The sequence below is a fragment of the Castor canadensis genome, chromosome 3 (genome assembly GCF_047511655.1).
Source record: "Castor canadensis chromosome 3, mCasCan1.hap1v2, whole genome shotgun sequence".
Classification (NCBI taxonomy): Eukaryota; Metazoa; Chordata; class Mammalia; order Rodentia; family Castoridae; genus Castor; species Castor canadensis.
In genome coordinates, this window is record NC_133388.1 from 136,447,202 (window position 1) to 136,516,497 (window position 69,296).

The window sequence follows — 69,296 nt, forward strand, 5'->3', positions numbered from 1 at the left end:
CACTCCATTGCTCAGGAGCCATCCTCGATTTCAGCCTGTCCCTCGTTCCCCTCCTTCAGCCCATCAGCAAGCCCTCCTAGTTTACTTCTAAATGATGTCCCCTCTGGCACCATTCACATCCAGATTGCTATGCTGTCATGTCTAACCTTGTCAGTGGTCTCCCTACTCCACTCTTGTCCCGCTAAAATGCATTCTCCACAAAGCAGCCAGAGGAGCTTTTGAGCATGTGAATGAGATCATATCACTCTGCCATCTAAGCCCTTTGGGAGCTTCTGCTTCCACTTAGGTTGTAGAAAACCAGATGAGAACAGAGTGTTGGAACACTGAGAAGGAGCACAAATCATGACTTTCCCTTGGACTCACTAATCACAAGCAGAGAAGTAAGCTGAGTGGCAAGCCTTGAGAGGAGCAACAGGACGTGGATATTTCTTCATCTTTGGTAGCAAAAGGAATGAGGAGGTGACTGCCATGCGAGTGGGAAAAAGAAATTATGGAAAACTTTAACATATTCCTAAACACCAATGTGACCTGGCATGTCAGTTGGGAGTAATTGCAAGCTCTTTCCCCCTGGCTTCCCCCAACTGCGCAGGGGAAAGATTTGGGAAGGACAGATGGCACAGACGTAGCTGGAGCCCAACTGAAAAGCCAGGGTTGTCAGGTCAGATTTAAAAAATGAGATCCAAATATATACTACTTATAAAAACTCACTTTAATAATGGAAGTACAAACCGTTCAACAATGTAAGGATGGAAAATATTCACCACGAAAGTATTAATAAAAATAATGCTGAAATGGTTACATCAATGTCTAAGTAGGCTTGTTTTATGACCCACAATAGGTGTATCTTGGTGAGTGTTTCATGAGCATGTTGGGTGAAGTGTAGTGAGCTGTTGTGTGTATTGGCTAGAGTGCTCTGTAACGTCTATTCAGTGGTATTGCTCACTGGAGGCCCACTGACTTTCTGGTTGCTTTTTCTATCAGTTGTTGAGAGGCCAGTAAGTATATGAAACTAGTCCTCAGTATCACTAGTAATCAGGAAATCAAAATCACAATAACGTGTAACCTCACAGTTGTTAGGATAGCTATTACTGAGGGAGAGAGAGAGAGAGAACACAAGAGTTGGCAACGGTGTGGAGAAAAGGGAACTCTTGTACACTGTTGGTGAGGATGTAAGTTGGCACAGCCATTATGGAAAACAGTATGTATTTTCCTCAAAATATTAAAAATTATCATATGAGCTGGCAACCACTCTCCCTGGTATATGCCAAAGGAAATGAAAGCAGCACCTTCTAAAGATATACATGGACTACAGTGATCATTGCAGCACTGTCACAATAGTGAAGATGGGGAGCAACTTGTGCCCATTGATGGATAAATGGATAAAAAATTGTCACACACATATTTTACACACAAAAAATATTATTCAGCCTTAAAAAAGAAGATCCTGGATGAATATGACTGAAGTACATTATATATGTATTATATAATGTATGTATATATGTAGATATACACATATATATTATATTATATGTTATGTCTATGTATGAAAATAGCATAATTATATCTATGTATGAAAATAGTGTAAGGAAACCTAGTAAAATCTTTTAAAAAGGAGGGAGAGGAGAGAAGGAGTAATATAAGTAGGATGAAGTTGATCAAAGTACATTATACTCATCTATGTAAATAGCAATGAAACCCTTCTGTACAATTAATTTATGCTAATAAACTTTTTTTTTTTGGTAAAACTGGTGTTTGAACTTAGGACCTCATTTTTGCTAGGCAGGCGCTCTACCACTTGAGCCAATCCGCCAGACCTTTTTAGTATATTTTTGAACTATTTGCCCAGACTGGCTTGGAATTGTGACTATCGTGATCTCTGCTTCCTGAGTAGCTGGGATTACATGGGTCCCATGGGTGCCCAGCTAATAAACATTTAAAAGGAGATCCTGTCTATTGGGACAACATGGATGAGTCTGGAGGACGTTATGTGAAGTGAAACAGACACAGAAAGAAAACTACTGCATGGTCTTTCTTACACATGGAATATGGAATCTTATAAAAAGGTTCGACATCGTAACAGAGAGTAGATGGATGGTTACCAGGATGAGGGTGGTGGGAATGAAAGGAAATGTGTCAAGGCATACAGAGTAATAGAAAATGAATAAATTTAAAAATAGAACACATGGTATGAGTACTGTGGTTGATAATGCTGGGCTGCATGCTGTGCATTTGCTAAGACAGAAGACTTTAGGTGCTTGTACCATACACACAAAAGGGAGGTTAACATGTGAGGTAATATGAGGATCTGCTTGACTGGAGTAACCATTTCATTGTTACATCAAATGTGCTCTCTCGTATGCAGAGTATAGACCTAAAAAAAAAAAAGAATGAGCGACAAGAGTGCAAAACAGAGGAACTGCAGAGAGGAGAGAGTGAAGGAGAGGGTGAATGGGGATGAATGCTATGGAAGTACTTTATACACATGTATAAAAATAAAATGATGAAACCCATTAAAATTGTTTTTAAAAGGGACATGAAAGAGTAATAGAGGAGGTGAATTTTATCAAAATGCATTATATGCGTTATGAAAATACCAAAATTATACAATTAATGTACACTAAAAATACCATGTTAAATATATATAATGAAAACAAAAAATTGCTAACAGGCATGTCAAGATCTCCAGTTATAATTGTCAGTTTCTTGTTCAATCAGTTTATGCTTCATATATCTTGAAACTCTGGTGTGGGCATGCATGTGTACAATTATTATGGCTTTCTGATTAATTAACCCCATTGTCATTATTTATCTCTCTTTATTCCAGGTAGTATTAATTCTTTTCTCCAAAATCTACTTTGTAATAAAAATCTATGACTATCTCAATCTATTTTTTTCTTTTGATGAGACTGAATTTGAACTCAGGGCTTCAGCACTTGCAAAGCAGGTATTCTACTGCTTGTTCTATGCCTGCAGTCCAAATCTTTCAACAAATATTCCTGAACAACGAGAGATTCATATTTTTTTTTTTTGCAGTCTGGGGTTTGAACTCAGGGCTTTGCACTTGCTAAAGAGGCACTGTACCACTTGAGCCTCACCTCCAGCCCCTCAATAGATTTTTAAAAAGCAATTGACAAAATCCTCTTTAAAATTCTCAAAAATCCAGGCATAGAAGTACAGGCACTTCCTCAACATGATAAAGGTCGTCACTGGCAAACCTACAGTTACCATGGAAATTAATAATGGAAATCTGGACACTTTCTCTCTAAACTCAGGAACCAGTTAGGAATGTCCTCTCTGGCCATTATTCGCCCTGTTGCACGGCAGTCAATGAAATAGGACAATAAAAGATATAAAGATCGAAAGGAATACGTAAGACTCTTTTCATTTGCAAACAACATAAATTTTACAAAAAAGCTATTAGAATGAATAAGTGAATTTAGCAATGTTATAGATGCCAGACCAATATGCAAAAATCTATTGTATTTCTATATCCTAGCAATGAAGAAGCAGAAATTTGAATTATAGAAACAAAACTATTTAAAATAGCTTCTCAAAATGAAATATTTAGGGATAAACATGACTAAATGTGAGATTTGTAATCTGGAAACTCCTTTAGTATCCCAGAAGGAAATTAAAGAAGATAAAAACAAATGAAGGGAATTGTCATGGTACAGATTAGAAAACTCGATATGAATGTCAGTCCCCCTCTAATTTTCCTATAGTCGGGGCAATCCCTTTAAAACCCAAAGAAATTGACAAGGTGGCTCTAAAACTCATACAGAAATTCAAAGAATTTAGAATAAACAAAACAACTTTGAAAAACAGAAAATACTACCTGACCTCAGGACTTCCTGTAATCAAGACTGTGGTGTGGGGAGGGGACTATGGTCAAAGCTTGTTATATGCAGGTATGAAGAAGCATAATGAAACCCACTAAAGACTTTTTAAAAGGGGGGGGAGGAGAGATAAGGAAGCAATAGAAGAAGGAGAGGTAAGAAAGAATAATGGAAGGGGTGAATCAGATGAAAGCATATGATATGCGTGTATGTATCACAGTAAAACCCCTTTGTATAATTAATGCACACTAATAAAAAAGACCATAGTATCAATGTCAACACAGACAAATTGGTCCACGAAACTGAGTTAAAGGTCCAATGACATCCCATAGGTATGTGCTCAACTGATTTGTTTTGTTTTTGGTGGTACTAGACTTTGAACTCAGGGCCTCATGTTTGCTAGGCAAGAGCTCTTACATCTTGAACCAATCCGCCAGTCCTGTTTTGTCTTGTTTGGTAGATACTAGGGTCAACTGACTTTTGACAAAGTTACAAAAGCAATTCAAGGAAGAAAAGATAATCTTTTCAACAAATAATGCTACAATGATTAGATAGCCATATACAAAAAATAAACTTAGATGCATACCTCACACCATCTGTAAAAATTAATTCAAGGCCAGGCGTGGTGGTGAGACTCTTTCCAAAAAATTACTAAGACAATAAAAGGGCTGGGGCATAGCTCAAGTGGTAGGGCTCCTGGCCATCAAATACAAGGACCTGAGTTCAAACCCCAGTACTGCCAAAATAAGTAAATAGATAAAAATAAAAATTAATTCAAAATGAGTCATAAATTAAAATATAAAACTTCTAGAAGAAAACATAGATCTTCGTAACCTTGGACTAGGCAGATTTCTTAGGTACATCAAAAAGCTCAATCCATAAAAGGAAAATATCTTCAAAAGACACTGATAACAAAATTAAAAGAATCCACAGATTGGGAAAAATACACACCTTATGAAGGAATTGCATGGAGAATATGTAAAGAGTTCTCAGACCTCAACGGCAAGAAAACAAAACTCAAAAGACAACAGAAGCAGTGAGACTGAGAACATGCTACTTCCTCTTTGGTCTTTGAGTCAGCACAGTTAAATTTAATCCTAATGTCCAATTGTACTGGTTACCAGTGTCCCCTGCCCTGTTATAAATACGCATGTGACTCACCTAAACTTTGGTTACACACGTTGGATGTACGTACTGATCAGGACCGTGGGGCAAAGTGAGTCCATTTTGTTTCTCTTAATTATTAAGAGTGTGTGAGCTCTTAATTATTATATAGGATGAGATTGTCTAAAAAAGGAAGATGTCATCATATCTAAAGAAGTTATTCATATCTACAAGACCATTAAAATATTTGGGGGCAGGGGATATGGCCCTGGGGTTTGAATTCAGGGCCTTGTGGTTGAGTGCTCTGTCACTTGAGTCACGGCCCCCTGCCCTTTTTGCTTCAGGAATTTTTTAGATAGGGTCTCACATTATTGCCTGGGCCAGCCAAAGACCATGATCCTCCTACCTATACCTTCCTCACAGCTGGTATTATAGTTATGAACCACGGCACCCAGCTTATTGATTGGGGTGGGGTCTCACTAACTTTTTGCCCAGGCTGGCCTTGAATCTCAGTTCTCCTAATCCCCACCTCCTGAGTTTCTGAGATCACAGGTATGGAACCACTATATGACTGTCCTATTTTTTTTTAATTAACAACAATTGAGAGTGCAGTAAAAAAGAAAATATCCTTAGGAATCAGATAAATTGAATTTTAGATTCAGCTACATAAGTAATAGATTGCCAGACCTTGAGAAGTCGCTCACTGACCCGTTTCCCAATACAAAACAGAAGGATCGGGCAAGATGCTGGTTAAAATTCCCTCCAGTTCGACAGATTGATATATTTGAAAGATGTCTATCAAATTGTGCTCCCACCTCAGTCCCTGACTTAGGACGGGCACTTTGTACAGCCTCTGCAGTGATCCTGTTTCCAGTAAGGTCACATTCTAAGAGCTGGGGTAGGACCACAACATGTGACTTTGAAGGGTACAATTGACCCATAACATGTAGCCCCCAAGTGGCAACATCAAGAACCAACCCACGTCCATGTGACCCTGGAGCTGGGGGGCATCATGGATTTTTGAGTGAGAACTCAGGACGATGGGGCTGTGTGTGCCTACCAGGCAGCCTTGCAAACAGCAACCTCTCTAATTCCCTAACTGCTGTCACTTGCTCTATTCACACCAGGCTGAAAGACCTGTGACAATTTTCACTTGTTCTCTGATTTGAAAAGTTTCCAACATCTTTACATACAGGCTAAACCTAAAGACTCGATGACAGACAAATTGATTAAAATCCAGTTATTAAGATCTGTCATCTGAAACCTTTTTTGAAAGAACCAAAGTGTATGTTTTTTTTAAAAACACTGTTATTTGTACTTCCATCATCATTTTAATTAAAGTCTTCTGCATTCTCCAAAAGTATGAAAAACAGCTGCTGAGTCTTTCAGTCAGTATTTCACACCCCAGGAAAAGCAAATGGGAGCTTGACTTCTGTCTCTCACAGGGTCACCCTTCAGCTACATTGACTCTGATTCATGGACTTGCTAGCGAGTTTTTCCTGGTGTGGACCATGCTTTTGGCTTGGTCTTTAGCCACAACTCTTCACTTACTCAGAAGAGCCCACTGAGGCAGGACAGCATTTGCTGAATGACTGTGTGGTGACCAGGTACTATAGAACATGGAAGTGCACCGTAAGAATTCCACCCGTTCAGACACCTGGGAGACCAGTTTGCATACCATGAATGAAACACATGGTAGCAATTCAGAGCCCTAGTTTTGGAACCCAGGGGATTGGAGTTTGAATCCCAGCTCTGCCACTCACCTACTGTGTGAACTGAAGCATGTTACCTAACCTCTCTGATTCTCAACCTCTGCAATATCATGTTTATACTTACCTCATTGGCCTCATGAAAATTTATACAAGTTGATGATACAAATCATGAAACTCCCACATAACATAAGGGTTTAGTAAAAGATAACTAGTATTAAATGCTTCACGGAGGGGAAAGTCTGAATGGCAGACTTTTTCTTCAACATGCACTTAATCACTAAAGTACACATAATGACTAATTGTCATAATTTTCAACAGGACTATCAACAGGTGTTTCTGCAAACCTATTTTGTTTAGGGTACTCAGTGCTATTGGCTGGAGAAAGGGAGAAGTAAATAATTGTTTTGCTGAAGAAACAGGTGTTAAGATAGCCTAGTAAAGGACCTGGAAAGATCTGAAATGATTAGACAAAACGACTTGAATTAAAAACACTTACCAGTTGTTTCTATCTCAGCTAGAGTTTATAAATACTTGACAAAAACATTCTCCTGACTTATTTTATTGACAATCTCCTTTACATTATCAAAGGTCTATGAAGCCTCATTTTATTACATATAGTACAAAGTTAAATTTTAATGGTACTAGAGATTCAAAATGGCACTAAATTGTACCAAACTCAGAGCTAGCAGAATGTGAATCAATGTGGTTTTTCTCTTACGTGCTTTTGTAGGTGCACAGCTTGACATTTATATAGAGCACACACAGACACAGAAACAGTACCAAGGAGATCCGAGCACACTGCGCTCAGTCTGTTGTGTTTCATCAAATTCATGCAAACTTAGTGCTACAAAACCCCCTCCGCCGTGTACAGCCACATGGAAAGACTGGTGGGCCTGCCCGCTTCTTGGGTTAGAGACATTCTTCATTCATGTTACAATCAGCAATTTCTAACTTCTCTGTTACTTTGTGTTTTAGAAGTATAGAACTATGTTTTTGTTCCCTTCTAGCAATTCTGGACAAATCTTTGGCTAAGTGGCTTTTCTCACACAGTAGCACCCTGAAGAAAATGTCTCTTATTTAAGGCTCAAGCAATTTTCAGAATTCTGGGTTGTCATTGACAAAGGAGGGACCAGCTGTGGCTCTCTTTTGGATGGAGTCAGGCGTCAGGAACCCCAGGCAATGGCACAATTCAGCATCCATGACCGAGCAGGCAGCAGTACAGAAGGCCAGGGATTCCAGCATGTTCTCATGACTCAGACACTTTGAGGGAGACTGGCTGATTAATAGAGAACAGCCCTGACCTTTGAACCTGACAAACTCAAATGTGATTCGTCATCCAAAGTCAAGTGAATTTGGCCATGTGTAATCCTGCAGGATGGAGAGGCCTTGTCCCAGGAAACTCAAGAACATGAAAGAGGGGCACTGAAACATAAGACTCGCAAAGTGGCTGAGGACACATCCAGTGCTAAGAACAGATTCCTTTTCCCAAATAATGAGCAGCCCTGTGGTTTCTTGGGCTGCACAGATTCATGAACACACACAGGGGTCAGAGTGGGGAGTTGCTGCTCATTTTTTTTCTCTCCTTGGAATTTGAAATGTGTTTTTATATTTGTCTTTCATTAGCTCCTTTTATCATTTGCAATTAAACCCACCCATTATAGTCATTGTGCTCCGCTTCTCTTGATGACTACAGGAGAAAGTTTGAATGATAAGAGTCTCTCTCTAGTATCTGAAAAACTTCTTTCTCTGGGGACCCTTTTGTGTAGATCAGGAAGCCAGGGCTGGACAGAAGGCACCTCTGGAAGAGGCTCAGAAAAGCAAACCTCAGGTGAAGGCACCTAATCCTCTGGAACTGTCTGAGGAGACACCTGGAGGACACAGAGCTGCTCTCTTTGCAATCAGACAGTTGTTGAGTGCCCAAGTGTCATTTCCAAGAGCATCCACAATGTAAATCTCTCTCCCACTAGTGTTTCTAAGTGTCACCACTAGTGTTGCTTAAGCGTCACCATTAGTTGGGTAGCAGATATAAAGACTGGAATGGCCTGGAAGCCTATGAATTATTACATATATTGTTCTTTTATTTGACATTTGAAGATTTTATTAGTGTGTCCATTTGAAAATTTACAACTATGAGAAGGAGAATGCTTGCAAATTTCTACAAATAATCCACCAGGAGATTCTTTTATACACACACACACACACTCACAGAAGCCACCTAGATGACAAAAGTAAAGAAACAGAGGTTTCTAAGGATTTACCCTCTTTCCTTTCTATTTTGTTCTGATGTGGTTTTTAATTTCTTCCCTTGCAAAATCAGGAAAATAGTCAAAGTTCTTCCCCAATTGCCAGAGACACTTCTGAAACCACAGGAAGTTATCGTTAGTCTTGTTCTTTGCCATTGTGAAAGAAGTCTCTTTACTTTGTAAAGTTCTACTCTAATGGGGAACTCGGTGGCCAAAAGTTGGCCATGACTCAAAGGACTTATTAGATTCTTGAATATTTGGAAACATGGAGCTTTTTGTAAAAGGAGTATTCATGGAAAGCCACTGCAGAAGTATCTTCTCTACTTTTATTGCTATGAAACTGGGTTGAAAACAGAGATTGGCTGTGAATCTGTCAAAAATCATATTTGCCATTCCTTCTATCTTCCCCAGACCCCAGTCACAAATTTCCCACTATTGTGGTTTGTTGTATAACTCAGTAAAGGGCATTGGCCTGGCATGCTTGACACCCTGGGTTTGATCCCTAGCATTGCCAAAAAAAATGAAATAACAACATACACATTCACACCTCTAAGCCAACCAACACACTGTCCTTCACTTGAAATGATTCTTCTCACTCCTTTCTATTTAGCAAAGTCTCCCCTTCCTCCAGGTTCAGCCCCCATGACTTCTGGGCTCACACAGAACCACATATACCCTTCCACTTCTACACATGGCCTCAGTATTAGAACCAGTCGCTTCTGTGTGTGTCCTCCCTACAGTGAAGGGCCAAAGGGACACCTGATCTCTGTGTTTCTAACTCCTATCACAGCACCAATCCCTGTTACTTCTGGAACACAGCTAGTGGTAAATCATGCTGGCAGGGGGGCAGGGCTGGTAAATCACTAGTAACTAAGGAAACCTGTCCTGTCACATTATGGGGTCCACAGCTCTGCTACTCCAGGAAGAAACTGCACCCTTTGCTCATTAAAAAGTAATGGGACTTATCTGCAATGTCACACAAGCTCAGCTCCCCACCCATCCACCCACCCACCTACAGGAACTATACTTGATGTGTCATTTGTGTTTTCAGAGTAGACATTTAAGTCTCCAGACTATGGCCTTTGGGGAAAAAGATATAAACTGCACCTTGGTATGAAATTTTACCCATATGAGTCTTCCAGAATCAGACTCTGCATATATTCTCTTTTGTAAACAACTAGCAAAGATAATTTAAGGTAGTATCACACACATCAGTTCATTCTAACCTGTTAGCTGCTGGAGAAAAAAGCCCATCTTTTCTATAATCCCCCAGAGGGTCCAATGTCCTCAGGACTGCAGGATGCTAAAGAACACAGGCTTCATCATAAGACAGACCATCAATCTCAGTTCTGCCTTTACTTGCTCTGAGACCCCAGGAAAGTCACTCAGCTGCTGTGAACCTTGTCAGAAAATGAAGTTCGTGGTGATATCAATAATACCTGCGTCTTTGGGCTCATCATGAAGAATAAATGAAAATATCTGGTAATACAGTAGCTGACATAGATTGGCAAGTGACAACAGTAGTGACAAAGCTGTGCATCCTCTAAATAGGACCTGCTGTGGATCTATGTTCACTTCACAGGTCTCTTTGGAGATGTCACAGTCCCTCTTAGCAATCTAACAACTCTGGGTTTACCGGTCTCAGATTTCTGAACACCTTGGGGGTAAGGGAAGAGTCAGTGAAAGTTGCTTTTCTCAAGATGGAGACAAAATGTGGTAAGCCACTCACTGATTGATGACTCAAGTCAATGATACTCTGTGTGACGTCCTGCGTCAGTGTTCTCCACTGGGCATAGGGCTGTGAATGGAAAGAGAAACCACTGGAAGGGAGGAGACTGCCATTATGGGACTGGCAGCCGATGGGCATAGCATAGGAGAGGGAGGCCTAGATTCTATGCCGTGTTCTTAAATCAAAATAATACATGTAAGAGTTAGCTATTGGAGCTGGGCATGGTGCTACATGTCTGCAGTCCTGGCACTCTGTTGGCCAACAGAAAGATCTCAAGTTCAAGACTGGCCTGGGCTAAACATATTGAAACCCTGTCTCAAAAAAAAAAAAAAAAAAAAAAGAAAGTTAGATATTGGTGTTCTCTACTTGGAAAGTAAAGTGGAAGGCAAGGGGCCAGTGTAAAAATTTATTTTTATTTATTTATTTAATTAAACTCCAATGTAAGCATTTTCTTATTCTCTTTCAAAAACAGAGCTAGAGATGCACCCATTTATTCCTTGATTTCAAACTATTAACTACCTATTGATTTAATAAATCAGAGCTTGCACCCTAGGGGAAGAGAGCTCAGGAACGCTCAGAAAAATCTTCCTAAAACACTGCTACATCGTGACCTGGCTCCAACAGCTGATGAGGAGGGAAGGTGTCACTGGTATGCCCCAGGGTCGCCTCTTCACTGCACATTCCTTAACTTGGATTCCTTAGGATGCTCAGAGAAGCTGCAGATGCCAAGGTGGCCTGTGATGTTCTTTGTTATCAGGAGCCTGCAAGGCCTCCTTTCATCTTATTAAAATTATACCCTTTCTGCTAAGACTGAAAAGAAAACCAAGCCTGGGGGTAATTGTATGGAACGGAGGGAAAGTGGCCCATTGGCTCTTCTCCAGTTACAGTGCTATTCAAGTGGCTTTTCTGTGTCCCACCCCGCCCCACACTCCAAGGGATTTGTTCAACTCCTAAGAGGTGGGATGGGAACCATCCTGAAGGGTTATGATAACATAATTAAACACCATGTGGCAGACACTGTGTGAAGAGCTTTAATACATTATCCAACAGAAGTCACCCAACACACCTGAGAAGTTGGCATTATTTTATTTATTTTATTTTTATTATTATTTTTTTACATCTCCACATTCCAGATGACCACAGTGAAATGGTTAACAACTTTCCAAGTGGGGATTTGACTCCAGGCAGCCTGGCATCAGACACATGGTTAACTTGTATTCTAGAATGAATTTCAAACCTCCATCCTGCTGTGCCATGGATCCAATGTTCACGAATTCCCAGAGCTCATGTGTTGAAGCTTTCTGTCTTAGTCCACTGTCTGTTGTTAAAATACCTGAGACCAGGTAATGTATAGGGAATAGAAGTCTATCTGGGGTCAGGTGCTGGTGGCTCACGCCTGTAATCCTACCTATTCAGGAGGCAGAGATCAGGAGGATTGTGGTTTGAAGCCGGCCCAAGCAAATAGTTCATGAGACCCTATCTAGAAAAAACAGAATGACTCAAGTGGTAAGAGTACCTGTCCACTCTTACCTACTCAGCATGAGGCCCTGAGTTCAAACCCCAGGACCATCCACCCACCCCCCCCACACACACACACAAAAACAGAAATTTATTTGGCTCAGCCTCCACAGGATTGAGGAAAACCTGACTTCAGAGACAAAAAAAAACCTCCCGTGTCTTTTCTAAGAGGTTAACACCTTCCATCCTCTCCCTAGCCCTCTTCTTCCAACCCTCCAGCCCAGTTCAGCCCAGATGGGTTGCCCTTTTGCTATAGCAGCAGCAAAGAAAGCCGAAGGCCTCTCCACTCATGGTTTTCAATGAGATATTCTGCCATGAAGGCTAAGTGGATCCTCTTTTTTCCCCCTTCATTACAAAGCTTCAGAATTTTTTGCCTATTTTGTTGAAATTGCAGTAGTGAAGTCAGGAAGAAAAAAGTAAAGCAAGAAGACAAGAAAGGAGGTCAATCCTAAACAAAATGCCAAGAGAACTTAAAACTGTAGCTGTGGACTTAGTTATTGCCACTGAATTGTGCACTTAAAAATGGTTATGGGCTGAGGTGTGTAGCTCAGTGGTTAGAGCACTCACTTAGCATTTGTGAGGTCCTGAGTTCAATTCTCAACACTGCAAAACAAGATAGTGGATTTTATGTTTTGTGTACTTCATCAGAATAATTTTTGAAAATTGCAAAAACACTATCTGGAGGTGGAGGAGGACAGTTTGTCAGAAATTGTTCCAAGTGTATTGCCAAATCTAATTGTGAATCAATTTGTGATATATTCAATCTGCTAAAATATATTTATATTAAGTGAAATTAGCTTGGTATGAACCAAAGAGGTCTTCTGTTCTTTCTTTTTTGTTGTCATCAAAACAATGTTACAAACCTAGACTTTAAGTCTGTTTGCTACAGCAGAAACAATCCGTTTCAGGCTAATGTCTCTGACCAGATCCTCTTGCCGGATGACAGTCTCGGTCTTTTTAGGCACACATTATCTCAGATTGTACTCAGGTTTGTAGAGCTGCAGAAAAATTATAGCCTGATGTCTCCTTAGTTTCAGATAAAAACATGGCACAAGCAAAACACTCTCAATGAATCAAAAAGCATTCCTCTCCTCATATAAGCTTGATGTAGACGTCAACTTGTGTTCCAAGAACTGTAAATTGTGCCTGTGACTGTGAACACATTCATTTTCTGTGTTTAGCTTAATACTAGGGTGGGATCAACAGGTACTGATGGCAATTTCTATACTTCTTTAAACAGAAGCATCAATCAGGGTACAGACTGTAAGCATTTTGAAAACGCCATACATTACGAGGCAAGAACTGCTGGAGAAATCGCAAATATTTATTCTAAAGCAAGTCTTAGCTTGGCTTTCTTCTGCCTGGGGGCTGTCTGCTGACATCAGTCATTTATTCAACACCCCGAGCCCATTCAAACAGGAGCCAGCTCCTTGTACTTCTGGGGGAGCAATCCCCCTTATTTTCAAAAAAATAAAAATCCAGATTAAAAAACCAAAAGAACAATAAGCACTTGAAATTATATGGCTGATGATGAGTCTATGAAGGAACCCAATGGTGGGTCCTGTGGCGCTTAGAAAATGTGACACCAAGGGAGCCCTTGGAACAGTTGTCCTCATCCACAGAACCACCCATTTACATCCAACCCAACTTCCTCATTCAAACCTCAAATGAAGGCACTTCAGAGCTGCAGTTTGAAGGTGTCCTCTCCAAAATTCAGGAATGGCCAATGTGATAGTATTAGGAGGTAGGCCTTTAAGAGGTGGCAAAGGAATTAGGTGTCCTTATAAAAGGGACTGACATCGGAGTTGGTCCCTTTTGCCCTTCCACCTTTCTCCACATGAGAATGCAGCCACCCTCCTTTGGTAGTGTCTTCGATGCGGAGATCAGGCCCTCAGCAGATGCCAAACCTGCTAGCCCTTTGACCTTGGCCTCCCCAACCTCCAGAACTCTGAGAAGTATATTTCTACTATTTATAAGTTAACCAGTGTCAGGCACGAAAAAGAGTAGGATAGTGAGTGAAAGAATTTTTTTAATCCACAAACCACTGAACAGCTAGATGACAGTTATTATTAAAATTTTAAATTATTACTTAGGGTTCCACAATATTTCTACATATTTTCCAAGGTGAGGAAGTTAGACTTTCCCTCGCATGACGTTTGAGGTCCTCAACTGGGTTCAGAAGGAAGAATTAGTGAAAATCAATTAAGTGTTGCTGAAGGAGTGAATTTGAGTGAGACAAGCAAGGACCTGCCCGTGAGCCAGGAATGCTGAAGATCAGCTTTGGAACAAGAGGGATATTAAAACTGATATACCCAAAGAGGACTGCATCCTAATGGGGACATTTGAACTTGGGATTCAGGAAAGTTCAACTTTTTTTTTTTTTTGTCAATACTGGAGTTTGAACTCAGGGCCTTGTCCTTGCTAGGCAGGCACTCTACCACTTAAGCCATGCCTCAACTCTTTTTGGCTTTAGTTATTTTTCAGATAGGGTCTTGAGTTTTTGCCTGGCGCTGGCCTCAGATCTCAATCGTCCTATCTAAGCCTCCTGAGTATCTGGGATCACAGGCATATACCACCACACCTGATTTATTGAGATGAAGTCTCACCAACTTTTGTTGGGGCTGGCCTGAACCTCAATCCTCCAGCTCTTTACTTCCTGAGTAGCTGAAATTACAACTGTGAGCCAAGGGAATACAACTTTAAATCCTGGCTCTGTGACTTACCAGCCCTGGGAACTTAGGTAAGTTTCTAAAATGCAAGGTCTTTGTCTTTAAAATGGGAAGATACACCTCTGCTTTACCAGTTGTAGTGAGGATTAGACATAATGCATGTAGGGCATTCATTTTCAATTCCTAGAGCTGCCAGAGCAAATAGACACAAGTTAGGTGGCTTCCAACAATGGGAATTTGTTCTCTCAGAGGTACAGAAGCTAGCAGTCTGAAATCAAAAGGTCTAGGCCAATGAGGGGAGTTACTCCTTGCCTCTTCCGGAGTTCCAGGTGAGTCTTAGCTTTGTCACTGCATCTCCAATCTCTGCTCCTGTCCTCACATGGCCTATTCCCCTGTGTCCCTTTATCTATCTTTTATAAATATCTGTCACTGGATTTGGGGCCCATCTGGATAATCCAGGATGATCTCATCTCAAGGTCCTTAGCTTAGTGACGTCTGCCAACACCCTTTTCCCATGTTAAGTCACATGCACAGACTCTAGAGTTAGGACACAGACACATCTTTTGGGAGGGCCACCATTCATCCTATTACAGTATCTAACATGTACCTGGCACAGAGCAGGCACTCAACAGATGAGCCACTGATTAATAATTTGCCAGTGGAATAATGATTATCACCATTTTTAGCAAGGAAGGATGAGAACTTTCATTTATTTACCCCCTTCTTTCCTTCCTGGTGGAAAGGGAACTTCACTTGAATAACACACCAAAGCAGTGCCATGGGAGTGACCACATTTACCAAGCACAAGTGTGTTTGTTTTTCAGGTGCTTTGCTGTGACAAAGCCAAAAGACCAAGCCTACCCCTAAGAGGACTCTTGGCAAACTGCCACCTTTCCATCTTCTCAGGAAAAATATTCTCCAGAACTTTAACATCCTACAACCAAGAAGGATCCAAGACAGATTGAGGAAGAGGGAAGTAGAGCACTTGACTAGCATCTTTGAGGTCCTGGATTTCAACCCCCATACCACAGAAAAACAAAACAAAAAGCAAAGGGAAGAAACCAAGAAGACAGCATTTCCTGGATGGCCAATGGAGTTGAGTACATGGGAAAGGAAACAAATGTCTCCCAGCATGGTTGGGACTCCCTCTGCTCATGAGCAGATGCTGCCATGATTGTGTCCATGGTAACAGACCAAGAGGGCATGACCTTCCGTGCAGAGGTTGCTCCCCATCCACTCCAGCAACCTCATGTTAAAGGCCTCCTGCTCTCCCTTCCCCTATTCCTCTCACAGGCGGTTTAGACTATAGAGCATACTCTGGTTCACTTGTTCAGGCTGCCAGGAAGACCTAGTCCTCTATCTGATCTCTGTCAGCTGAAAGAAAACAAAAGCAGTGGACCTGGTAGATATGGAGGCTAGGTCAAATGGCCTCTGAATTCTCTGGGGGCGGGTGGGGGGAACGATTTCTTGTTTGTTGGGCTTTCTATCTTCCCCAACAAATCCTCCTCATGCAGCCTCTCTAGTCCTTTCACCCAGACTGTTTGAACCCCAAGCTTTGTGTTCAATCCTCACATCAGGAACCTATCCCAAACTCAGTCCTTGCTGACTCTAGGTCAACTTCAGAATCAGTCATTAGAAAAGTCTGGAAGTTTAGCACAGAAAAGCATTTCATCCACACCCCTGATCCTACTCACCTGCAGCCCCTGGTTCTAACCCTTGGGCTCTTTAACTTGTGATCTTTGCTGGTTATTCTCTAACTGCTTGCCCCAGAGACATCCTTTATAGACAAAGTTTCAACTAGGGTTAGCTGTTGGGAGACACTGGCAGCAAAGTGAGGGTAGAAAGAGTTAAGGATTTCTGTTCCCCACAGTGCACCACCTCTAGCATCCCTGATAGTCAAGTCCTTTGCCTAGTTGTTCTGTCTCTTCCTTCTCAGTGCAGCTACTGACAGCATTCCCAGTAAACTTCCTGTACACTCGTCTCCAACTTGGAGTCTGGCTCTCAGGGAATCTCTCCTTAGACAATGGGTTTCTGATTAAAGACCAGGAAATTATCTCTCTCACGTACATGCAGCAAGCATCTCAAGATAGTGCTACCAGACAAGACTCAACTTCCTTCTTCTGTCAGGTACTAACCAAAGTTTGCCACTTAATCTTCCTCCTACCTGTTGCCCACTCCTCAGCAATTCCACTAGATGGTCTTGTCTCATGTTACCTAGAGATTACAGTGCCTCTGGTCTGAGCTATCTCATTACCAACTGACCTCTAGTTCTAACCTTCTCCTTGCAAAATAATAAAAACATTTCTCAGCTTACAGTATGTGCTGAACACAGTGGTAAATATTCAGAATATAGAAAATGAGAATTAGTCTCTGCCTTTGAAAAGTTCAAACCCCAGACATGCCACTCAACTAGCTATGGACCTTGTAAAGGAAACTGACAAGTGACCCGAAAGGTAACAGAATGATTGAAACAGAATAATGCCTGAAAGCCTCTTCAACTAGGGGACTTCAACTATGTCAAATGCCACTCGATAAGTCAAATAAGATAAGGATGAGGACTGCCATTAGCTTTGGCTACATATAGGTTATCAGAAACAGTGATGAGGTCTGTGTTTAATGGACTAGTGGTACCAACAGGCCATTTGGAGCAAACTGAGAGAGAAAGGGGATTGAGGAAGAAGAGCCTGTGTACAGACCACACTGTAAGGGTATTGTAAGTAGAGTAGCAGATCAAGGCTATAGATTTGGTTAAGACAGGAAATTTTCCAATGGGACTGCATCAAATTTAAAAGCTTCTGCACAACAAAAGAAATGGTCTCTAAATTGAAGAGACCACCCACAAAGTGGGAGAAAATATTTGCCAGCTATACATCAAAGGACTGATAACCAGAATATACAGGAAGCTCAAAAAACTGAACTCCCCAAAAATTAATGAACCAATAAAGAAGTGGGCAACTGAACTAAACAGAACTTTTTAAAAGGAAGAAATCCAAATGGCCAAAAACACACATGAAAAATGCTCACCATCCCTGGCCATACAGGAAATACAAATCAAAACCAAACTAAGATTCCACCTCACTCCTGTTAGAATAGCTATCATCAAAAACACCACCAACAACAAATGTTGGTGAGGATGAGGGGAAAAAGGAATGCTCATACACTGCTGGTGGGAATGTAAGCTAGTAAAACCACTTCAGAAAACAATATGGAGGTTTCTTAAAAAACTAAACATAGATCTGCCATATGATCCAGCAATAGCACTCCTAGACATATACCCAAAGGTATGTGACTCAAGTTACTCCAGAGGCACCTGCACACCCATGTTTATTGCAGCACTATTCACAATAGTCAAGTAATGGAAACAGCCAAGATGCCCACTACTGATGAATGGATTAAGAAAATGTGGTATTCATATATAATGGAATTTTACTCAGCCACAAAGAAGAATGAAACTTTGTCATTCACAAGTAAATGGATGGAACTGGAGAACATCATCTTAAGCGAAGTTAGCCAGGCTCAGAAAACAAAAAATTGCATATTCTCCCTCATATGTGGATTATAGACCCAAAACAAATGCAGTAATATTATAGGACATGGGTCACACACTAAGGGGGGAAATGTGCACAGGAGGAATAAGGAAAGGGAGGGAAACCTAAAACTTGAGTGTGGTTGATGTGCTCACTGCAAGGGAGCAAATACAGTAATCTTAAACTGACAGAGGACACTATGGGAAGGGGAGTAGGATGCAGTGAAGAGGTCTGGTACAGAGGAACCAATGTGGGTTGTGATACACATGCGCATGGAAGCAATGCTAGGAATCTCTCTGTATAGCTATCTTTCTCTCAAACTAGCAAAAACGCTATGTCTTTCTTATTATCTCTTATGGTTTTTTTTTTCTTTTATTATTCATATGTGCATACAAGGCTTGGTTCATTTCTTCCCCCTGCCCCCATCCCCTCCCTTACCACCCACTCCACCCCTTCCATCTCCCCCCACCTCAATACCCAGCAGAAACTATTTTGCCCTTATTTCTAATTTTGTTGTAGAGAGAGTATAAGCAATAACAGGAAGGGACAATGGTTTTTGCTGGTTGAGATAAGGATAGCTATACAGGGCATTGACTCACATTGATTTCCTGTGCGTGGGTGTTACCTTCTAGGTTAATTCTTTTTGATCTACCCTTTTCTCTAGTACCTGTTCCCCTTTTCCTATTGGCCTCAGTTGCTTTAAGGTATCTGCTTTAGTTTCTCTGCGTTAAGGGCAACAAATGCTAGCTAGTTTTTTAGGTGTCTTACCTATCCTCACCCCTTCCTTGTGTGCTTTGCTTTTATCATGTGCTCATAGTCCAATCCCCTTGTTGTGTTTGCCCTTGATCTAATGTCCACATATGAGGGAGAACATGTGATTTTTGGTCTTTTGTGCCAGGCTAACTTCACTCAGAATGATGTTCTCCAATTCCATCCATTTACCAGCGAATGATAACATTTCGTTCTTCTTCATGGCTGCATAAAATTCCATTGTGTATAGATACCACATTTTCTTAATCCATTCGTCAGTAGTGGGGCATCTTGGCTGTTACCATAACTTGGCTATTGTGAATAGTGCCGCAATAAACATGGGTGTGCAGGTGCCTCTGGAGTAACCTGTGGCACAGTCTTTTGGGTATATCCCCAAGAGTGGTATTGCTGGATCAAATGGTAGATCGATGTCTAGCTTTTTAAGTAGCCTCCAAATTTTCTTCCAGAGTGCTTGTACTAGTCTACATTCCCACCAACAGTGTAAGAGGGTTCCTTTTTCCCCGCATCCTCGCCAACACCTGTTGGTGGTGGTGTTGCTGATGATGGCTATTCTAACAGGGGTGAGGTGGAATCTTAGTGTGGTTTTAATTTGCATTTCCTTTATTGCTAGAGATGGTGAGCATTTTTTCATGTGTTTTTTGGCCATTTGAATTTCTTCTTTTGAGAAAGTTCTGTTTAGTTCACATGCCCATTTCTTTATTGGTTCATTAGTTTTGGGAGAATTTAGTTTTTTAAGTTCCCTATATATTCTGGTTATCAGTCCTTTGTCTGATGTATAGTTGGCAAATATTTTCTCCCATTATTATGTCTTATGTTTTCTCTTCAACAAAATCAGAGAACAAGAGGGGGGAACAAGTGCTACCCGGAAGCAGGGGGCAGGGGCAAGGTGGCCCAAACAATGTACAGACATGTGAGTAAATGTAAAATTATAAATATATATGTGTGTGTGTGTGTGTGTGTGTGTATACACAAGAATTTTTTAAAAGACAGATTTTGTAGCTGGTTTTTACACTGGTGGGAATGATCTAATGAAGAGAGAAAATTGTGAGGATTTGGGGATGCAATTGCTGAAGTGAGAGGAAATAGATAATGTATCTGTGTACAAGTAAAGGGCTCTCTTAGGAACATAGACAGTACCGAGGCAGGTGGCCCACAGATTGGTGTTTGGAGTAAATATAGGTTCTATTATTATTCCTTCTTTTTTTTTTTTTTTTGGCAGTACTGGGGTTTGAATTTAGGGCCTCACACTTGCTAGGCACGTGCTCTACCACTTGAGCCACTCCACCAGTTCTTTTTTTTTTGCATTGGGCATTTTCAAGATAGAGTCTCTTGAGCTACTTGGCTGGGGTGGCCTCAAACTGCAATTCTCCTGATCTCTGCCTTCCAAATAGCTAGGATTACAGGTGTGAGCCACCAGTGTCCAGTTATTTCTACTATTTTTGAAATGAATTAAGAAGGATCTATATTCAGAGTGAGAGGTTAAGAAAGGCACTGCTGATTTACAGAGAAAAGTGAAGGTATATAATAGTCACCTAGGCTTTCTGCAGAGTTGGCTTGGTGGTAAAACACTTGCCTAGTATGCACCAGGCCCTGAGTTCAATCCCAAGCACCACAAGAAAAAAAAATCATCAAGGGGAATGGAGTGAGAATGAGCTGGTTTGGGATTGTTGTGTTGCTGAGAAGGTTTGATAAAGTAGTAGATGAAAGCATTTTACGCAATGTCCTATACATAATGAGCATGCAAAAAACATTCGTTATCATTAGTGAGTGTGGCAATAATCAAGGTGCCTCTGAACACCCCCCACCCAGGAAAACGTTAACAAACACAAGAGGCAGCAAATGAAGAGCTGATCTTAGGGGGAGGAGGAACATTCTAACCATTACCTAAAAACAGTATCTGCTGAACAGCACTGCTATTAGGAATGAACTAGCCAGTGGTTTGCTTTGCAAATCAAATTTTATTGGAACAGAGTAACACCCATTAATTAATTCACAGATTGTCTATAACTGTGTTCACACCTCAATGTCAGAGTAGAGTACTTACAAAAGAGACCATGGCCTGTAAAGCCTGTGATATTACTATCTAGTCTTTTACAAAAATATTTGCCAATCCATGCATACACAACTAGTTAGATTGATCATAAACCAAGGAAAACAAGTTAGAGACACAAATAATATAATTACAGAATTAAAATTAGAAACAGCAAGGAAGAAAAGAGACAGAGTTGGAGCCTGAATTGTTGACCTAGAAGAAATGCTAAAATAGTCAACAGTGAATGAATCAAGGGGAGAAAAAAAAAAAACCACACAGATTAAAGCAATCAGAAAGAAAGTAGAAAATATTCACAAATATCCAACCATCCAAATATTTAGAATAGATTTAGATGATCCCAAATAAGAACATTTTATGTCCTAAAGTAAAGAACTCAAAACTACAGAACAGAAAGAGTTGCTTTCAAAGATATATTGTTTTCAAAGATCTCCCCAAAATTCTGAAAGAACTGAACCTGCAGCCTTGAAAGAATCCATGATGTTCCAGGAAATTTTGATCTAAGACAAACCATATTCTTATTTGGTTTCAAGAATCATGAAGGCTGGTGGAGTGGCTCAAGTAGTAAGACCGCCTGCCTTATAAGCATGAGGTCCTGAGTTCAAACCCCTAGTGCTGGCAAAAATAAAACAAACAAAAGAATCATGAAAATCTTCAGAGCTGAGCATGGTGGTATACATGTCTGAAATCCCAGCTACTGGGGAGGAGGAGGTAGGAGGATTGAGGTCTGAGGCCAGCCCAGGTAAAAAGTACAAGATCCTATCTGAAAAACTAAAATCAAAAAGAACTGGGGGCATGGCCAGTGGTAGGACACTTGTGTAGCAAGCTCAAGGTCCTGAGTTCAATCACCAGTTTCACAAAAAAGAAAGAAAGGATGGAGGAAAGGAAGGAAGGAAGGAAACAAGAAAAGAAAGGAGGAAAGGTATAGTAGTACACACTTGTAATCCTAGGGAGGCTGAGGCAGGAGGATCACAAATTCAAGGCCAACTTGGGCTACATCACAAAACATACATTCCTCTGTGAGTACAAAGCAAGCACAAGCAGGAGGAAAAAGAGTGAAGTAGGCTTATTACTTGAAGGAAGTAAGAACACTGAGGATTCCTCCCAAAGCAGTGTCTCTGGAGAAAGGAGGCAAAAGGATTTTGTTGGGGAAATTTATACCTGTTCATACTGGAAAGACCTGCCATCATGTGTAGGGGGAGCACATTCCTGAGCATGTCTAGCTGGTGATCATGCCTCTTCACACATGGCATGTCCACAACATGGCAGATGGGCATGCCTCCCAGGCAGAGATTATAATGAGCAAAATTCCAGGTGACCTAGAAGGATGAGTCAGAGTGGCTTATTGATTTTGGCTGGCTCCTTGGGGTTTTCTCTGGAGGGCCTTATCTGAAACAAAAAGACAACTTCAAGGGATGTCAACAGTCATTTAATGAGTCAGCAGCATCTCCCCACCCCAGTGCAGGCACTTTTCCCTGAAAGATCCTGTCTGGCAGATAACAACACCAGGAGACAATGGGATAACATTCATAGAGTTCTGGAGGGAAGAAAAATAGTTATTTCAATCTCTGAATATTTTTCATAATTGCTCAATCTTGAAACAGTAGTCTCAGACCTAGCTGCACATTAGGATTCCTGGGAAGCTTTTAAAAATCACCCATGTTCAAGGAGCCACCCCAAACTGAATCTGTGTGGGTAGTGCCTGAACAACGGTAGTTCTAAAAGTTCAGCAGGTGACTCTGAGTGCAGATGGTGCTGAAGCAGAGCTACTGAAAGTGTGGTCCATGGAGGAGCTTACTAGAAATGCAAATCCTCAAATCCCATCCAGACCCTCAGGAATCTGGATTGATGCCAGCTCTGCAGGAGATCTGGATGTAAGCCTTGCAGGAGAGTCTTTTAGGAAAGAATATCTAGGACTAGATTAAGAGATGAGTCTAAAGATGGATCCAGATACAGATTTATAATACATAATTTAAAACTAGTATTTAAATTTAAGCAAAGTCATCAGTTTCACTCATTACTTCATATATGGTATGCATAGAATCATCCCCCTTCAGTAAAGTTTTTGTCTGTCTACACAGATGCAGAGAAAGATGTGTTCACCTGATATTATTTATGAGTAGTGGGATTTGAGGTGCTTCTTAGATCTTCTTGTGCTTTTACTACATTTATGCAATTCCTGAAAAAGCATATTATTTTTCCAAAAATACTAGTGATTTTTCTAATTGAAAAAAAAAATCCTGGGATTGGTGTAACTCAATGGTAGAGCACTTGTCTAGCATGTTGGAGATTGGATTCAATCTGCAACACCACATACACACACAACACAGATCTTCAATTCATTCATTTGACCAGGGCTGTCGGTATCTGTGTATCAGTTCACACCAACCAAATTCAGAGACTGTGAATCAAAAGAGATTCATTAATTAACATCCTTACTTCAGAGCCAGAACACATCATCCAGAGAAGGCACTGCTTTTTACTTGATATATTTATTCTGGAATCTAAAGTACATATTAGGAGGCTGCTTGGTGAGGAAAGAGTTAGAGAAAAGGGAACGAGTCTTCTCAGGAAATTTCTTTGGAACTATTATTGACTAAGACTTTGTCCATCATTGATGTAATTATTCTTTGTAAAGAACTGTTTTCTCAATATTGAAAGAACTCATCTATATATGAATCTAACATAACACAACGCACCATAAGCTGTTGGATATTAGGGGAGCACGTGATAGACAAAGAGTGAGTAATAGGGGGGCTAATCTGATTAAAGTACAATATATATATGCCCAAATTGCCAAGCAAAAGGCCCTTGGACTATCAATATACACTCAAAAGAAAATGAAGGACAGGAGGGAAAAACAGGACTTTTCCTGGGATGGGTGCCAGGGGAAGGGAGATGTGTATGAGGAAAGGGGGAAGGAGGGTGAATATGGGGGATGTATTTTGGATTCATATCCGAAAATAGAAGAATGAAACCTGTTGTTCTAAGGAGGAGGAGGAGGGAGAATGATGGAGGGCGAGGAGGGAGAATGATGGAGAAGGAGGAGGGAGAACAATGGAGGAGGTAAATATAACTAAGATATATTGCAACACATATGTAAATATCACACTGTGTCCCCTGTACAACTATTATGTACTAATTAAGGAACTGTTTTCTCAGCCTAAATTCAGACTCCATCTTACCATGCTAAATATTTATCATCAGGTACACTTTCCCAAGTTATGGTGGATATTTCTTACAATAGAGTCAATTTCCAAATCGCAAATGCAAAATGCAAAATCATTTCTGGCTCATTGTCTTCGATTTTGAACATAATTTTTTTGCCATTATGTACCAAGGATCTTTATTCTCTTTCTGAAATAGTCTGTGTCTGCACATACTATGTCACTATTTGAAAATAAGAGGTCTCACCAGCTCCATTCAAGTCTTTGGTCACAAAATTACACCTGTCGTTGTACTAGATAAACTAGTCAAGCTCAAGCAAAGTTAAGGAGGCACACTGAAGATAAAAGCAAAAAGGAAACAAATGTTTTTACAAGCAGGTCATCCCAGTTACCTTAAAAGTTAAGTTCCTGATTTAGAGAATAGTGACACTATTTTAGTGAAAATCAATCATTGAAAATTGAAAAAAAATCAATTTGGAAATACTAAGTCAGGCAAGCATGTAAAATTCAGGACATTAAAAGAATGCAAGGCCTGGTTGCTCCAATACATTCCTCAAGGTGCTGAGGCAACCAAATGAATTAGAAGCTGAAAGGAATGCTCCAGAGATTAGCAGATCGACTGCCTCATCACACACAAATTTAATATGCAGGGTGGCTGCAATATCAGAAGTTGACCTCTCATCCTTATCTCAAAATCTTTAATTTGTCTTACTTGGAGGTGATTTGTGCCTTTTGTGTGCTATATACATACTGTTTTTTCTAACATCTTCTTGAGAACAAAAGGAGGAAATGTATAAGGAAGTAGAGACTATGTTGGTTTTTTTTTTTTTAAGATTTAATGAAGCAATAAGTTAAATTCAAACCCAAGGTGATCAGTTATGTCAGTACATCTCATTTATTTAAAAAAAAAAAAAAAAAAAGCAACATTCCATCAGCATTCCACCCTTTCCTGAATTGGCTGGGTTGAGCTCTCATGGGGAGATCGGGTTGGGGCAGACATCCATGTGCACAACCCCAGCTTTCCATTCTATTGGTATAAGTGCTCCAAGATGTGTTCATGTCATAACTCAGAAACACAACTCAATATTAAAAGACATTTTTTGTCTGTGGAAGTACTCTCTTGCCCTAAATTTTAAGTAATTAAACCATGATTATATTTAGCAACTAAATTTAAGGTTTTAAAAATTACTATCCCATTGAGTTTATGTATATGAGCTTTGGATCTAGAAGGCTAGAATCCTAGTTCTCCCACTTTCTAGCTGGAATTCTAGTGCAGAACAATGACCCTCAACTTACTTAGTCAGTAAAATAAGAAAACTACCACCTACTTAATTTTAGGGTTTTTATAAGGTCAACAGATGATATCAAATGTCAATAAATGAAATTCAATAAATGAAATCCACCTGAACATCAAAGGTGTTAAGAGGTGTTCAATCTAAAGAGTTCACCAGGGGGATTCCAAGATGGCAGCTAAGGAAGGAAGCAGAAAGCGAGCCTCCTATAGTGAAATCTTGGAGAGACGCCGGAGACACACTTTGCAGGCATAATCACTGAGAAAAGCATAACTTTGACCCCTCCCAACCCAGCCAGTGCAGAGAATCTCCACTTCACGTTAGACAGAGAAACAAGGAGGACCCCCGGGCCGCCAGTTACTGGAGCCCAGACAGCTTGGGAAGACGCGGACCAGATGAGCTTTGCAATACTGCAGTACTCCCACAGACAAGCCTGGGCCAGAGCAGCATAGCTCCCAGGACAGACTGACCTCCACCCGGGGAGAAAAGAGAAACTGAGTAATAAGCAATAAGAGCAATAAAGACATGCTGGAAAGAGGGTGGGGCACACTGAGCGCTGAAGATTGGGGGAAAGGAACCCTTCCCGGGACTGTAAATAAACAAGCCAGGCAGGCCGGAGACGCACTGACAGGAGCGGGGGCGCACACCCAGCAACCAGGAGCAGGGAAGCTTGTGAGAGTGGCTGAGGGAGGAAAACTCCACAGGAGAGGAGGGAAGACCCACTTCCCACGTGAACTGTAAACAGACATGGCAGTTGGCAGGAGCAGCAGCACCGCCCAGTAATCAGGAGCAGGAAAGCTTGTGAAAATGTCAGTGGGAGGAAAACTTCAGAGGAGAGGGGGGATGACCCACCTCCCACATGAACTGTAAATAAACACGCAGGCCTGACAACACGGGTGCAGTGTCACCTTTCCCAGTGCTTGGAAAGGGGAAAGTGTAGCAGAGGCTCCCACACAGGAGAAATCTGAGCAAACAAAGCCTGTGGGACCAGGTGAGTGCTAAGCTCACCCCAGAGATATGCATAAAAAACGCCTCCAGCAACAGCAGGCTGACAGCAGCGGGCAGGCAAGACACAGCTGCAGATAACTATTCTCAGAACTGTCTCCAGACTCTCTTTTTTCTTTTTCTCCCTACCTTTGATGAGAGAACAACTGAAATACACCTGCAAGCAGAAAAACTTACTGAAACTGTATTGCATTTGAACTTGGGACACTAGGTGGGTTTTGTGTGTGTGTGTGTGTGTGTGTAGTTTTGTTCTACATTATGCGTCGCCTTTGATGAGACAACTACAGAACAACATCTGAGGCACCATCTCCAGGATTGGAACTGAGACGGACACCCAAATTATTAAGACGGAAACTTCATTGCATTTGAACTTGGAGGGTTTTTTGGTTTGTTTTTTTTTAATTTTCTATTTTCCATTTTATTTTAATTCATTTTTAATATATAGATATTTCTTCATTTACTTATTTTTTATTTTTATTCCTATCTTAATTTTTTTTATTTTTGATTTTCAATCCTATCTCTGTCCCTCTAATGTCTGTTCAGCTTACTGTCAATTAATACACTAACACTCCCTGTTTATACCTTTGAAACTTTCTTGTCTGAAACCTTGTTCTGCTTTCTCCCTCTTGTCTGTGTATTTGTTTTCCCCTTTTCTTTAACTTCTTGCTTTCCATCTCAGCTCACCCTTTCATTCTAAATATTACCATTGTTATTATTACAAGCTAGAAAATACTTAATTGCACACAGTACAGGGACAGTAACAACACCAAAGTCAATGACGGGAAGACAGAAAAAACAGGGAAACCAGTTTCCCCACAGCAAAAAATTAGTACAGGAACCAGAGGGGAATGAAGAAAACAGAAACTCAGATCCAGACTCCAACAAAATGAAGATAAACTATGCCAGAGGACCCAATGAAGCCCACAAGAATAATTTAAAAGAAGACATACTACAAGTACTCAATGAGAATTTTATAGAGATGATACTGGATAGGGTCAACCAAAATGTACAGGAGACACTCAAGAAATTCCAAGACAACAAAAATAGAGAATTTGAAAAAGCAAAAGAAGAAATAAAGGAAACCATAGAAGCACTGTATAAACACCAAAGTGAAAGAGAGAACATGATGAATAAATGGAAAAATGAACTCAGGACAAAAATAGACAACATTAAAGAGGAAAACAGCCAGGATATGGAAAACCTCAGAAAAAAGAATGAAACAGAACTGCAAAACAAAATGGAAGGCCAATCCAGCAGAATAGAACAAACAGAAGACAGAATCTCAGAACTTGAAAATGAAATGGTAATTAAAGGAAAAACCGAAGAACTGTTAATTAAACAACTCAAGACCTGTGAAAAGAAATTGCAAGAACTCACTGATTCCATCAAAAGACCAAACTTGAGAATCATGGGCATTGAAGAAGGAGAAGAGGTGCAAGCAAAGGGAATGAATAATCTATTCAACAAAATAATAATGGAAAATTTACCAAATCTAGACAAAGATATTCCCATACAGATGCAAGAGGCCTCCAGGACACCAAACAGACCAGATCAAAATAGAACTACCCCATGACATATCATCATTAAAACAACAAGTTCAGAAACTAAGGAAAGAATATTGAAAGCTGTAAGAGAGAAAAAACAAGTAACATACAAAGGTAAACCCATCAAAATCACAGCAGACTTCTCAACAGAAACATTAAAAGCAAGAAGAGCGTGGGGTGAGATCTTCCGGGCACTGAATGAAAATAACTTCAAGCCCAGGATACTCTACCCAGCAAAGCTATCATTAAAAATAGATGGAGCAATAAAAGTCTTCCATGATAAGCAGAAACTAAAACAATATGTGACCACAAAGCCACAAAAGAGTCTGCAAGGGATTCTGCACACAGAAAGTGAAACCCAACTTAACCATGAAAAGGCAGGCAGCACCAAACCACAGGAAAAGAAAAAGCAAGACAGTAGAGAGTAACCTCAACTTAGGTACACACAATCAAACCTTCAAACAACTAAGACAACTAAATGACAGGAATCACCACATACCTATCAGTACTAATGCTTAATGTTAATGGACTTAATTCACACATCAAAAGGCACTGCTTGATGAAACGGATTAAAAAGGAAGATCCAACAATTTGTTGCTTACAGGAGACCCATCTCACCGACAGAGATAAGCATAGGCTTAAGATGAAAGGCTGGAAGAAGATTTACCAAGCCAATGGCCCCCAAAAACAGGCAGGAGTAGCAATATTTATCTCTGACAAAGTAGACTTCAAACCTACATTGATCAAACGAGATAAAGAAGGACATTCCATACTAATAAAAGGGGAAATAGACCAAAAGGAAATAATAATCATCAATCTGTATGCACCCAATGTCAACACACCCAATTTCATCAAACATACCCTGAAAGACCTAAAAGCATATATAAACACCAACACAGTGGTTGTGGGAGACTTTGACACCTCATTATCATCAATAGATAGGTCATCCAAACAAAAACTCAATAAAGAAATCCAAGATCTAAAATATGCAATAGATCAAATGGACCTAGTAGATGTCTACAGAACATTTCATCCAACCTCTACACAATATACATTCTTCTCAGCAGCCCATGGACCCTTCTCCAAAATAGATCATATCCTAGGGCACAAAGCAAGCTTCAGCAAATATAAGAAAATAGAAATTATACCGTGCATACTATCTGATCACAATGCAGTAAAAGTAGAACTCAACAACAAAAGTAAAGACAAAAAAATATGCAAACAGCTGGAAACTAAATAACTCATTACTTAATGAAGAATGGATCATCGATGAAATAAAAGAGGAAATTAAAAAGTTCCTGGAAGTCAATGAAAATGAAAACGCAACCTACCGGAACCTATGGGACACAGCTAAGGCAGTCCTGAGAGGAAAGTTTATAGCCATAAGTGCATATATTAAAAAGACTGAAAGATCCCAAATCAATGACCTAATGAAACATCTCAAACTCCTAGAAAAACAAGAACAAGCAAATCCCAAAACAAATAGAAGGAGAGAAATAATAAAAATAAGAGCTGAAATCAACAAAATAGAAACCAAGAAAACCATACAAAGAATTAATGAAACAAAAAGTTGGTTCTTTGAAAAAATAAACAAGATCGATAGACCCCTGGCAAACCTGACTAAAATGAGGAGAGAAAAAACCCAAATTAGTAGAATCAGGAATGCAAAAGGGGAGATAACAATAAACACCATGGAAGTCCAGGAAATCATCAGAGACTACTTTGAGAACCTATATTCAAATAAGTTTGAAAATTTTAAAGAAATGGACAGATTTCTAAATACATATGATCATCCAAAACTGAACCAAGAGGAAATTAATCACCTGAATAGACCTATAACACAAAATGAAATTGAAGCAGCAATCAAGAGTCTCCCCAAAAAGAAAAGTCCAGGACCTGATGGATTCTCTGCTGAATTCTATCAGACCTTTAAAGAAGAACTGATACCAACCCTCCTTAAACTGTTCCATGAAATACAAAGGGAAAGAAAACTGCCAAACACATTTTATGAAGCCAGTATTACACTTATCCCAAAACCAGGCAAAGACACCTCCAAAAACGAGAACTATAGGCCAATCTCCTTAATGAACACTGACGCAAATATCCTCAACAAAATAATGGCAAACTGAATTCAACAACACATCAAAAAGATTATTCACCATGACCAAGTAGGCTTCATCCCAGGGATGCAGGGGTGGTTCAACATACAAAAATCAATAAATGTAATAAACCACATTAACAGAAGCAAAGACAAAAACCACTTGATCATCTCAACAGATGCAGAAAAAGCCTTTGGTAAGATCCAACACCATTTCATGATAAAAGCTCTAAGAAAACTAGAAATAGAAGGAAAGTACCTCAACATTATAAAAGCTATATATGACAAACCTACAGCCAGCATTATACTTAACGGAGAAAAACTGAAACCGTTCCCTCTAAAATCAGGAACCAGACAAGGATGCCCACTATCTCCACTCCTATTCAACATAGTACTGGAATTCCTAGCCAGAGCAATTAGGCAAGAAGAAGGAATAAAAGGAATACAAATAGGTAAAGAAACTGTCAAAATATCCCTATTTGCAGACAACATGATCCTATACCTTAAAGACCCAAAAAACTCTACTCAGAAGCTTCTAGACATCATCAATAGCTACAGCAAGGTAGCAGGATATAAAATCAACATAGAAAAATCATTAGCATTTCTATACACTAACAATGAGCAAACAGAAAAAGAATGTATGAAAACAATTGCATTTACAATAGCCTCAAAAAAAATCAAATACCTAGGTGTAAACCTAACAAAAGATGTGAAAGACCTCTACAAGGAAAACTATACACTTCTGAAGAAAGAGATTGAGGAAGACTATAGAAAGTGGAGAGATCTCCCATGCTCATGGATTGGTAGAATCAACATAGTAAAAATGTCCATATTCCCAAAAGTAATCTACATGTTTAATGCAATTCCCATCAAAATTCCAATGACATTCATTAAAGAGATTGAAAAATCTACTGTTAAATTTATATGGAAACACAAGAGGCCACGAATAGCCAAGGCAATACTCAGTCAAAAGAACAATGCTGGAGGTATCACAATACCTGACTTCAAACTATATTGCAAAGCAGTAACAATAAAAACAGCATGGTACTGGCACAAAAACAGACATGAAGACCAGTGGAACAGAATAGAGGATCCAGATATGAAGCCACACAACTATAAGCAACTTATCTTTGACATAGGTGCTAAAAATATACGATGGAGAAATAGCAGCCTCTTCAACAAAAACTGCTGGGAAAACTGGTTAGCAGTCTGCAAAAAACTGAAACTAGATCCATGTATCTCACCCTATACCAAGATTAACTCAAAATGGATCAAGGATCTTAATATCAGACCCCAAACTCTTAAGTTGATACAGGAAAGAGTAGGAAATACTCTGGAGTTAGTAGGTATAGGTAAGAACTTTCTCAATGAAACCCCAACAGCACAGCAACTAAGAGATAGCATAGATAAATGGGACCTCATAAAACTAAAAAGCTTCTGTTCATCAAAAGAAATGGTCTCTAAGCTGAAGCGAACACCCACAGAGTGGGAGAAAATATTTGCCAACTATACATCAGACAAAGGACTGATAACCAGAATATACAGGGAACTTAAAAAACTAAATTCTCCCAAAACTAATGAACCAATAAAGAAATGGACACGTGAACTAAACAGAACTTTCTCAAAAGAAGAAATTCAAATGGCCAGAAAACACATGAAAAAATGCTCACCATCTCTAGCAATAAAGGAAATGCAAATTAAAACCACACTAAGATTCTACCTCACCCCTGTTAGAATAGCCATCATCAGCAACACCACCAACAACAGGTGTTGGCAAGGATGCGGGGAAAAAGGAACTCTCTTAAACTGTTGGTGGGAATGTAGACTAGTACAACCACTCTGGAAAAAAATTTGGAGGCTACTTAAAAAGCTGGACATCGATCTACCATTTGATCCAGCAATACCACTCTTGGGGATATACCCAAAAGACTGTGCCACAGGTTACTCCAGAGGCACCTGCACACCCATGTTTATTGCGGCACTATTCACAATAGCCAAGTTATGGTAACAGCCAAGATGCCCCACTACTGACGAATGGATTAAGAAAATGTGGTATCTATACACAATGGAATTTTATGCAGCCATGAAGAAGAACGAAATGTTATCATTCGCTGGTAAATGGATGGAATTGGAGAACATCATTCTGAGTGAAGTTAGCCTGGCACAAAAGACCAAAAATCACATGTTCTCCCTCATATGTGGACATTAGATCAAGGGCAAACACAACAATGGGATTGGACTTTGAGCACATGATAAAAGCGAGAGCACACAAGGGAGGGGTGAGGATAGGTGAGACACCTAAAAAATTAGCTAGCATTTGTTGCCCTTAACGCAGAGAAACTAAAGCAGCTACCTTAAAAGCAACTGAGGCCAATAGGAAAAGGGGACCAGGAACTAGAGAAAAGGTTAGATCAAAAAGAATTAACCTAGAAGGTAACACCCACGCACAGGAAATTAATGTGAGTCAACTCCATGTATAGCTACCCTTATCTCAACCAGCAAAAACCCTTGTCCCTTCCTGTTATTGCTTATACTCTCTCTACAACAAAATTAGAAATAAGGGCAAAATAGTTTCTGCTGGGTATTGAGGGAGTTGGGGGGAGAGGGAGGGGGTGGAGTAGGTGGTAAGGGAGGGAGTGGGGGCAGGGGGGAGAAATGACCCAAGCATTGTATGCACATATGAATAATAAAACAATAAAAAAAAAGAGTTCAGCAAAATTTTGTTTGAGAGTAGCTTTTCTCCTGCTTCACATTTCTGAAATCATGGAATATGCTTGGAGAAGATGATTGTCCAAGGTACTAGTAATAAGTAGCTAAATCATTCTCAATCAAAATTCATATGTAAGCATAAACATATCCATTTAAATTTGGTTATCACCCTAGGAACGAATGCATGATGACAATGCACAAAAGGAACACATACAAATGGTACACTTGAGTAATTGAATACACAGAATGCACTGGCTTAGAACTTTCATCTCCTTTATCTGTGATAGTTTCTTTTTCATCTTCTATTTCTGTCTTCCTCCTATTTCCTCCCACCCCTTACAAATTTGGGCTCACTTCTCTCTTTACTAGCTCTAGATATGTTTGTTTGTTTGTTTGTTTTTTCAGGACTAAAGACCTACTTTTTAAATACCTGTTTAGCATCAGGACACGATGTCCTCATTGCACCTTGAGCCGAATACACCCAAAGTTGCATTCACCTTGTTATTCCACCCAAACAAGCATCTCTTCCTGAGATTCTTTTTTCCAAGATTAGAAATCTCAGCTGGTTTCGATGCCTCTTTCCTAATAGCCTATATTTAGATAGTTCATAGTCTTTGAATCCTAATCATCTTGTTCTCCTTCCCATGCCTGCTTCTATCCTCCATTGACAAGATTCTTGCCCTGATTCTACCATGACTTCCCAGCTGGCTTCCTAACGGCCTTCCAGCCCCCAGTCTCCTCCCATTACAATATAGCCTGCACATTGTACTTGGATGACTCTTGCTAAATCACAGAAGCAATCACTTGCTTTCATTCTCAAAAATCTCCCACTGAGATTTCAACAGATTGAATAGAAACTCATGCTTGGTGTCTGAGGCTCTCTACTATATAGCATCAAATTATCTGTTTTGTTTTGTTTTTTATCTCTATTCCTTTGCTCCTGAAATTGTAAATGAGTGCCCCACAAAGCTAGATCTAGCAGGCACACGTCATTTTCTTTGACCCACACAGCAGCTTTCATGTTTTGCAGTAGTTGCTTACTTCAAATGCAACATTTACATATCAGAAGACTTCATATATAAATTCTGATTCTCACTTCTCATGAATACTGGAGTTATCTGAGAACTTTAGACTGTGTGGCATAAATTGCTAGGCAGCCTTTTAAATAGGGTAATGCCCCAGTTTACCAAGACCTTTGCCTGATCGGAGTCACACAGTCTGGGGCTGGTTGGGAGCTGGAGGTCTGTGAGTTCGTGATGCTGTTCCATACCAGCTAGCACTCCAGCCAAGGGCATCTAGAGTGCCTTTGCTTATCTTCTCTCATCTTTCTAGGAATGCCCTCTCCTTCCATCTTCCTGTCTTTGAGGCCCATTTCTAGCACCCCATCTTCCATAAAGCCTTTTCCTCCTGCCCCTCTGGGTGTCACTACCCTGTTTCTGAACCTCTCTGACACTCCATAGAATCAGTCACTGGGTATTCCCGGTTGCTCAGGGAGGTGGAGAGATGCACACTTCTTCCTGCTCCTCCAGTTTTCTTGACCTAGACCTTTCTCTTCCTTGCCATGAAGATGGAGCAAGTTTTCCCTGCCCTACTTTTTCCTCGGGGATCTGCCTGTCTATACAATAGAAGGTCCTGTTCTGCCCTGATGTGGCAGAAGAGCCTGAAGTGGTCAGCACTATCTGTGTGTGTGCACTTTCCCCTTGCTGAGGTACAAAATTGAGAGACCCACTGTTGTCACACATCCAAGGCAGAATTTTTCATTCAGGTTTTATCAACAAACGAAGCCAATATTTTCATCTTCAACTGTTTCCAAACCCAAGCTGGGAAAAGAGGGTTTTTAATTGATCCCTTTCTAAGCCTAACAATACTTACTCTTCCTCGAAACTTCGGTGGGTGTGGGTGTGGTGTGGTGTTGCATTGTTTTGTTTTGTTTTGAGACAGGGCCTTGCTATATAGTCCAGGCTGGCCCAGAACTCTTGATTCTCTACCTCAAGTGCTAGGATTACAGGCATGACCCACAAACCTGGTTTTCTCTTGAACTTTTTGCAGTAACTAGCAAAGTTCATTTCACAGGCAGGCATTCAAAATTATTTATCAAATTAAATCAAAAGATATAATCACTGTGCATAAAACTTATGCAATATAATTTCTCTTAGTCCCATAATTTAAATGTCTCTTTGTAAAGTTAAAAAAAATACAAATTACTCCATATATAGCATAAATATTTATTTCCTATTTACATTTCCATTCTTATGTAAATTATTATGCATCACATCATACACCAAAGAAAAAGGAAAAAGCAAATGTAAACCTTAAAAACCAGGAAGAAAGCATCACACCGTGGTATTCCTTAGCAGTCTCGCAGGTCTCGCTTCTTGCTTTTCTTTGATTTTTTGCTTGTTTCCTGACGAATGGTATCATACTCCAAAATAGCCATTCTGGAGAGTCTCTGTAAGTACTGAGATGATGCTCCAGTGAGAGGGTCGCTGAAGCCAGAACCTGTGAAGGAGAAAATCAGCTATCAGAACCAGTGTAGGCATGCATGGATAGTATTCTACAAAATATGATGAGTGAAATATTTGTTCCATAAATGCTTATAAAAACAACACGAGATCTTTATATAATACAGGCTTTGAATTAGAAATACCCAATGCCAGTGGAGTGGCTCAAGTGGTAGAACACCTACCTAGCAAGTGTGAGGCCTCAAGTTCAAACCCCAGCACTGCCAAAAAAGGAATGTCAATGCCAGCTCTCTAAAATGACTGACTGTGATGGCAAGTCACCTAAAAATCCTAATTAAAAATCAGTACTTTTGTTTAATTATATAAACTTAACTCTGAGTCTGTGTTGTGCTTTTAAAAACATAGGATAGCTGCACAACCTATTCTAAGGCAAAAGGCACACTCTCCATAAGTAATCAACCTTACACACCCATCAAAGTATCTTCTCCAATAACATAGTTTCTTACAAACGATAGCTGAAGTAAAGCAGTAAGATCATAAAGTTAAGTAGATCACTTGCAGTGGCCAAGCTCCTACAACAGTGGAGTGGTAATTAGAATAATAACGGATTGCATTCATCGAAGAGTCTCTTCACTTTTTTGAATTCTCATTGTAGAGTATGGCACATATACCCCGTCCACACAACAGCACCATGAAGTAGTAACTAGCGTTATTCCAGATTATAGACTTTGAAAAGGTGCTGAGGGTGGTGGGCATGGTGGTGCATACCGTAATAGCAGCATTTGGGAGACTGAGACTGAGCAGCATTTGGGATTGCAAGTTTGTGGCCAGCTTTGGCTATAGAGTAAGATACTGTCAAAAGAAAGAGGGAAGGAAGGAAGAAAAGAGAAACAGAGAAAGGAAAAAGGTGGTTTAGGGAGGCTAAGTGACTTGCCCAAGGGCACATACCTAATAGTTATCATTGGCAGGATTTGAATCCAGAACCACCAAACTCAAAGTGCCTATGGAATCACTACATATTGCCCTAAATATGTAAATATGTACAAGTACTTCTATTTAGAAACACACCAGAGTTTGAAAATAATATGCTGACCCATATTGCTTTAAAAGTCATTATTCAACTTTAAATAATTTCAACTGTCAAAAGAAAACTGTTTCAATTCTCCAATGCAGTTATTATTTCTGTTTGGTTTTTATTTCCTTTGCAGGTATGATATGATATGAAGAAGTTCAGAAAGATGGGGAAAGTCAAATAGTTGAAACTTAAGAATATGATCAAGCCATATACTAATAAAAATGGTGTTTTAAATAAAATTATTATCAGGGACTGGAGGTGTGGCTCAAGTGGTAGAGTGCCTGCTTTGCAAAGTGAAGCCTGAGTTCAACCTCAGACCCACGAAACAAAAAGAATAGGATCAGAGCTCCTTAGCAGCAAACTGGACCTGACACTTAGAAAGACGCTCTGGCAACAACAAGAGTAACTAGATTCCAGGTGTTAAGCAAACATTAAAAAACCTCAAGGAGTTATTATTATCTTGTAGTCAAACAAAATTAAAGTAGAAGTTGTTAATAATAAAATAAATGCCAAAATTCTCAAATATTTTTTAAAATGTATACTCATCTTCATAAGTCACACACAAAAAAAATCATGCTGGGAATGGTGACACATGGAAGACCCTATATGAAAAATAAACTAAAAGCAAAAAGGACTGGGGTGTGGTTCAAGTGGTAGGGCACTTTCAAGGCCCTGAGTTCAAACCACAGTACTGAAAAAAAAGAGGAAAGAAAGAAATCATAATGAAACATTTAAAATACTTGTACTTAAATGATAAAATATCACAAAACTGTGGTGCAGCAGAAGTTGTACATACAGAGGTTTACACTCTTAAATTCCTGTGTTAGAAAAGAATGTCAAAAATGTGTAAGTGAGGTCTAAGACGTTAGGATAAAGGTAAACCCCCAAACAAGAAAAAACACAATACAGGAAAAAAGGGGCAGGAAACAATGAAGTAGAAAAAAAGTTACAATGAAGATTTGTGTGTGTGTGTGTGTGATATTGGAGTTTGAACTCAGGGCCTCACACTTGTTAGGCAGGTGCTCTACCACTTCAGTGACTCCACCAGCCCTCTTTTGTGTTGGGTATTTTTGAGATAGATTCTCACGAACTATGCCTGGACTGGCCTCAATCTGCGATCCTCCTGATCTCTGCCCATGGCAAATCATCTCTCCAAACTTTTTATTCCTTCTTCCATTACAGAATTTTAGCTGGGCACTTAGATGACATTTTTGTACATACAGCTAATCCTAGCCTTGCTACTAAGTTACTAACAGAAATATAGCTACTCAGGAGGCAGAGATCAGGAGGGTTGTGGTTTGAAGCCAGCCCAGGCAAATAGTCCACATGACCCTATCTCAAAAAAACCCATCACAAAAAAAGGGGGATGACTCAAGGTGTAGGCCCTGAGTTCAAGCCTCAGAACCTCCAAAAAACAAAGAAAGAAGAAATTTCTGTTGTTTTTAAGCTACCCAGTTGGTATTTTGTGATAGCCTCTCAAACAGATGAAGACATTTGAATCATCTGTATATCTGCTTCTGTTGTCTGTTTCTTCTTTTGGTTTTCTTATATTCCTCTATGCCTCATAAATTTTGATTGAGTGCTAGATACTGTGTATGAAAACCTACATGTAAGGCTCTGGCTCATTTTACAGTCCTCTAGAGACAATTCAGTTTTCTTCTAGCAGCAGATATGCCTTTACAGCATTCAGTCCTTCAGGAGTTTGAACTTAAAGCCTGGAGTGTTTTTCAAGGGCCCTCCATGTTGGCAGGTTCTCTACTTCTATCTCCACAGCAAATGCTAAGTTACTGAAATCTCCACTTGGTTCTCTAGCTTCCCCAAAGCTACTTTCTGCTTGATTTCCTGAAATATTGCCACCATACATCGCCTTGGGAACAAACACCTAGAAGAGAAATTGTATACAGAATTTTGGGCTCATTTCTCTTGGGTTATTTCTCCAGGATCTCACCTCTCAAGACCTGGAAAAGTCACTCTGATATAAGCAATTCTATCATAGCCAGAGCTCTTATGAGTCATTTTTTTTAAAGCTATTGCTATCAAAATGGGTGCTAGTTGTCATAGTGATCCTTTAAAAATTTACTTCACATTAAAAACATTCTTTTGAGTTGTGCACAGCCATAATCCTAGCCCTCAAGAGACAAGCAAAAAGAGTTTGAGGCCAGCCTGGGCCTTATAGAAAGACTGTGTCTCAAGAAAGAATTATTCTTTTGTTACCAAAATGATTGAAAGGGTTCCTCATTTCAGAGCTAGATACAAGTGGTCTCTAAGGCTGTACATGATCAGATATTCCATTATTTCTCTTTCCTGTCTTCTTCTACTTGGCTATGGTTACTCATAGTGTTCTATCAAAGGCTAGGCACCATTCAGTATTTGAAGACTTACCTTCTAAATTAAACCTACTCTAACCATCCTACCTAAAATTGTAAATCACTTCTCTACCCCATCTCCTGATTTCCCTTATCCAGCTCTGTTCTTGTTGCAGTTTCTATTGCATTTAATTTCTCCTATGCTTTCTAAAGGGTTTGTTGACTCTGTTTGCTGTTTGTTGTCTATATCCTCTGACCTAAGTGTTAAGTGTCACAAGGGCAGGGATCTTCATTTTCTTCAGGTGTATATCCCTAAGCCCAAGCACCTAGCACCTGGCACACTGTAGATACTCAATTCATGTTTGGTGCCATATGACTCTAAAGAAAAATAATTTTCAGCAAGTATTTATTGAAGATTCACATTATGTTGCAGAAATTGATGTAGGCACTGCGGGGATAGAAAGGTAAATAAAAGACAGTACCAGTGTTAGTCTGTTCATGCTACTTTAACAAAATAACACAGACTGGCTAATTTATAGACAACATAAATTTATTTCTCACAGTCTGGAGGTTGGCAAGCCCAAGATCAAGGTGCCGGCACATTGTCTGGTGAAGGTTTTCTCTTTGCTTCCAAAATGGTGACTTATTGCTATGTCCTCACATGACAGAAGACAGGGAGGACAAAGGAGGGTGAGCGCTGTGTCCTCACGTGCGGGGAAGAGCACCAATCTGGGTACAGGGTGTGTGGGGAGCCACAAGCAGAAGGGGAGGGTGAAGTAAGGGTATATGGCAGATGGACTTCATATACCTACACAAAACAGAATTAGGAAACCTCTTGCAATTGCTTTAAGTGGGGTGGGGAGGGGCTGGAGGGGAAGAGAAGATGGGAGCAATGTAAAAACTGTCACTATGAATCTTCCCTGTATAATGAATACATCCTAATTAAAAAAAAAAAAAAGCACTGATTTCCTCAAGAGAACAAACCTTCATGAGAATCACTCCGAAAAGGCTTGCTTTCACTCTATCTCTCTCTGTCTTTCTTCAGACAAGGTCTCACTATATAGTTGGCCCCCAACACATGAAATAAAAGTACAGGTGTTAATTAGTGTTATTTTTATTCTGTGCTACCTACTGATTACAGAGTTGACGATAGTATACGGAAGTTCAGAGGAAGGCAATACCCGTGGAAAAGTTCATAAACGTTTAACCTTATGCACTTCCACAGACTCCAGTTGCAAAGCTACTACCAAGCCAATTCTGACTGCCACCAGCACTGTCAATAGCTGCCTTCCTTAGTAATTTCAGCTGTTGTTGTTTCTTTGAAGTGATTAATGCGCTAGAAGAAAATTACATGATTATGATAAAAGTTAAAAATAAAGAAGTTAAAAAGTCTTAAACTGGTTAGGAAACAATTGTGCACGTAGGTAAAGGATGAATCATTTGATAATCTGAAGGATAAGTAGGAAATAATGTAGCAAATAACAAGTGTTATGTTCATGCCAGCCTTGCTCAGCTGGAGGTGATTTTGCTACCCCAGAGCATTTGGAAACATTTTTTTATTTTTACAACTAGGGGGTGCTAGTAGCATCCAGTAGGTAAAGGCCATGGACACTTATAAACATCCTATAACACACAAGACAGACCTCCCAATAAAGAATTATCTGACCCCAAACCCTAATACCGTCACTAGTGAAAAAGCCTGACATAGACAGTAATCAACAAAAGAAAAGAAAACATAATTATTGACAAAATGGAAAACTTTTGACTGTATGGCTCCAGAATCTTTACCATTAACTGTGGGTAAAATTACTTCAGGAAATAGCTAGGAGTTTATTGTAGAACTCAAGTGCTAGACATATATGTTATGTCACATACCATGTGTGGTTCCCTTGTCATAATGTTCCCTAAGTCTATAACACAGAAAGGTGAGGCAGTGAAATGCAGATACCAGAAATGGCAGGAAGCTCTGTGCAATCCTGTAGACATTGGTGCAATTACCTGCCTCACTAGATTTTTCAGTGTCTACCTTTGAAAAACAAAATTCTGGCCAAGCATATCAGAAATGTGGAGATGAGAATGCCTGGTTTTAAAGCATCTAGGATGAACTCTCCTTCCAAACATAGTAAAAGTACATCATGGTGCTATAAACCCTCTTAGTCATCATGGACTTAAGAATAAATTGATTTAAGAGTACTTTTTGGGGACCCAAACTGTTGCTATATGGATCAGTTTCTGTATTGAGTTGTCTTCCATATACAGGATTCATGAGAAAACTATTTAAAAGACATAACTAAAATAGAAAGTTAGAGGAAGGTGAAAAAGTTTCTATGTCAGACTAAGAAAGTCACACTTTTGTCTGCAAGTAATAAGGAGCTATTCCTTTTGTGTGTGTTTGGTGGTACTGGGGTTTGAACTCAGGGCCTCAAGTTTGCTAGGCAAGTAATACTGCTTGAATTAGCCCTTTCTTTGTGTAATGGGTTTCTTTCAAGATAGGAGCTCATGAATTATTTTCCCAGGGCTGGCTTTGAACTAAGATCCTTCTGATCCCTGCCTACTGAGTAGCTAAGATTACAGGCATAAGCCACCAGGACCAGCAGAGCTATTGCTTTTGAAGAAGGAAGAAATGTAATTAGAGGTTAAGGTTTTAGGTTTTTGTCATAGTGTTAAAGAATTTCAAAAGTTAGAAACTCAAAACAGGATGACCAGTATGCAGGCTCCAAATGACCCAAATGAAACATGATGAGGGCCTATCTCAGGTCCTGAGATTGTAATGAACAGCCACTAAGTCTATAAAATAAATAAAGCTTCAAGGAAGCATTAACAAGGACTGGTGGAGAGGCTCAAGTGTTAGAGGGCCGGCATGCCAAGTGTGAAGCCATGAGTTTAATCCCAGGTACTGCCAAAGAAGTATTATCAAAACAAAGACAAACCAATGAAAAGAAAGGAAGTAAAAAAGAGAAACCAGATTAAGTATGTCTTAATAAGACATGTGGTAAGAAAAGAGATTAAGTTGGCTTACCTTTTGATTTCTTCTGAAGTGGTACCACAGTGCATGTCTTAGTCTTCTTTATTCTAAAGATTATATATGGTCATAGAATCACTGGTATATAAATCCAGGGTGCATTAACTTGAAAAGATACAATAAGAAGCAAGCAACATATTTTCAGTGAAACTTGCTTGGTTTTTTGTTTCTTTTGGTCCTGGGGATCAAATCCAGGGTCTTACACTTGCTAAGCATACATTCTACCACTGAGCTACACACCTACCCCAAAACTCACTTTGTTAAATGGCGTTACATGGAAATTAAGTAAACATTAAAGAAAGCAAACTCCTTCTACCATAACTAAACCAATCAGAAGCAGATATGAACCAACTCAATATCTTAGTTTTTCCTAGTAAATATTACCAGTAGATGAGGGCCATGTCTCATTTTCCCTACAGGTCTTGTCTTTAACTCTTGGTAATCATGACTCAAGCAACACTAAGAGGAGGAGGATCAAGATTAGCAGGCATCTGGATGTGTCAGACGTCAACTACCCCTTACTTGTGCACTTTTTATCTATCAGTCACTGTGATCTGAATGTTGTCATAATTAACATCTGTTCCCACTGAACTAGGTCATAATTTTATCTACTGCAGGTGAGGTAATCCATCATAAGAATTCTAAATTTCTATATTAAACTTTGAAATTCAACAGCAACTTTTAAATAGTCTTTACCTCTAGGATTACTGTTCTGTGACGTTCCCATAGTTATGCTGTGAGACTCACTAAAACCTTCTGATCAGCATTAAAGAAATTTGAGAAAGGATGAGACTTTTATAAGAGTCTTTAAAATCAAACATTCATATATGGGTGAAAAAGAGAAGAAGGGAAGGGGTTGTATACAAAACAAAAAAAAGTACTTCCCTGCTTTGCCAAGATTGTTCTTTCACAGTGTGCCGTGCAATTCGCAGAGGGGGATAAAACATTTGTAGGCAACTTGACATGTTCTCACCAGAATGGCTAAAATGAAGACAGTGGTGTCAAAAGCAGGGAGAAGAACTACATTTCTATTTTCATATCCATTATGGTACTTAGTCACCACCATTCCACTTTATAAAGAATGCTTGTCATAACATAAATAAAATGTATTCACATTATTCTTCATTGACTTAAACAAATTCACACTCAAGTCAATGTAAAATGTTTAAAAACAATTTCCCAAACAGCCAAATCACAAATGAAATACAAAAATAAAACACGGATATCATTGAAAATGATGAAAAATAGTATATATATATGATTTGTTCATTATGGTGGTGTTTACAAAACCAAAAAAGTCAAGGCAACTTAAAAAGTCCAATAATAGGAAGTGATTAGATAAGCCATGTATCCATCAATAAATGTAACATGGCAAATAAGACTGTTTAAAAATTATACAGTGACATAAAAATGTACATATGCAACATTAAGTTTAAAAAGGGAGGATAAAAATTTGTAAGTACACAGCAACATAAGATCTATGAAAATAAAGGATAGAAGAAAATACCTAAGCAACAATAAAAACTGATATATCCGGATAAATAGATTATTAAATAATTGTTTTTAATCCAGATTTTTTTTGTAGAATTCTTATTTATTTTCATAATTTAGATAAATATTGTCTACAACTTTTCATGTTCAGTATGCTCTAGTTATCTATTTATATTACTGCAATTTACTTCAAGAATATTTACCAACAATAATATTAATTGGAAAACTCAAGAAATGAATTCTAAAATTCCAGTCTTGTCAGCCATGTATGTAATTGGCTGACTTTAAAGTTCATTTGGTAGCAAAATAATACGCAAATATGAATCCTCCCCTAAAGAAAGTTGCAACTCAGAATTCTAAAAGTGCTTCATTTGGGGGAGAAGCTGGCACTGAGAATAAGTACTAGACATTCAACAAATAGTTTGTAAGGAAAAACATATATCCAGGGACCAGTGACTCATGCTTTCAATTCTAGTTACTCAGGTGGCTGAGATTGGGAGGATAGTGATTCAAGGTCAGCCTGGGCAAATGATCCTTGAGACCTCATCTCCAAAATAACCAGAGCAAAAATGGACCAAAGGTATGGCTCAGGTGGTAGAGCACCTGCTTTGCACATGTGAATCCTTGAGTTCAAACTCCAGCCCCACCAAAAATAAAGCTAGAAAGTAAATAGAATATGAGACTGTCTCACTAATTTAGAGATCGATTTCTTTGGAGAAAGAGGTTTTCTTTTAGTGGTATATGTGACACTCTGATTTACAATAAGAAAGTAGAAATATTTTTAAATCGTAGTACTCAAAGTCAGGGAGACTTTCTAGCTGTCTATATGGGGTTTTGATTTCTCTTATACTACTTCAGTTTTTCTAGAATTGAAACACAAGTTTCTATCTTCAAGGGACAGAAATCTGCTAATGCCACAGAGAGTCAAATACTTTTACTGATAAACATTCCAATGCTCTATAGGCATGGTTTGGATAGGGAAAGCAAGAGTTTGAAAAGGTGCATGCCTGCAATCCCAGCACTCAGGAGGCTGAGGCAGGAGACTCAAGTTGGAGGCCAGCCTGGGCTACATAGCAATCTTTTCTGGCAATGTCACCTGTAAACAGAGAAAAGTGCCTATATGTCAATCTGAATAAATGTCTAACTTAGATTTTTGAAAATTAAATCCTTTAGGGAAAAGTCAGTAGACAAGAAAGAATTAGATTCATAGCATGTAAACCTCTACAGCAGCAGCGTTACTACAAACAACTATTCATCAAAAGACACCTGAACAGCAATGATTACCTGATTGTGGGCATCTCAGTGTTGGCATGCAACAGTCGCTTATGAACCTCTAGTGGACTTGAACTTACATTCTTCTGGCCACTTGGCAATCCTGGTAAATACGGCATTTTGACACATTCTTTGGGCTCTTGTATCCCAAATGCTATGGTGTATTCTAATCAAAAATATTATAACCATCTTGGTTAAATGCATACTTCTACTTTCACTGCATATCAAAATGCACAATAAAATATACAAAATTGGTCATTAAGTAAAGAAATCAAAGCAATTGTATTTTATATCTAGCATCTTTCTTAGAGAATGTCTTCCAAATCCTACCAGAGAGACTTATAGAGAGTTGGTTAAGAATTAGAACAGGGACAAAGGACAGCTTCACAGATCTTCCACAGTTGTCACTATCCACTGCCTTCCTTGTTTTATTTAATTAGAAATTCCAGAATATTAGCATCACGTTTAAATGAAAAACACTTTCAAGAGTCTTGTATTAAGCCAGGTATAATGGTGCATGCCTGTAGTCCCAGCATTTAGGAGGCTGAGGTAGAGGGATCTTGAACGTAATACCAGCCTGAGCTACACAGCCAGGCCCTGTCTCAAGCAAACAAACAAAACAAAACTTAAAAAGAGTCTTGTATCATCTACTACTTTGAATTTTTTTCAACTTTCCTGCTTTTTTCTTTTTCTTTTTAGACAGAGCCTCAATATGCAGTCCAGGCTGGAGCTGTGGTCCTCCTGCCTCGGCCTCCCAAGGGCTGGGATTACAGACACCCGAACACTTCTCTGCTTTTATGGAAATAATCAAGAGGCATAAATCCATGACCATCTGAGCTATCAAAGAGAGAGAAAATATTTCTACCTTAGGCATTGATTTTGATATTCACTCCACAAAATTGCGTACCAAATTTATAAACAGCAACACTGAAGCATCAGGTTGCTTTTACGGACCTCACACATCAATGGATAAAGAGACTGCCAAATTTTCTTCTAAAAATCCAAACAAAGCATTAAGGGGAAAAGGCAGATAAGAGGTTAGAGGCTCGGGTAGTTTTTAAGTGCAGAGCACTGCTTTCAGAAGCTTCTGTGCCAAGCTAGAGTTCCATGTTACATGTTCAAGCGCCATGCTGCCATCTTTCTTTTTTTTTCCTCCCTTGAAAAAATATTTTCTCTTAATTAAAAAAAGAAGTACAGATTGAGTCCTCAACATCAGATTTGGTGGATAGGCTGGTGTCCTCTGAGTGCCTTTAATGGGAAGCTGGGGAAAAACTGGGAAAGCGCTCAGCTGCACACTGCCAACCAACAGGGACGGAACTGCAGAGGACTTTTTTGAATTTTGCCACTTTCAAGAATTTTATCTCCATTAATAAATCCGAAGCAGAATTCAGGATAAATAAAAAAATACAATTGTAACTTTCAAGGAAGGAAGGAAATCTATTAATATAACATCAAATTTTTCAAACTTGTCTTTATTGAGCAGTTATAGGATAGTTGATGCTCTCCACATGACGCACTCAAAAAAATAAAATTTTGGTTGGAATTATTAATACACAAAGGCATTGCTAAAAATTTGAGTGTCTGAAAATATAAAACTCAACTCAAGATATTTTAAAGGAAAGGCTATGAAAAGGGGTGTGATCCCACAGAAATAATTATACACTTGATCAAGAGAAATAATTCTCTAAAAATTTGCTTCTATTCTATTAATTTTATTTTGCTCATTTTCTTTTCTTAGCATATTATCCTGATATGAACGTGATGAAAAATTATGAAACAGCTCTTAACTGCTTAGAAAAATTTACATGTCAATTCAAGGCACTACTTCTATGCTTTCTTAAAGAAAATAATAATAAAAATGAAGTTACCCTTTTTCATCTTTTGTGTTTCTAAAACTGCTTTCCTCCAACTATTCTCAAAAGGAAAACAGTTGTCCAAGGAGCTTCGAGTGACTTTAGAAGTCTCAAATTTGATTTCAGGAGATAGCACAGACATTTTTTCTTCTTCTTTCAACAGTGCTGATGAAAGTGAGCTGCTGCTCCAGACACAGGGCAGAGAAACAAAGAAAACAGACCCTGCTTGTAAATATCTTTTTCATTCGTTTTTCATCACAGAGATTAAATTCTAACACGGATTTACTTACAACATGTAAATACATCTTAAAATAAGAGGCTTTTAAGAATAAAGCAAAAATGTATAATCATGATTTTTTAAAATTAAGTATTTTAATGTTTTAATGAATTCTTTCAAATTCTAGATTACAGGTATTTGACAGTATTTTTAAAAATGTGATGCCAGGCATAGTGGTGCACGTCTGCAATCCCAGCGCTTGGCAAAGGTAAGAGAATTACATATTTGAAGCCAGTCTAGACTACATAGTCTCAAAAAAAAAGGTAAGTCTAACAAGTTATCATCTACAAAACAATAGAATGCTTAGGATTCTTTCAGAAGTACTGCCATTATAAAATGCATTTGTGCCTGAAAAAAATTTTGTGTTCCATGGAAAATAAATTTATCCTCAAGATAACCATGACTTTGGCCTGGGGATGGAGCTCAGTGGTAGAGCATTTGCCTAGCAGGCATGAGGCCTGGGTTTGATCCCCAGCAGGGGGGTGGGGGGTGGGGGAAGAAGAGAAAAGAGAGCCATTACTTTAAAAAACAAAGCAAGACTTGGTGGTGGTACTGGAGTTTCAGGATCTGATGCTAGGTAGGCAGGCAGTCTACCACTTGAGTCATGCCTCCAGCCCGTTTTGCTGTAGGTATTTTTCAAGAAGGGGCTTGTGTTTATGTCTGGGCTGGCCTGGACTATGATCCTCCAGTTTACACCTCCACAGGGATGGTGGTGAAGTGCCTGCCTGGCATGCATGAGGTCCTGAGTTCAAACCCCAGTACCCAAAAAAATGTAGCTATTTATATTTCCCATGTAGCTGGGATGACAGACATGCCCCACCACATTCAGCTTTTTATTGGTGGAGAGGAGGTCTAGGAAACTTTTTGATAGGGCTGGCCTTGAACTGCAATCCTCCCAACCTCTGCCTCCCGATTGCAGGTGTGAGCTCACCACACCCAGCACATCATAGTTATTCTTAAACATAGACATAAAGGACAGCCAATCACGTATCCTGCTTACTTAATATATTCAGAATGGGAGATGTGGCTGTGGTTCAAGTGGTAGAGCGCCTGCTTTGTAAGCATGGAGCCCTGAGTTCAAACCCCAGTCCCAACAAAAAAAAAGAAAGAAAGAAAAGAAAAAAAAAGGTTATACATCATTTCAGATTTCTATTAAAAATATATTTTTTTCAGTATGTATCCAGTTCATATATATTGTCTACTTCATGATGCAAGGCATTACTAAACTCCAGTGAGAGTACAACCATAAGCAAGTCACAGTCCCTACTCTCAGGAGTCCCTTCAGAATAGCGAAGAATGACTACAGCCACCACAATCACAATTCATTGAATGTCAGTTACTCCAGTCTCCTTCCTCAGTATTTTATAACCATTTTGTCCTCTCTTCAAAATAAAAGGGTCACAGGTGGCCAGATTTAACTATGCCATACACTGGTACAGTTCTATGCCAAGATTTGCACAAGGCATTGGAGACACGTGCTAACAAACAGTCCCTGCCCTTGAGAAATTTGATCCCAGTGAAGACAACAGACAAGGAAACGGGTAGTACAGTTTAGTAAGTGCTGTGATGGGGGGATAACCAAAACCAAAACAAACAAAAGCCCAGAGAACTACATGAGCACACAGGAGGGAACCCTAATCCAGTCTTGGGTACTGGGGAATCCTTTCCAGATGAAGCCAGCAAAGCCAAGGTGTGAAGAAGGAGGACAAGCACGTGAAAACACTTGGAAGTGAGGGGCAATGACTGCAGCACGCACATGTGCTGCGCACAGCAGGGAGGGAGGGAGAGAAGCAAGAATGAGGGCAAGAGTGTAAGAAGAGAGAGGGAGGCAGGTGACTGGCAAAGAGAAGAAAGAAAGGGGACAGGAGGAAGAGAGAGAAGGGGAGAGGGAGCAGGGATGGGTAGACAGGAAAGTACCCCTCAGAGATGGGAGAGTGGAGAGAGGTGAACCATCTCCAAGGAAGGCTACTCCTAGGAGCCAGCTGTGTACGCAGAGAAAATGAGCATAAACTAAAGGGGAAAGTCTTGGATTTGGTGATGAGATCTGGGGTTGGCTTGAAATGGCAACGTTGGCAGTAAAAGGTGAGGGTGGAGGCCAGACAGTAATGGGCTCCAAGGTGGCAGCGAGGAAGTGAAGCACTTTAGGGAACAGTCAGGGCCAGCAAGGTCAGGGACAATCTCAACTCTGCATGGCCCCACTTGGGCTTCTCCAACCTGACCGCCAAGTGCTCTGGCCCTGGCCCAGGATCCCCACCCTGCAGAACGTCTCAGGGGTTTATTTGCTAATGCCACCTCCACCCTCTCTGTTCTTGGGGTTGATCCTCTTCCTAAGCAACAAAGAAAGAAGAGTGCTCATGCTTTCTTTAATGAGCTTGAAGACAAGCTCATAAGCTCTTTCTTGATTTCAAAGGATTTGTTGCTAAAGACTTGAAAAAACAAACAAGACAGTCATGAAGGCAATAGCAATGATGACAATGACAACGAAACTGAACTGAAATATGGAGTGAATTATAACTGCCAAACTCTTAAAGTACTCTCAGAATCACAATCCAGACTCCATTTTAGGAACTTCTTTCTCCTTTTTGTTTATAGAAGAAGTTGGAGATGACCAGACAACAGTCTTTCAGCTTCAAGACAGCCTCCTCTCCCTCCTAGAAGCCCCTCTTCCAAGACAGACGAGGCAACTGGGACTCCGCTCCAGTGGACACCTGCATTTCTGAACATCCCAGACTGAATTTTTCTAGAAAGTTCATACAACAAGCATGCAAGGATTCACTACACTGTTATCTCTACATTTTTGTTCATGTTTGAAATTTTCCATAATAAAAAGGTTTTTTTAAAGCCCACATCTGCAAGTATGTACAACTTAGGTATGTATTGAAATAATGAAAAACCATCTTTGATCTGATGTTTCCTGTAAACATGATCACCACATTTTGCTAGTAGAAATAGAAAGATTAAGGATACTTTATAGGTCTAATAAAAAGACCACTAAAAAAAAAACCCTACATGTGCCCGTTTTAGGGCAGGCAATAAAGAAAGCAAATGCTTTCTCAACTTAACAGTAGAGAGAATCAGGGTTGAGATAAACTAATTGCTTAAAACTAGCAGCTATGAAATAATTACTTTTTCAATCTACTCCCAAAATAAGGGTGCATTTAAATTTTTTGTTTTGGAAATATTCTAAATATTTTTAAGTTAAGATTTTTTTTTTTGATTACCTAGCTTAGAAGTAGAAGAAAGAGGTAAACAAACGCTTGTACATCATTTCGTTCATTCAACAAAAACTTACTGAATACCAATTATGTCAGCTACTGAGGGTATTATTGGGAATTAAACCAGGTAAGATCCCTGTTCTGAAGTTCAGTTGGGGGAACTCAAATAATAAGTAAGAAAGCAAATAAATTTATGTCAGAAAAAGTACAAGGCAAGAAAAGTCAGTTCTCATTCCTGGGGATAGCTACGGTCACAATATTTTCAACAGCCAATCAATTCATAACCTTGTTTTCTGCGTTTCTGTTTCAAGACCCCTTTCTTGCTGTGTTGAATGTAGCCTACCTAACACATGTATTTCCTTCATCCTGCACATCACAGCCTCCCTGCACTTAGCACTAAACAATGCAAAATCAACAACAAAAGCACAAAAATATGAAAAATACAGCACTAACTAGGCAGTGAAAGGGACGCTTGCTTATGAACTGAAACGAGAAAGAAAAATGTCACCCTATTTCACCTCTGCTGAGAATGTATGCAGAAGGTGGCTCAAATTTTTCACTGTTCTATAACTTTTTTTTCACTCATTTGAAATTGGGTCATTTATGTATTGAGATCTAGTTTGTTTAACTGGTCTTGTTTGTTGCTGTTTATAGCACATAAATTTTATGAGTATGCATTTATCCAGTTTTATACAGATGGTCATGTGAATTGTTTGCAGTGTTCCAATCTTGAAAACAATGTGACTGTTAAACATCTTTGTGTATACGTTCTTTTCTACAGAGTATATACCTGAAGTTGGATTCACCCAAGAAAGGTGCAGATTTTGAATTTTACATACTGTTATTAGATTATTCTCCATGTGTGAATGTCAATTTATATTGAGTAAGTTAGTGGTTGTATCAGTTCGTATTCCCATGAGTTTTTGTTTACACATATTCTTATGCATACTTGTAAAGAGTAAGCCATTTTATTTTTTGCTAATCTTTGCATGCAAAACAGGACTTCATTGTTATGTTGATTTTTCCCCATGAAAATAGTGTTTCTTGGTCACTTAGCTTCCCCCTTCTGCGAACTACCTGTTTCTATGCTTTACCTATTTTCTTACAGAGTTTTACCTCATTCTTATTGCTTTGTAGAAGTTCTTTGCATGATTGGAGCACTGCCTCTCTAAACATTACATTTTAGCTACCTTCTCCCATTATTGGTTTATCCTTAACCTGCTTATTGAGTACTTTAGTTTATCAGAAACTTTAAATTTTGATACAATCAAATTAGTTAATTTTTTCTCTATGAATATTACATTGAAGAAATCCTTTCTTCCATCCCAAGACATTAAGATAAAGTTCAGATACTCTAATAAATACTAAAATCTGGCTCTGGGCCCTTTATACTATTTCCCTGGTCTTAATGACAACCTCTGAGCCAATGTCACACTTAATTTCTAAAAATAATGTACATGTATGGTTTTTTATTTGGTTGGTTTTGGTTTTTTGAAGCTTCCTGAGAAAGGATTAGTAGTAGGTAAAGTTGTTTGAAAATATGAGTGTCTGAAAATTGTCTACATTTTACCCTCAAGTTCAATGATAACACAGAAAGGGAATAGTTTCAATTTAGAAATGGTTTTTGCAAAAGTTATGAAAAGATTATTCCACTATATGTTTCTTGGTTTTTTTAAATTATTTTATTAGTATATATTAACTGTACAAAATAATGGGTTTATTGTGATATTTTCAAATATGCATATAATGTATGTCAATCATATTCAGCCACCCCTCATTATTCTTTCTTATCCCCCTCCTCTTCCTCTGATTTCTTTCCTGTTCCCTCAGAGTCCCCTTCCTACCTTCAGGTCTTCTTTTTTTCTAGATTCCCACATGAGAGGAAACATGCCATTTTAGTCTTTCTGAGTCTGGTTTATTTCACTTAACATGATGAGCTGTAGCTCCACCCATTTTCTTGCAAATGACACGATTTTGTTTTTCTTTATGGATGAGCAATAATCCATTGAGTATCTATAACACATTTTCTTTATCCATTCATCTGTGAATGGGTACCAAGGCTGACTCCATAACCTGGCTATTTGAATAGTCCTGTAATGAACATGGGAATGCAGGTATCTCTATCATATGGCAACTTTGATTTCTTCAGCCACATACCCAGTAGTGATACAGCAGGACTACATGATAACTCCATTTTTCCTTTTTTGAAGAACTACCGTACTGATTTCCATAGTGGCTGGACTAATTTACATTCCCACCAATAGTACATAAAAGTTCCTTTTCCCCACATTCTCACACCAACATTTGTTGTTGTTTCTTTTCGTTATGATAACCTTTCTGAGTGGGATGAGATGGACTCTCTGTGGTGTTTGGATTTTCATATCCCTGATGGCTAAAGATGTTAGACATTTTTGAGGCCATTTGTACTTTTTTGGGAACTGCCGTTTCAGTTTACTTGCCCATTTACTGATTAGTTACTCTTTTAATGTTTAATTTCCTTAGTTCTTTCTTTTTTTCTTTTTAAAATTTTTATTTTATTTCTTTTTTAATCTTCTTTTTTTCTTTAGGAATCGCCAGACTTTATTTCTTTAAAAGTGCCTTTATTCTACGTTTAAAATCTGAGAAACCCTTTATCCCATAAAAAGAGTCCATAAATAAGGGAAGTGTAGCAAGTTTCTCATTTTAAAAGATTATGTTGAAAATGATGAAAGATAAGCACTAGTCCCACTTCTGACAGGAAGAGAAATCCTCAGGCAGCCAGAACACCTGGGTCCAGTCACTGCAGCAAACTGAATTTATAGCTTAATTCCTGCACTTCATCGGAAGGGTAAGACTTTGATGATCCAACAAGGGAAAACTGCTCCTAGGTAACACTCCTGGAAGGATTCCCAAGTCTTCATGGTACAGTGAGCATTTCTGTTCCCCTAGGACAAAGTTTATGGTAAACTCTGTTTGAAGATTGCATGATACTGGAATGTGGTCAGTTAAATCTAAATTCACCAGATCATATATGATGGAACTGTCATTGAGAACAGTTAAGATGTTCATGAACTCTAATGCCACAGTGAGTTAAAATATAAAGGAACTCAAAAAAGTCCTCCTCAACTATGGACACAAGGCAGCCATATCCCAGGGAGATTCATTTGGCTGAGGTTGCAGGTAATTCACTTTAGTTGTGCATCTCACTCTGACTTGGAGCCAAGAAGCAGAACAGGTTACAGACAAATCAAGATGGTGAATTGACACAAAAAGCATGAGGGGCTGACAGAGGGGCTCAAGTGGTAGAGCGCCAGGCTAGCAAGCATGAGGCCCTGAGTTCAAACCCCAGTGCTGCAAAAAAAAAAAAAAAAGTTGGAATGCTTATTTTGGACTAGTGGAGTGGTTCAAGTGGTAGAGCACCTGCCTAGCAAGCCTAACAAAGGTGAAGCCTTGAGTTCAAGCCCCAGTATCACAAAAAAAAAAAAAAAGATAAAAAGCATGAGGGCCCTCCTAACATGCCACAGATCTCCATCATTGCTTCAGACCTCAACCCAAGGTATCGCAGATAGAAGGAAATCCTTAATCTCCTTTTTTAATTGTACAAAACAATGGGTTTCATTATGATATTTTTGTACATGAATACAATGTACTTTGATCATATTTGTCCCCTTCCATTATCTTCTTTGTACCCTCTTCTACCTCCCACTGGTTCCCTGGTTCCCTTCCTCTTCCTAAATAGGCCTCCTTCTACTTTCATGTATTTCTTCCTCTTTTTTTTTTTTTTCCTGTTGTACTGGGGCTGACCTCAGGGCCTTTACCTTGAGCCACTCCACCAGCCCCATTTTTGTGAAGGGGTTTTTGAGACAGGGTCTCACATAACTATTTGCCCAGGCTGGCTTCGAACCTCCATATCCTCCTGATCTTTGCCTCCTGAGAAGCTAAGATTACAGGAGTGAGCCACCAGTGCCTGGCTTGCTTGCTTGCTTTTACGTATGGAGGTACTAGAGATTGAACTCAAGGCCTCATACTTGCAAGGCAAGCACTCCACTACTTGAGCCATGCCCCCAGCCCTCATGCCTCTTTTCTAAATCTAGATTGTGCATATGAAAGAAAATATGCAATATTTATCTTTTGTCGTTTGGCTTATTTTGCTTAACATAATCATCTCTACTTCTACTCACCTTTCAGCAAATGACATGATTTTGTTCTTCTAAAGAAGACTAAAACTCCATTGTATAGATATACAACAACTTCTATTTCCATTGGTTGATATGTACCTAGGCTGATTCTATAACTTGGCTATTGTGACTAGTGCTGCAATAAGCATGGATATGCAGGTTTCTCTGTTGTACGTTGCCTTTTTTTTCTTCAGCAATATACCTAGGAGTGGTATAGCAGGATCATATGTTAGTTGTACTTTTAATTTTTTAGGAACCTCCATACTGATTTCCAGTGCAGCTGGAATAACTTACATTCCCATCAACAGTGTGTAAGTGTTGCTTTCCCCCACATCCTCACCAGCATTTGTCGCCATTCGTTTTCTTGATATCCATTCAGACTGGGGTGAGGTAGAATCTAGTGTTGTTTGGATTTGCATTTCGCTGATGGCTAAAGATATTGAACATTTTTTCATGTATCTATTAGACAGTTGTACTTCTTTTGAGAACTGTCAGTTTAATTCCTTTGCCCACTTATTGATTGGACTATTTGTTCTGTTGGTATTTAATTTTTTTAATTTCTTTATATATTCTGGCTATTAGTCCTCTGTCAGATGAATAGCTGGCAGTTGTTTTTCTGATTTTCTTGTTTCTCTCATTCTTTCCGTGTCTCTTCACTCTCATAATTGTTTCCTTTGTTGTGCATCTGCTTTTTAACTTGATACAATCCTGTTTGTCAATTATTGCTATTATTTTCAGAGTGTTGAAATCCTATTCAGAAAGTCATTGCCTTTGCCTAGATCTTGAAGTGTTTCCCCTATGATTTCCTGTTTTGTTACTATGGCTCTGTAGTATAATTTGAAATCAGGCATTATGATATATCCAGCATTGCTCTATTAGCTCAGGATTGCTTTGGCTCATCAGGGTCTTTTGCGCTTCATACGAATTTTAGGATTTTTCTATTTCTGGGAAGAATGTCATTGGACTTTTAATGAGGATTGAATTTAATGTATAGACCACTTTCGGTAATACACCTATTTCACAATATTAAATCTGTCAGTCCATGAATATGGTAGGTACTTTTATCTTCTAATGACTTCCATTTCTTTCTTTAGTACTTTATAGCTTTCATTGTAGAGGTCTTTCATCTCAATGGTTAGGTTTATTCCTAGATTTTGGTTTTGAAGCTATTGAGAATGGGATTGCTTTCTTGACTTCTTTCTCAGTATGTTCATTATTGGCACATAGGTCTGCTCATGTTTCAATATTGATTTTGTATCCTGCTACTTTGCTGGAAGTGATTATAAGATCTAAGAGTTTTCTGGTAGAATCTTTAGGGTCTCTTGAGTGTAGGACTGTATCATCTGTAAGTAAGGATAATATGACTCCCTCCTTTCATAGTTTTATTACTGTTATTTTTTTTTTCTTGCCTTATTATTCTGGCTAAGAACTCAAGCACCATATTATATAAGAGCTCTGAGAGGGAGAATAAAGGAAAATGATGAAGGGGGTGATTCAACTATGATATATTGTAAGAACTTTGGTAAATGTCATAATGTACTCCCAGAGTCCTAAAATTTAAAAAAATTCACTTTTATATTTTAGAAATGTTCATACAAATTATTCTTAACTATTCTTATTTTTGATAGTATTATAGAGCAATAGTTATTTTTTAATTTGTTGCTACCATCTATAAAATATAGTTACTTTAACCATAACTTTATAAACTGGTACTGCTAAATTTACTTATTAATTCTATCAGTTGCCTCATAATCACTAGAATTTTATATATATATATATAAAATATATATATATATAATAATAATATATATATAGCTACATCAATTACTAGAAGAAACTCCTCTTTCTTTTACTCCAAACATCACACCCCTTTCTGAACTTAATTACTTGTTTACCTTTTGTTTCTTACTTCCTTGATCTAATTAAGATCAAGTAATGTTAAGTAAATGTTAAGTAAAAGTGATATGAGAAACTGGTTTTGCCTTTTTCTCAATCTTAGTGAAAAAGTAATAGCGTACATTTGCTTTGGATGTTTCATAGACACCCTTTATGAGATTGAAAAAATTAGCATATGTATTTAATGCTTTTATGATATATTATTCTTTTAATGTGTTGTTGAATGTGACTCATTGACTTTTTTTATCTAATTATATCAGGAATATTAGTCTATACTTTTATTTTGTAATGCCTTTATCAAGTATAGGTATTTGTTACCAATAGCCTCACAAACAAGTTTGGAAGTGTATCTTCTTTCTCTATTTTTTTTTTTCTTTCTCTATTTTTAAAATAAAATCACCTGTGGGGGGAAGGGATATTGAATTTTTTCAACAGCCTTTTCTGCATCTATTGAGATGATCATGTGATTTTTGTCTTTGATTTTATTTATGTGCTATACTACATTTATTGACTTACCTATGTTGAACCATCCTTGCATCTCTGGAATAAAGCCAACTTGACTGTGGTATATAATTATTTCAATGTGTTGTTGAATTTGGTTTGTGAGTTTTTTAATTGAGAATTTTTTGTGTCTATGTTCATCAAGGATATTGACTTATAGTTTTCTTTTTCTGTTGTGTCTTTATACTGAGTTTGAAAGTATTTTATGGAATAGTTTGAAGAGCATTGGTGTTAGCTCATCTTTAATGGTTTGGTAGAATTTAGCAATGAATCTGTCTCATCCTAGGTTTTTTTTGTTTGTTTGTTTGTGGAAATATTCTTTATTATTACTTCAATCTCATTGCTTATTATAGATATGTTTAGGTTGCTTATATCTTTTTGGCTCAATTTTTGTAGGTCATGTATATCTCAAAATTTATCCATTTCTTTTAGATTTTCCAATTTATTAGAATACAAGTTTCCAAAATATTCCTTAATGATTCTTGGGATTTCAGTGATACTTCTTGTAATGTCCCTTTTTCATCACTAATTCTATTAATTCAAGTCTTCTTTCTCTTTCTGTTGGTTATTTTGGCTATGGATCTGTCAATCTTGTTTATGTTTTGAATGAGCCATCTCTTTGTTTCATCAATACCTTGTATCATTCTTTTAGTTTCCTTTCATTAATTTCTACACTGATCTTTATTGGTGGTACTGGGGTTTGAACTCAGGGCTTCACCCTTACTAGGCAGGCATTCGACTATTTGAGCCTTTCATATTCAATCTGTATATATCTTGGACAGTGAGGGATGTTTCTATCTTGAGCCACTCCACCAGCCTTGTTTCATGTTGGGTATTTTCAAAATAGGGTTTCAAGAACTATTTCTGCAGGACTGGCTTTGAAACTTGATCCTCCTGATCTCTGCCTCCTGAGTAGCTAGGATTACAGGCATGAACTACCAGTTCCTGGCAGCTTTCAGTATTCTTTCTTTGTTCTGTACTTCTGGCATTTTAACTATAACATGGAGAGATTCTTTTCTTATCATGTCTATTTGTGGTTCTAAATGCCTCATATATACTTGGTGTTTATTTTCCCTAAATCTGGGAAATTTTCAGTTATAATTTCATTGAGTAAACTTTTCTATTCATTTAGTCTGTATCTTGATTCTATCTTCTACTCCACAGATTCCTAGGTTTGATCTCTTAATCTTGTCCCAGAGATCATGAATGGTGTGGTCATGACTGCTTTTTTTTTTTTTCATTATTGCTATGTGAATGTAATAATTCCTCATCTTGCCTTCAATCCCTGATATTCTTTCCTCACCTGGACTAGTCCATTGCCAATGTTTTCCATTGAGTTTTTATTTCCAAGATTTTCTTTTTTCTCACTGAATCTCTATCTTTTTGCTGAGATTTTCACCCAAGTTGTTTAATTTCTTGACCAAGTTCTTGACTTTCTCATTCAGATCTTGGATTGACTCCTTTATTTCATTCATCTGCTTATTTAATCCTCTTTGAAGTAACTAATTTTTTAAACTAGACTTTTGTATTCTTTGATAATCCAACTATCTCAATATTTTTGGATTCAGTTATTGTAGAGTTGTGAACTTTTGGAGGAGTCAAGTGGCCTTGCTTTTTCATATTTCTTATGTTTCTATGTTGCAATGGGATGGATATCTCTTCCAGTCTTATTTGGGAGTCTTCTTAGTGAGAAGACTTCTCTTGAGGGTTCAATCCCCGGTACCACTCAGAGAGGACATACAAACTACCATAACAGCAGCAACAACGTTCAAGCCAGTTAGCCATGAGTCACTTGTCAGCTCCAGAAGTGCATACACTTTAGAACCTTTCCCTTTTTGCATACCTGGAGTCACTGCTAGCCCCCAAAAGATTTTTGGCCTGTGGACTGGGCAGGTTCCTACTCACTCCAGAGGCCCCCTGGTTTGTATATGCAGGGGCAAGAAGTGTCCAAGCTTAGTGGTATCTCCTGAGTGTGTTGCAGAAGGGGGAAGCAAACAGATTACTGAGTTGTGCATTAATGGTGAAGAACAAAGGGATCCTGGTAGTCTTCTTGCAGATATCAGAGCTGTCAGATTCCACTCAGCAGCAAGCCACCTTGCTGTAGGGAGGATACTGGGGAAACTGAGTGACCCTCTGGACTTGGGCACAGAGCTCTCAGTTCTACCCAGCAACAAACCACACACAGCTGAGCAGTATCTCTAGTGGTCAAACAATGCACTGGCCATGGATTTGACTTTAGACCTTCTACTGTCTACAATAATCCACAGGTGACAGGGATCACTCTTCACCACAGAGGATGGGACCACTGACCACAGCCTCCACAGCCTGAATTTTCTGCTGCTTAACTTAGTAGATCTATGTCTGACCCATTCCTTCTCCATGGATGCCTCTCATGGTTATCTCCCATTCAGACCTTGTTTTCAGGTCTCCAGAGTACTTTAGGCTCAAGCAATAGGCACCCCCCTCAAGATGACACCTGTCTGCAATGGCTCTCTAAGATATGGGGAGCAACAAAATAGATTTCTTTTCCCACATTGGCCTGGCAGGCAAAAAGAATTGCTGACACACCAAATCCCTGCACTGGATTTAAGACTTGTGAAAAATATAGGCTTATCCTGAGGCTAGAACTGCTCAAGTTTTCACCTGGGTTTCCTGGCTTACCTTGTAGTTGTGGCTTTAGCTTCCCCTCCTGCCCTCAGAGGGTCTGAGGTTGGAGCTATAGGCTGGTGCTTACTTTTCTCTGCAGAGCCATTCTGCTTCTCTGTGCTTCTCAGCTGTCCTGTCACATCTTTCATGTTTCCCAATATACTTCCTGTCTTACTCTTTTTGGAAAAAATCTGTCCTTTGCTACCCTGACTCTTCTCTTTCCGAGAGTCAAACAGAGGAAGCTTCTAATCCACCATCTTGTCCTGGAAGTCCCTAATTTCTTGAGTTCTTCATATATTCTGGATATTAATCCCCTCTAAGATGAATACCTGGCAAAGAACTTATCCCATTCAGTAGGCTGTCTCTTCACTCTGGTAATTGTTTCCTGTGCTGTGCAGAAGCTTTTTAATTTAATGCAATCCCATTTGTTAATTTTTACTATTTATTTCCTAAACTATTGGAGTACTATTCAGAAAACCCTTTCCTATGCCTATATCTTGAAGTGATTCCCTTATGTAAAATTTTGTGGTCTTACATTAAGATCTTTGATGCATTTTCAGTTGATTTTGGTATAGGGTAAGAGATATGAATTTAGTTTCAGTCTTCTACATGTGGATATCCAATTTTTCCAGTGCCATTTATTTAAGAGGCTGTCTTTCTCCATGTATGTTTTTGACACTTTCATTAAGAGTCAGATGGCTGTGGCTGTGTGTTTATTTCTGAATCCTTTATTCTATTCAGTTGGTCTATGTGTCTGCTTTTGTGCTGGTCGCATGCTGTTTTGTTACTGTAGCCCTGCAGTATAATTTGAAGTCAGGCATTATGCTACATCCAGCATTACTCTATTAACTCTGGATAGCTTTGGCTATTTGGAGTCTTTCATGCTTCCACATGAATTTTAGGATTATTTTTTCTATTTATGTGAAGAATATCACTGGAATTTCTATGGGGACTCCATTGAATCATAGTTTGCTTTTGGTAATAGAGCCATTTTAACAATATTAATTCTGACAATTCATGAACATGGGAAGGCTTTCCATCTTCTAATGTCTTCTTCAAATTCTTTCTTCACTATTTTATAGAGGTGTTTTATAGCTTTCCCAGAGGTCTTTCACTTCCTTGGATAGGTTTATTCCTAAATATTTTAGTCTTATTGAGGTTATTGTGAATGGGATTTGTGATCATTAATCTTCATTTTCAACTTGATTGGATTGAGAAACACCTAGGAGATTAGAAAAGCCTGCCTCTAGGTGTGTCTGTCAGTGTGCTTCCAGAGATGATTAGCTCATGAGAGCTCTGATTTAGTGAATGGCTTAATCCATGGATGGATTTAAAATTCAAATAGACTAGTAGGAGGTGGTGAAACTATGGAAGGCAGGTCCAGGTTGGAAGAAGTCAGTGGGGGCACGTCTTGGGCATAGACCCCTTTTGTTACCACACATGATTCCACTGCCATTTGTTCTGCCCAAGCATGTGAGGCCAAGTTACCACATCCTAACCCTCTGAAAGCATTAACTAGAATAAATCTTTCTTCCTTCAAATTGTTTATGTCAGCCATTTTATCACAGTGACACAAAAGTAACATAGAAAATTGGCGCCAAGAAGTGGTGTTATTGCTATGACTACCTCACCATGTGGTTCAGAGCCTTTGGAATTGGTTGGGGGTGGAGTGGGAGGTAGAATAGTTTGGAGATTCAGACCAGAGAAGCCCTAGAAGTCTGTAAGCATAACTTAGTGTGAGATTTTTTTTCGGGAACTCAGAAGATCAGAACACCAAATAGAAATGCAGACAGTAAACAGGTTTCAGATGGAATAAGTATTCTATCAGGAATTGGACTAGAGGCCATTCATGTTATAGTCTGACAAAAAACTTGTCCTGAGACCGTGGAAGCCTGAGTTTAGAGGCGAGAGACTACACTGGCAGAGAAAATTTCAAGGCAGTCTAGAATTCAGGTTGTGGCATGGTTGTTGATGAAAACTTTTAGCCAGATACACAGCAAGAATCGGGAGCAAAAAAACAGATCGGTAGGATTTGAAAAACATTCAGTCTAGACAGAAAAGAAGAGTATTGAAAGTTATGGACAAGGTGGGTGTGGTTGTTGACAAAACTGTTGCCATTAAAAATAAATCAAGAACTTTGAAATGGGAGAATAAGAGGGAATTGGCCAGACCGCATCCATGATAGGCTCCAGTGTGTAAAAGTGTAAACTCATTTGAAAGGTATTCCCTTGAGAAAAGAGTGCCTCTGGGGAACCCTAGTCACATAGGGCCACCTACAAAGTTGTTTCCCCAGTATTCAGTTCACTGCATTCAGCTGCCCAGGCACTCAAAAACCACTACAACCATGGTTCATGTGGGTCCAGCTGCTGCTTGAGCTAGTGACAGACCTTTGCATTGTTTGTGAGGTGGTGGTTTTGCAGATATGCACAATGCAAGAGTTATGTGGTCTTGTAGACCACCCAGATTTCAAAGGAAGGCCTGAGAGAGCAGGCATTATGTAGCAGGGTTGGACTCCTTGCAATAAGCCCATGAGAAAGTTAAGTGTGAAGATGTAAGAGTGATGCCAAAGCTGAAGTGGAGAGCCCATGAAGTTTGAGATGCAAAAACATAAAACATCTGCTGAGAAAAGCTACAGACAAATGAGTGAAACCAGTTTAAGAGAGAGGACATGTTGGCTGCCACTAGCAAGGCCATAGAAGCAGGGTTGCTCAAGTCATAGGAGGTCATATCATGCCACCATGTGCCCTGGATGCTGGACACAGACCTACAGGATTTAGTGTTTGCCCTGATGGGTATTAGTCTTGATTTAGTCGAATCCTGCCTTGCTATTAATGTTTACTCTGTGCCATTGTATATTGGAAGTAATTTTTTTTTAATTTTACAGGGACTCCCAGTTAATTGTTTGCCTTGAATATTTGCTTTGAACTTAGACTTTTGAACAGTGTGTAACTGTTAAGACCATAGGGACTGTCTGAGGGGACAACAGGCAGGCAGGAGAGGGAAAAAGAATGTTAGAAAGTGAAAAAAACTGAAATATGTTGCCTCTGTGTATGAAGATAACACAATGCACTGTAAGCTATTGAATAACAGGGGAGCAGATTGATAAAGAGTAAGTAATACAGGGGATTAATCTGATTAAAGCAAAATATATACATGTGTGAAATATCAAAGTGAACCTCTTTGAACAATCAATGTACACTTAAAAAATGAAGGACAGCAAGGTAAAACAGGTCCAGTTTGGGGGTGGATACCAGTGGAAGGTGTACAGAGAGGATGAAGGAGGGTGAATATGGTGGATGCATTTTGTATTTGTTTATGAAAATATAACAATGAAACCTATTAAAATTGTTCTACTGGGAATGAGGGAGAATGGTGAAGGGGGTGACTCTCACTAAGATATATTGTAAGCATATATGTAAATGTCACAATGTATCCTCTCTTTACAACTATTACATGCTAATAAAAATGGTACAAAAAAGACTAAGAATTCTTAGAAATGGACTGAGTATTTTTTGCATTATAGGATAGACATGAGTCTTTTGGGGGTCTGGGGTAGAATGTTATTGTTTAGGAGTTGTGTTTGGTGTCACATTGCCAAGGAGCAGACTTAATGATGATTAATGATGATTAAACTTAATTGCAACTAGATTGGACTGAGAAACACCTTGGAGATTAGAAAAGCACATTTCTGGGTGTGTTTTGGTTTAATGTGAGGGCATATCCAGAGACACTTAGAATATTAGAGCTATGACCTAATAAATGGTTTAACTTGGAGTAGACGAAGCCAGGGCAAAAAAGTTCATGAGACGCCATCTCAACCAATGGCAGTGGTATGTGTGTCATCCTAGCTAGATGGGGAAGGACAAATAGGAGAATTACAATCCAGGCCAGCTATGGCATAAAGCAAAATTCAATCTCAAAAATAACCAACACATACACACATATGCCCAAGGCTGGCCAAGTGGCCCACGCAGTAGAACGCCTGCCTCACAAATGTGAGACGCTGTGTTCAACCCCCAGTACTGCTAAAAAAATTTTTTTATTGAGCGGTGGTGGAAATGTGGAAGATGGGGCCTGGTTGGAGGAAGTAAGTAACTGGGGGCATTCCTTGGGGCCTGTATCTTATCCTTACCTTTTCCTATTACAGCTCTGCTCTGCCTCATGTGCACCATGATATTTGCTGCTCCACCAAACCCTCCCTACCACTGTGGTCTGAAGCCTCTGAAATAATAAGCAAAATAAATCTTCCCTCCCTGAAGTTGTTTCAGTCAGGTATATGAACAGTGACAATAAAACTGAATAATTCAGGATTGTTTTCCTGATTTCGTTCTCAGTGTGTTCATTACTGGTGTATAAGAAAGCTACTGATTTTTGTTCTTGATCTCTATTTTCATTCCATTATTATCTGATAAGATGCAGAAAATTATTTCAACTGTTATTTGTTAAGACCTATTTTATGACCTAAAAATGTAATGTATTATGGAGAATTTTTGATTACCTGGTGAAAAAATACATATTCTGCAGTTGTTGGATGAAACTTTCTGTAGATGTATGTGAAGTCCATTTGATCTATAGTATAGTTTAACTCTGAAGTTTTTGTTTTGTTTGTTTGGTTTGGTTTGGTTTTTTGGTTTTTGGTTTTTGGTTTTTGGTTTCAGAACTAGGATTTGAACTCAGGGCTTCATGCTTGCAAGGTAGGTGCTCTACCATTCAAGATATGCCTCCAGTCCTTTTTGCTATGGTTATTTTGGATATAGGGTCTTATTTTATGCTCAGACTGGTCTGGACTTTGACCCTCTTGTTTTACCTTTCTGTCTGTTGTTCAATGACAGGTGTATGCCACCAAATCCAGCTGTTTTCTGTTGAGAGAGGGTTCTTGCAAACGTTTTTGGCCAGGCTGGCTTGGAACCACAATCTTCCCAATCTTAGCCTCCCAAGTAACTAGAATTTCAGGCAATGAGCCACCAGTACCCAGCTTAACTTTGAACTTTCTTTGTTGATTTTTTGAGGGGGGGATCTGGGTGACCTAATTATTGGTAAAAAGGAGGTATTGCAGTTACCCACTGTTCTTGTACTAGTGCCTCTCTGTCTCTTTATATACAATAGTATTTGTTTTGTTAAATTGGATGCATTGGATGTTCAGTGCATATATATTTACAATTGTATCTTCTTGATCCATTATTTCCTGTACCAACACGAAGTGAGCTTGTCTCTTCTGACTAATTTTGGTTTCACTTCTGCTATGTCTGATATGGGCAGAGCTACTCCTGATTGTTTCCAGATTTCATTTGCTTAGAATATCATTTTCCATCTTTTCACATACAGTTTGAGTATGTCTTTGGACAGAGAAGGGTGTTTCTTGCAGGCATCAAATATCTGGATCTTGTTTTTTAATGTAATCAGCCAGTCTAATTTATTTTAATTGGAGAATCAAAACAATTTATACATGGAGTTATAATGGAAAGGTGTGTCCTTAGTTCCTGGCATTTTGTTATTTTTCTTTTCCTAGTTCTCAATTGCTTATCTACTCTTCTATTGGAATTTATTCTTTTCTGCACTCTCATGCTTTTGTTTATTTTCTTCTTCTGTGCATGGGATTCATTTAAGTATCTTCTGCAATGCTAGCTTAGTAACCATGCATTCCTTCCATTTATAATCATCTTGGGCAATCTTTATTTCTCCTTTGATTCTGAAGAATAATTTTCTGGATATAGTAATCTTGGTTGGCAGTTATTTTCTTTCAGGGCTTAAAGTACTTAATCCCAAAATATCCTGACCTTTAGAGTGTCTGTTGAGATATGCTGTTATTTTAAATGGCTTGCCTTTATAAGTAAGTTGGTGGTCTGTCTCTCAATTTTCCATATCCTTTCTTTGTTCTATACTCTTGGCATTTTAACTATAATGTGGTGTTCAGGGGCTCTTTTCTTGTCATGTATGTTTGGAGTTCTAAATACCTCTAGTCCCTGGATGTCAATATCTTCCCCAAAATTTGAGAAATTTTCAGCTATTATTTCACTAAATAGATTTTCTAGGCCTTCATTCTGTACTTCAGTGCCTTCTACACCAAAAATATATAAGTTTGGTCTTTCAGCCTTGTCCCAGAGGCCTTACATGTTCTGTTCATTATTTCTTTTATTTTTTATTACCATCTTAGTGTACTAATTTATCAACTGTGTTTTCAAACCATGAAATTCTTTCTTCCCTTTATCTAGGCTATTGATGATGAAGCTTTCCACTTAGTTTTTTTTTTTATTTGACTCATTGAGCTTTTGATTTCTGTTTGGTTTCTTTATAAAATCTCTATCTCTTTTTTAGTTTATTAATTCTCATTCATATCCTGTGTTGTCTTCCTTAGTTTGTTCACTTTTCTGTATTTTCTTGGAATCCATTGAGCTTTTGAAAATCATTATTTTGAATTGCTTATCTGACATTTCATCTACTTCGGTATCTTTGGAGTCAGTTGCTAGGGAAATGTGAACTTTTAGAAGAGTCATGTTACCTTCTTTTCCCATATTCTTGTGTTTCTATGTTGAGATATGTTTTCAACTTTAATACAAGAGTCTTTTTAGGCAATAGCTTCCTTTATTATGTATCTTGGGATATCAGATTACTGTGAAATATTATAGTGAAAATGTTTCTGTTACTTCTTTGGCAGGGATTAGTATATTTTGAGGCTGTGTGTATTGTATTGGAATGTAAGAATCCTTCTTTTTCTACAGGTTTCAAAAGAGTTGAATACTTCCAATAGATCAGGAGGGTGTGTTGTAGACAGCAGAGCATATAGGGTGCAAGCTCTGTAATTACTCCTCTAGTCTTGTTAAGAACATATGGGCTGAAGGGGCAAGGGAGCAGCCTATGCTATGGTCCCTTACAGTCTTTTTGTTGTTTCTCTCTACTGTTGCTATCAGGATAGATGTCCAGCAGCAGATGTTCAGCACCCTCTCCAGTTCTGCCTACTTGTTGCTGAGTCATCAGCTTGGAGCTTTTGTCTCCCCTATTCTTTGAGTTAAAGTATTCACTGAAGTTTGAGTGGGGATGGGCTGTGTGCAGAGCAATGTGTGTAGACTCTTAGCTGCACTTGGAGTGTAGCCTAGTGGCAGAGCATCTATGGAACACTAAGTGTGTACTCAATCCCAGCACCACATATAAAGGAAAAAACAAATAACCATTAACAGCAAAGATTAGTAGCAAACCAGATACAGAAATAAAGCAAAAACCAAGTACTGACTATGACACTCACAACTCTAGCAACAGGAATGGTTGGGACAGAGATAACATAAACAAAAGGTTTTAAAACATAATAAGAAAGAAAATATTAGAAGAAAATGGGAACTAGGAAGCAAAAAAAATTAAAATATTTAAAAAGCAAAAAAGGAGAAAAGGGGGAAGTAAAGGGTAAAGGGCATGATTACAAGAGAGGGAGACAAGAGAGAAAGAAATTTTACTAGAAGGAGAAGAGAAAGAAAAACCAAAAGAGAATAAAAAGAAAAATATTTATATATAAGAAAAATCATATATATGTATTTATTACACATATACATATTTACATGTGTATATGTATACAAACATATACACACACCAAACAATCAGCAAATACAAAAAAGAGTCTTAAGTAAAAACATGTATAAGCTGGGTGCTGGTGGCTCACATTTGTAGTCCTAGCTACTTGGAAAGCTGAGATCAGGAGGATGACAGTTCATGTCAGTCTAGGCAAATAGTTTGTGAGACACCCATCTCCAGAATATCCATAATAACATGGACTGGAGGTGAGGCTCAAGTGGCAGAGTGCCTGCTTTGCAAGTGTAAAACCCTGTGTTCAAATCCCAATACCACTAAAAAAAAATGTAAAAAGTGTTTAAAGTATTGTTTCTGCTGAAGTGGTTGTACAGGCAAACACAAATAGATATTCACTACTTCTGCCAGTTTGCATTTCTTTCTGTGTCTTCTTGAGTTATGTATCTTTTGGAGAGAGCTTGGGATATTTACTGTTTTCTTTTTGTGGGTTGCTCACCAGTTAGTCAGTGGGAGTGGTTTGCATCTGGTTGGAATGGCTTACAGCATGGAACCAAAGTTCCCTGTGTTAGAGATTCCATCTGCTAATCTGGATAGATTAGCTTGACATACCCCCACACACACACTGTATATCTGGACCTCAGGCATCCTTGTGAAGCCCACGTGGATGACAGGGAAACAAGGTGAGCCGAGTAGAGGAGGCACAGCAGGTCCTGAGCTTTCCACCACCCACGACTATGGTTCTCCAAGGCCAAGTCCTTGCATGCAATCACATGCCTGCTCAGGCTCCCAACCCTCTGTAGTTGGCCATCTGAGCCACTGGTTTTAAAGGAAAGTGAGCTCCACTCCATTTCCTGTCTCTGACCTGAATCCCACTGCATGTATGTTTCAATGAGCTTGCTTCAGTGATGTTCCTCTGGGGTCACACTAGGCCACAATGTAGATGCTGGCCAAAACAGTATGGCACTACTTGCTGTGAGTTCCAGGGAAGAGGGAAATGTAGGGACTTAAGTTTCCCAAAGCAGCAAGCTTGGTATGATCTTCTCAAGATGGCAGCACCAAGCTTTTATGCTTAGAAATGCAGAGCCCTTCTCAAGTACCAGCACCTTATGTAGCTTCCAGATCAACTAAGGTCAGACTGCCTTCACTTCTGCATCTGTTTCCATGCTACCTTTTCCGCAGTACATCTCTCCCCCTTTCCATTATTCCTCTCCTCTGCTGTATTGCTAGGCCACTGTGGGCTCAGAGCTGATGCACTTTCTTGTCCTCTGCTCTGATAACCAGAGTCTCTGGGTCTCTCCAAGTCTCTGTCCAATATATAATTTCAGTGCATTCCCTCAATCACCCATATCTCTGAGAAGCTGTTTTCTGGTTGTTTTGATTCCGAGCTGCTGAGAAGCTGGAAAATGCTGCTTGTTTTACATCTGCCATCTTGGCTCCTCCTGTCCATGTGTTTCTAATGTTATTGTTGAGAAGCCCAATGCCATTCTGATTCCAAGTTGCAATCCTTTGTTGATATTGTCTCTCCTATTATCCTTTAAGTTTTTATGCCATTTAAAATTTTGAAATTCATATCATTTCACTAAGATTTTAGGAGATAGTGAGTTAATGAATGTGTTAAACCACTGTCTTTAAGTAGAAGGCATTTGAATCATCCAAAATTCCTCTTAATTGTATGCAGTATGTCTTCACCCAAGATGACTGCCATTTAAGGTACAATTCCTTGTTGCATTGAACCATTCCCAAGTATTACAGAACATTTTTTCAATTCCCTTATTCTTTTTTATATTTTCCTGTTCTTGCTTTATGATGTCCATTACTTCATCTCCTTGAAAATTATAAATTTAAATTTTTCCACTTTAGTTTTGGTGTACAAATGTTCCATTTGCTAAATTTGCCAAGTCTTCTCCCTTCTGGTTAATTTCCTTGTATTTGTAATCTTTGACTTTTAGAGATTGCTAACTACAGGAATAACCTGTTGTTTTAGCTATGAACACTTTGCTATGCAGAAAGGGTTTCTTCTCATCTCTGCCTGGCCTGGGGTTCCAGTTAATAAGTCATCTTCTTTGGCTGTGATCTCTGACCATGTAGTAATGTAAATTGAAACCCCTGAGTTGAGCTGGTAACAGGGTAGGAAGCTCTGATCTCTAGCAGCTGGTTTTGGGTTTTTTTGTTTTTTGTTTTTTAACCATAGCTTCCTAGCAGCTTGCTCAAGCCAATGGTATTTTTTCAAGTTGTCATCTCAGGGTCAAGGTACTTGTGACACACTGTACTTTTTGAAGATGAATGCAGTAACACATATCCAATCCTACATGCTCTTCCCTCCAATGTTGATGTCAACATTAAGAAATAAGATCTGTGTTCCTTGCCCAGAAGCTAACTTCCTTAGACAAAAAAATGCATAGGAAATCACACAGTGTGATTTCTAAGATTTGGTCATAAAAAAGTGATGCAGCTTCCACCTGGCTTTCTCAGGAAACTCACCTTTGAAATCCAGTCACCATTTTGTGAGAAAGGTGACACAGAGAGGCCACATCTCAAGACTAACCTAAGGACTCAGGAGGTAACCAGCACCAACCACGAGACACGAGAGTGAGTAAGGTGATTCCAGCCCTGAGCCTTCAAATCTTCCAGCTG

The 69,296-nt window shown here is 38.9% G+C and overlaps 1 protein-coding gene across 2 annotated transcripts; it reads right to left on the minus strand.

Annotated features, from left to right (window-relative positions):
• Window positions 1–35,324: 35,324 nt before the first annotated feature.
• On the minus strand, window positions 35,325–46,607 carry C3H8orf89 (chromosome 3 C8orf89 homolog). Of its 2 annotated transcripts, XM_020159700.2 has the most exons (4): window positions 46,471–46,607; window positions 44,615–44,756; window positions 41,837–41,889; window positions 35,325–35,473 (listed from the first exon to the last, which is right to left on the minus strand). In XM_020159700.2, the coding sequence occupies exons 1-4, from the start codon at window positions 46,595–46,597 to the stop codon at window positions 35,325–35,327; spliced, it is 471 nt and encodes a 156-aa protein (XP_020015289.1). In that variant the 5' UTR covers window positions 46,598–46,607. The 2 variants fall into 2 exon arrangements, 1 of the variants encoding a protein (XP_020015289.1); XR_012445932.1 differs by lacking the exons at window positions 35,325–35,473; window positions 41,837–41,889; window positions 46,471–46,607 and adding an exon at window positions 42,430–42,820 and having other exon boundaries at window positions 44,615–44,748.
• Between the last annotated feature and the right edge of the window lie 22,689 nt (window positions 46,608–69,296).

Excerpts from the sequence above, each read along its gene's own strand:
- C3H8orf89 (XM_020159700.2), bottom strand. The coding sequence starts at position 46,597 with ATGTCTGTGCTATCTCCTGAAATCAAATTTGAGACTTCTAAAGTCACT. Across the intron at positions 44,757-46,470 it reads AACACAAAAGATGAAAAAGG|CATTTGGGATACAAGAGCCC; the intron begins GTAACTTCATTT and ends AATACACCATAG. Across the intron at positions 41,890-44,614 it reads ACTGAGATGCCCACAATCAG|AATAAAGAAGACTAAGACAT; the intron begins GTAATCATTGCT and ends TATAATCTTTAG.